The sequence below is a fragment of the Zootoca vivipara genome, chromosome 2 (genome assembly GCF_965207765.1).
Source record: "Zootoca vivipara chromosome 2, rZooViv2.hap1.1, whole genome shotgun sequence".
Taxonomy (NCBI): domain Eukaryota; kingdom Metazoa; phylum Chordata; class Lepidosauria; order Squamata; family Lacertidae; genus Zootoca; species Zootoca vivipara.
The window spans coordinates 110,815,509-110,885,282 of NC_142584.1; the positions used below are offsets into that span (position 1 = coordinate 110,815,509).

General features: G+C 45.4%; 4 protein-coding genes and 1 pseudogene across 8 annotated transcripts in view; 4 read left to right on the forward strand and 1 right to left on the reverse strand.

The window, feature by feature from the left end:
• Positions 1–1,639: 1,639 nt before the first annotated feature.
• LOC118081022 (E3 ubiquitin-protein ligase TRIM7-like) lies at positions 1,640–13,017 on the reverse strand. 2 transcript variants are annotated; one of them, XM_060270819.2, is made up of 5 exons: positions 12,677–13,017; positions 8,812–8,907; positions 3,963–4,063; positions 3,049–3,134; positions 1,640–2,694 (listed from the first exon to the last, which is right to left on the reverse strand). In XM_060270819.2, the coding sequence occupies exons 1-4, from the start codon at positions 12,890–12,892 to the stop codon at positions 3,083–3,085; spliced, it is 465 nt and encodes a 154-aa protein (XP_060126802.2). In that variant the 5' UTR covers positions 12,893–13,017; the 3' UTR covers positions 1,640–2,694; positions 3,049–3,082. The 2 variants fall into 2 exon arrangements, with proteins under 2 accessions (XP_060126802.2, XP_088519786.1); XM_088663660.1 differs by having other exon boundaries at positions 1,640–2,739.
• A 1,992-nt stretch (positions 13,018–15,009) lies between these two features.
• LOC118080121 (E3 ubiquitin-protein ligase TRIM7) lies at positions 15,010–27,928 on the forward strand. Its single transcript, XM_035105052.3, has 7 exons — positions 15,010–15,451; positions 16,752–16,847; positions 19,290–19,520; positions 19,849–19,871; positions 21,536–21,657; positions 23,666–23,698; positions 27,029–27,928. The coding sequence occupies exons 1-7, from the start codon at positions 15,035–15,037 to the stop codon at positions 27,535–27,537; spliced, it is 1,431 nt and encodes a 476-aa protein (XP_034960943.3). The 5' UTR covers positions 15,010–15,034; the 3' UTR covers positions 27,538–27,928.
• Positions 27,929–29,727: 1,799 nt separating this feature from the next.
• LOC118081005 (E3 ubiquitin-protein ligase TRIM11-like) lies at positions 29,728–40,816 on the forward strand. 2 transcript variants are annotated; one of them, XM_088663576.1, is made up of 7 exons: positions 29,730–30,272; positions 31,353–31,448; positions 32,156–32,386; positions 33,455–33,477; positions 34,536–34,657; positions 35,950–35,982; positions 38,730–40,816. In XM_088663576.1, the coding sequence occupies exons 1-7, from the start codon at positions 29,847–29,849 to the stop codon at positions 39,434–39,436; spliced, it is 1,638 nt and encodes a 545-aa protein (XP_088519702.1). In that variant the 5' UTR covers positions 29,730–29,846; the 3' UTR covers positions 39,437–40,816. The 2 variants fall into 2 exon arrangements, with proteins under 2 accessions (XP_088519703.1, XP_088519702.1); XM_088663577.1 differs by lacking the exon at positions 31,353–31,448 and having other exon boundaries at positions 29,728–30,272.
• A 6,777-nt stretch (positions 40,817–47,593) lies between these two features.
• Positions 47,594–57,993, forward strand: LOC148687060 (zinc finger protein RFP-like; annotated as a pseudogene). Its single transcript, XR_015948507.1, has 7 exons — positions 47,594–48,058; positions 48,516–48,611; positions 50,296–50,526; positions 50,846–50,868; positions 52,096–52,217; positions 53,179–53,211; positions 55,943–57,993. The product of XR_015948507.1 is annotated as a zinc finger protein RFP-like (transcript).
• A 2,911-nt stretch (positions 57,994–60,904) lies between these two features.
• LOC148687061 (zinc finger protein RFP-like) overlaps positions 60,905–69,774 on the forward strand; it is a 21,330-nt gene continuing 12,460 nt past the window's right edge. For both annotated transcript variants that reach the window (XM_088663605.1, XM_088663606.1), the window contains exon 1: positions 60,905–61,428. In XM_088663605.1, coding sequence (XP_088519731.1) covers positions 61,012–61,428 — 417 coding nt within the window. In that variant the 5' untranslated portion in view covers positions 60,905–61,011. The remainder of the gene's footprint in view (positions 61,429–69,774) is intronic.

The following is a 69,774-nucleotide window of genomic DNA, read 5'->3' on the forward strand; positions in this document are numbered from 1 at the left end:
CTTGCTCTTTATTCAGCTCGTAGACATCAGGGAGAAGAAGAGAAGAACGACATTTTCTCAAAACCATCTGCTTATATACATTATTTTGGCTGCTCCTGCAGGCCAATCAGGTTGCGGATTCACTTCTGCCGGCCGCCTGATTGGCTGCTCCTGCAGGCCAATCAGGTTGCGGATTCACTTCCACCTGGAGTTGGATTGGGTGACTCATGCGGACCAATCAGACTGCTGATTCTGGATCCTATTGTTCCATGATTCAGCTCAGTACATAACAACTGGTCCTGTCCTTTACCTTTTTAACCTTTGCTTAAGGACTCTATACAGGCTCTTGGATACCCCATAAGGGAAAGGGAACAGTTTCCCTTATAACAACTTTATTCAGGGAGAACACGAACCAAACAAGGGATTCCTTTGGGAAAGCTGCTTGGAGGAGGGACAAGAGGTGGGCTTACTCTCCCGACTGACCCAACAGCAAGCCAATCAGTAGAAAGCTGGCCTGAGAAGGGAGAGTTGCACCATGACTGACACAAGGGACGGCCAATCTCTATCCTGAACATGTGGTTTCTCCCTGGAGAGAAAGAAGGGCAGGCATCCCCAAACTTCGGCCCTCCAGATGTTTTGGAGTTGGACTACAATTCCCATCTTCCCCAACCACTGGTCCTGTTAGCTAGGGATCATGGGAGTTGTAGGCCAAAACATCTAGAGGGCCACAGTTTGGGGATGCCTGGGCTGGAGGGTCTCTCCTGAGAAGGTGGATCCTGGGAATGCATTGGAGAAGCCCTTGGTGGGTGAGCGTTCAGGGTCCCTTGGATCCTGCTGGGCTCCTCACGCAGGGACAGAGCAGCGCCATCAGAAGGGAAGGAGGGGCTCTATTCACCTTCCCATTTCCCCAGGGGCGTAGGAAGATAGGGGCGGTGGGGGCAGGCCGCCCTGAGCGGTGGGCTCCAAGGGATGCCATCGTAGGGACGCCCGCCCCGCCCCCAAAACCCGCCCCCCTGGAATGTGCGTTATGCCCCTCCGGGAGGCGCGCCACGCCCCCAGAATGTGCGCCGTGCCCCCGGGAGGCGCACCAGGACCTTCCGGGAGGCACACCACAGCCCTGGAATGAGTTCCCTGCCCCTCCTGGAGGTGCGCCCCACCTCTGCCCCCGGTGCCGGAGCATGAAGCTCCGCCACTGCATTTCCCCACCTCCCAGACTCCATCCTCAGGACAAGGAGGGAACTTGCCCTTCCTCTTCATAGACTTCCAATGCTCCTCACTCCCTGCAATGACCCCCCCAGAAATGTCTCCCCACTGTGATCCCCTCATGCCCCAGGACATGGGGACGTGTGTCGAATCTCTCAGGATTGTTGGGGAGATTTTGATCCACATCTCCATCTCTCACACTCTCTTGATCCTCAGACAGGATGAGGCAGGATCCAAAGTTGCCTGGATCCAAAGCTGCGTTTGGGGGCAAACGAGGAAAGAATACAGAAACAGCAGGAGCCCAGAGAGTTCTAAATAACTTTTCTTTAGACCCATGACAGAAATTTCATTCCCGCTAAATGCACCGCGTTCAGGATGCTCCACAAGTTCTTAATAATAATTCTTGAAACCGTCTGTACTTTCAAGTGTTCAAAGCACTTCGAGCACATTACATATCTGCATAGAATCCTTACATGGACCCTGTATGTTTATTCCCTGCCACAGGTTAGATGGCTTAAAAAAAACCCATCCAAGTCATAGAGGATACAGCTTTAAATGGCTATGATTCATGATGGCTATAAACCCCCCTCCAGGATCAAAGGAACAATTCCTCCCAATTCCAGTCTCTGCAGAGCAGAGGAAGGAGAGAGCGCTCTTACTTCCTGGTTTATTTATTTCATAAAACGTATACACTTGTTTTGTAAAAACAAAAACAATAAAACCCAACAACACCAAAGTAGTTTACAGAAAGGTAAGATCCGGGGGGGGGGGATAAAAATTAAAACATACCAGAAGTTAAACTACCGTACTAAAACATATTTTCTAAGCATCTGGGTAGGCTTGATGAAACCAGAATGTTCTTAGCAGGCACCAAAAAGAACACAGTGCTTGATATCAAGAGGCAGGGAGTCCCAAAATGTAGATGCTGTCGCACCAAATTCAGAACTGCTGTGTCCTGCTTGTGGGCTCTCCATAGGTTTCCGACTTCCAGGTTCTGCTTTGGTTTTTAACCAGAATGTTAAGGTCAGCCAACCAGAGACAGGGGCGCAACAGTAGCTTCGCCTGGCAGACGGCATATGCTCAACCCGGAAATTTGTGACCAGGACCAGAATCAAGCCCAGGTGTCTATGGACACAAAAATTCAGTCCCGATTCCCCTTCTGGTTTCTTCCCAGTGAAATATCCCTGCATTGCAAGGGGTTGGCCTAGTAAAGTTGGCTCTTGTGGTCCCTTCCAACTCTATGATCCTATGAATGTTAATTCTTTTTTGGGTGGGACGCTTTCTAGGCATCAGCTCCTCCCATCTAAGGTTTCCTTCAGACTGCTCAGGACATGCCCCACAGCCTCTATGATGATTACTGTCCTTGGTTGGCCGGCTGATCTTTTATTAACCTGAAAGGTAACAGTGAGACTCCACTTGGATGTTTCTAGGTCCTTCTCACAGCTTCAGATGTTCCCAGCTCTGCAGTGGCTCCTCCTCCTCCTCCTCAATCCACTTCTTCAATTTCTCACCCTAGAAGAAGAGTTGCAAGGTTGCTTTTTGAGAGGTGCAGAAGATCTGCAATCCAGGCAGAAGGCAGAGCAGAATTAATTTTTGTTTCATTCTGCTGCAAAACACAATAGTGCTCATTATCTGTGAAATGGATCTAAGCAAACACGTCTCTCTCATCTATCACTTGAAACTAAATGCCCAGAATTGTTCCTTGTACTTTCCTCACCGGGGAAGGAACTTTCCCTGGGCGGCTATGGGAGGGAAAGCAGGAAAATAAATAGAATGAATAAAATCATGTGGGATGACAGAGAATGGTATCTCCTCCATCTGCGCCCAGAGACTGAGGCTTGACACAGAGAGAGGAAAGGGACATACCTGAAAGGCCCAGAGCAGTCCTCGCCCCAAGAGCTTAAGATGACTGACAGTTCAAGGAAGGGTGTCTTCTCTTCCATTTCAATTTGCTAGATGGTGGAAGGAGGAGAAAAGGGAGTCAGGGTGGATAATATATTCAGGTTCTGCAACATCTGTGGGATGTAAACAGGTGCAGTCAACTCACAACAGTTCCTAGAGTGTCCACATGGAGGAACACCTGACCAGGTCAGTTTCTTGTTCCTCCACACATGCAAATGAGATGGGAAAGGTGGCCAAGAGAGAGAGGAAATGGAGTCTCACTTCATATAAGTGAACTTCACATGTATACACTACTTTTATCTAAGCTAGTCTACCTCTTGAGTTGTGCTGTACCTCAGGAAGCTTGTAAGTAAACTCTTTTTATACTTTTAAAAGAGCACTGTGCCGTGTCTTTTCTTTTAAGAGGGATAAAGGGGAAAATCTAGGAAATATATTTTGTTCTAGAGGTTTAAGCAAACTGTACGACCGTTTTCTGCTGTGCATTGAAAGGGAATGTTACTCTGTTAAGTTTGGAGCTTGTTAACACAAGCTGGGAGAGGATACCTGTATATTTAATAATATTTCCTCATCCACATTCCTGAACATTCCCACAACATCAAGGGGCCACGTCATTCATGAGCATTCCCTGGGAAAGGCACTTTTAAATTTCCTACAAAGGTCACATCAACTTTAATCTGGGAAAGAACTTTCTAGAAGCTTATGGGTGCCCATCCTTGGAATAGCCACTCATTTCCTGAAGGCGAACGAGGCCACCCCAAATAGAAGCAAGGTGGCTTTGTGTGCTTAAAAAAATATCCAACCCTTTCTGGATTTATTTCCCCCCAGTTTATTAATTTTAGACTCGGACTTTTTCACTTCCCAACATCAGCAATACTTACAAGAAGCCCTTGAATCTTCTTTTCCGTGTCTGTTTTTCCCCACCTCCAAATGCTGCCTGTCTCATCGCCTCCAGGTTCTCTGCAAGAGCATCAATTTGATCCTGAAGAGAAAACATAAACCAGTTCGTTTTGTTTTTGGTTCCTTTATTGTCTATTTCTGAAGTGAAATCTGAGGGGCAAAGTTGAATGGCATGCTTGCTCCTTGCCCTCACATTCCTGTGCTTTCTTATGGAGATTTCCTGCAACCTAGCAGTCCAAAAGCATGTCAAAGTGCAAGTACCAGTAGATAAATAGGTACCGCTCCAGCGGGAAGGTAAACAGCGTTTCTGTGCGCTGCTCTAGTTTGCCAGAATGCTGGCCACATGACCCGGAAGCTGTACGCCGGCTCCCTTGGCCAATAAAGCAAGATGAGCGCCGCAACCCCAGAGTCATCTGCAACTGGACCTAATGGTCAGGGGTCCCTTTACCTTACCTGCAACTTCCCATATCCCCTTGCAGCATTTGAATGGGTTGGATTCAATAGAGTACAGGGTGCAAGTGAAGTAGGGGGTTTAACACACCTTGAAGGAAGGAAGGAAGGAAGGAAGGAAGGAAGGAAGGAAGGAAGGAAAGATGGCCTCCCCAATGTCTTGGGAAGAGAATACACTCAAGAATGAGAGAACATGTTGTTGTTGTTGTTGTTTAGTCGTTTAGTCGTGTCCGACTCTTCATGACCCCATGGACCAGAGCACGCCAGGCACTCCTGTCTTCCACTGCCTCCTGCAGTTTGGTCAAACTCATGTTCGTAGCTTCGAGAACACTGTCCAACCATCTCGTCCTCTGTCGTCCCCTTCTCCTAGCGTCCTCAATCTCAAGAGTCTCCTCCAGCACCATAATTCAAAAGCATCAATTCTCACTTACGGACTTCCGGCCACCGCCAGCGCTGATCGGCGGGGTTCGCCTCGAGCTCCGAGGCAACCCGGCTTTGCGAGGGGGGGGGAGGTGAGATAGCGACTCAACTCCCCAAAAGAGCCTCAGGTAGGGCTTCCTGAGGACGAATTAGCTCAGCAGCGTCCTGATCCGCGACTCCTCAACTCCCCGGTAAGCCTTAGAGCCCCGGTGAGAGCTGGAGTGGTAGTCGCGGGGGGCCATTTTGAGAGCGATCGTCACCCTCGCGAAGTGAAGCTACGTGCCGGCAGCGGAGAGCGGTGGATTCCTTCCCTTTTCTTAAACCAAAGAAGTTGGGACCCGTGAGTAAATTATTTAAAACAATTGAAATTGAATCGATTTGGACACGGATTTGGACACGGAGGAGGGGTAAAAGGGAAGCCGACCTCCTCTATTGAGAGACTGTTGAAACAGTAACCTAATCCCTGCCGGGAAGGTGAAAAAAAACATTTAATTTGCTACCAATTGGACTTAAAAGCTCTCTCCCTGAAGCGGGGGGGGGGAGTGAAGAGTAAAGTTTAAATTAAATCCCCTGCAAGTTAAAGAATTGGTTTTAAAGGAAGTCCCTGAAGAAGCCCGTTCTGGGTCCCTGGAGGGACTGGCGAATGGATCATAGAAAATAAGTGAGGATTATGGATTTTATTTAATTTGGCTTGGATTGGATTTAAAAAAAAGCAAAGAACTTTAATCATGGAGTGAAATTAAAAGAGGAAAGATTTCCAGACTGGGTTCAAAATGGAGAACTAAATTTCTAAACAACATCCCTGCCATTTCCGGCTCTGCACTTGGCTGTTTTCCCACGGGATGGAAAGTGATAAGATGGCTGTAGTCTCAACATCCAACAAAGAGGGACTCTGGCAAAGGATTTCTATGATACTCCTGGACATTAAAAATGAACTGAATGAGCAAAATCAAATTTTAAGGAATATTTTGGACAATAGACATGGAGAGGCGTCAGAGGACCAAGAGGAACATTTGTCAACAGACAGGAAAATAGAGCAGCAGATTCCTATGCACATTGAAGAAGAGGAGGAAGATGAGAAAAATGCCCCACAAGTGAGAGATGTGGGGCAGAGAAAGGACATGCTACAAGAACCACTCAAGGAAAAAACAGGATGGGCCTTTGTACTTCCAGTGAGAGGGGGAGTACAGGGCATATTTGAGGGAAATTTTAAAAAGGCTAAACGATGTTGGGAGGTAAATAGAGGGAGGGAGAAACAGAAGGAGTGGTACAAAAAAGTTGGAAAGAGGATATGGGAAAGGGTGGGAATGGGGTAGAAGAATTCTATGAGGAATTAATGGACTGATGATATGGAAGACCCAATACTGGCTTAAATTACGGAATTTGCTGAAATCTCCAGAGAATCTGGAATTGGTGGAAGGAGGGATGGAGTTGCTATTGTTATAAATGTATTATGTATCATGATATAAGAGATAATAATTGAAGGATGATTCATTGTTAGCAAAAAATAAAGGTGAGGGAAAGTTATGGATTATATATTGAAAGGTAAATAGAAATATCAGATTGGAATTATTGGATAAATGGAGAGAAAAGTAGAATTGAAATATGAGATACCATGTATATTGAATACTGTTAATCTAGTTATTATAATGGACCCAATATGGGGAGAATCGGGGAAGTCCTATAACGAAGTTATGAAAAAAGATTTGATTGCTAGATTTTTATTTTTATTTTTTGCTTGTCTTTCTTTTTCTTTCTTTTTCTTTCTTTTTCTTGCTTTGCTTTGTATGTATGGTATTTTGTTTTTGTCTTGTTTTTTGTATTTTTGGTATGTTTGGTTGCTTGAGAAAATTCTTAATAAATATACTTAAAAAAAAAAAGCATCAATTCTTCGGCGATCAGCCTTCTTTATGGTCCAGCTCTCACTTCCATACATCACTACTGGGAAAACCATAGCTTTAACTATACGGACCTTTGTCAGCAAGGTGATGTCTCTGCTTTTTAAGATGCTGTCTAGGTTTGTCATTGCTTTTCTCCCAAGAAGCAGGCGTCTTTTAATATCGTGAGTGCTGTCACCATCTGCAGTGATCAAGGAGCCCAAGAAAGTAAAATCTCTCACTGCCTCCATTTCTTCCCCTTCTATTTGCCAGGAGGTGATGGGACCAGTGGCCATGATCTTGGTTTTTTTGATGTTGAGCTTCAGACCATATTTTGTCCTCTCCTCTTTCACCCTCATTAAAAGGTTCTTTAATTCCTCCTCACTTTCTGCCATGAAGGTTGTGTCCGGCAATCTTAATTCCGGAATTAAGAACATAAAAAGAGAGAACACAAAAAGAGAACATAAAAAGTGTAATAAAAAGTGAGAGAACATAAAAAGTGACATCCCAATCTGGATCAGGGCAGCATCTCTTTTTCACAGTGTCCAAACAGATGCCTCTTTTAGACCTGAGTACCGCAGTGCTGTAATACGAAGACACATTTCCTATTAAGGTAAAAGGTAAAGGATCCCTGGATGGTTAAGTCCAGTCAAAGGCAAGTATGGGGTTGTGGCGCTCATCTCACTTTCAGGCTGAGGGAGCTGGCATTTGTCCACAGACAGTTTTCCGGGTCATGTGGCCAGCAGGACTAAACCGCTTCTGGCGCAATGGAAACGGCGTTTACCTTTCCGCAGCAGCGGTACCTATTTACTTGCAATGGGGTGCTTTTTTGTTTTGTTTTTGTTTTTAAAAATATTCATTTTATAATAAGACATAACAAATAAAAACATTACACAACGATACAATAAAAAACTAACAAAACCACATAAAAAACAAAAAACAAAAACAATACAAAAATGATCCTCACATTCAAATCTCTTTTCTTAAACATTATAGGGTGACTTCCTCAAATCTCCCCTTACTGAGCTTCATTATATATCCTCTTTAGCAATTTCTAAACCATAATATTAAACCACATTACAGTATATCTCTTATCCTTACATAATCTCCCATTATCTATATTATTTCATTACCACAACATTTTCTTAAATACTAACCACTACTTCTACATCTACAGCCTAAAAACAACTTCCGTATGTATATTCATTTTTAAAAAATATTTTTAAAATATTTTTAAAATATATTTTAAATTTCTTCCAATCTTCTTCCACCGACTCTTTCCCCTGGTCATGCAGTCTCCCAGTCAGTTTGGCCAGTTCCATGAAGTCCACCATCTTCATTTGCCAATCTTCCACAGTTGGTAGTTCTTGTGTCTTCCAATTCTTAGCTATCAATATTCTCGCTGCTGTTGTGGCATACAGAAAAAAACATCTTTTGGGGGAATTTCTTTCCCGATTATACCAAGTAAAAAGGCTTCTGGTTTCTTAATAAATGTGTTTTTCAACACCTTTTTCAATTCATTATAAATCTTTTCCCAGAAGTCTTTTACTTTGGGGCAAGTCCACCACATGTGGTAAAAGGTTCCTTCCACATCTTTACATTTGCACTAGCATGCTTTTGAACTGCTAAGTTGGCAGAAGCTGGGACAGAGCAATGGGTCAGCAAGCCCAAGAGGCTCAGTGGTTTAGACCACAGCACCACCTGTGTTATGTGTGTTGAAACATCTAATATTCAGTTTTACTGAATGCCCTCAGTATGATGAGAGAGAGAAATAATTCTGTCTGCTTTCTTCACACTGTGCATAATTTTATGCCACTCTTATCTTGTCTTCACGCTTACTTTCCTTTCTCTAAACTCAAAAGCCCCAGATGTTGTGACTTTTCTCCATAGAAGAGTTTGAGATGTCTCAAAGCCGTAGGACAGAAGGAATGGTTCTCATTTGAGCTTAGCAAGCAATTGGAAGCATTGAGGAAATGGTGAAGCAGGTAGCATCACACAGAGCTATGCATAAGAAGAGGCTGCTGGATCAGGCCCAGCCGCTCCATCATCCTGTTCTCCCAGTGGCCAACCAGAGGGCACTTACAAGCTGGTCTTGGCTTTCCTTCAAGATGGCTGCTCCGTATGCCAGAACCTTCTCTCTCTCTTGACACAAAATCTCCTCATGACTGCAGAGTTGATCCTGGAAAGAAACGTGATTTTTACTTTGGTTCTTTCTTTCTTTTCAGATTTATCGAGTGTTTTTGATATCAAAATGAGAAAGTGAGAGGTAAGTTGAATGCTATGCTTGCACCTTGCCTATTACGGAGGTCTCCTGCACCTTCCATGTCACATTGCAGCATTCAACATAGAATTGTAGAGTCGGAAGGGACCCCAAGGGCCATCTAGGCCAACCCCCTGCAATGCAGGGCTATGCAGCTGTCCCATATGGGGATCGAACCTGCAACGTCGGAATTGCCAGCAGCTAACCCAGGCATCCCCAAACTCGGCCCTCCAGATGTTTTGGGACTACAACTCCCATGATCCCTAGCTAACAGGACCAGTGGTCAGGAATGATGGGAATTGTAGTTCCAAAACTTCTGGAGGGCCGGGTTCGGGGGTGCCTGCTCTAACCCAATGTTTCTCAACCATGGGCCATATGCCCCCCCCCCCGATATTCCAAGGTGACCACAGGTGAAATTATAAAAATTACAAAATTATAAAAATTATAAATAAAACATGTTTTATTTACAAACAAGATAGCTACTGGTAGAAAATACCGGTATAATGAAAATGATGTATAGATGGTATATAACACCTGTGAAATTAGCTAAAATGTATAAAGTAAGTAACAAATGCTGGAAATGTAAAGAAATGTAGGGTACCTTTTACCATATGTGGTGGGATTGTAAAAAAAAATGAAAGGCTTCTGGGAAATGATTTATAATGAGATGAAAAAGATGTTGAAATATACATTTGTGGAAAAAACCAGAAGCATTTTTACTTGGTATTGTAGGTACAGAAATTAATCGACAGGATTTAAAAAAACCGTTTTTTTATGCAACAACTGAAGCTAGAATTTTATTAGCCCAACGATGGAAACAGGAAGAATTAACAACGAAAGAGGAGTGGCAAACAAAAATGATGGAATATGTAGAGCTGGCAAGGTTGACAGGGAGAGTTCGGAACCAGAAGGACCAGAACTATCTGAAGGAATGGAAGAAATATATGATTTACTTGAAAGACAACTGTAACCAATTGACATCACTTGTAGGTACAGGTAGGTAGCCGTGTTGGTCTGAGTCGAAGCAAAATGAAAAAATTCCTTCAGTAGCACCTTAAAGACCAACTAAGTTTTTATTTTGGTATGAGCTTTCGTGTGCATGCACACTTCGTCAGATACTCTTGAAACAGAATCCTATCACTTGTAGGATTACAAGAAGTTTTGTACAGAGAACTATAAGAACGATTGTAAAAAGGACCTATGAAGAAGTATATTATGAATTTTTTTAAACAATAATTATCATAACAAAATGCAAGAATAGATAGGAGATTAGAAAATCATTAGATGTGGTTGATGGAAGCCTCAGGCTATAATAGTCAAAAAGATGTGTAAGATGAGATGTGAAGTGATGGTTTGTTGTAAAATATATGCAAAAACCGATAAAAATTATTAATAATAAAAAGGTAGCTACTGGTAGGACAGGGGGGGGCACGGAAAGGAAACAAATTTGACTGGGCATACTGTACTTGGACTAATGTGCGGAATTCGGCGGCCAGGTTGTACCCATCTTGGTCCGACTGCACTGGCTGCCAATTAGCTTCCAGACCCAATTCAAAAGGCTGGTTTTGACCTATGGCTCAGGACTGCAATACGGTATACCTAAAGGACTGCCTCTCCCCATAGGGACCATCCCAGACCCTGAGATCATCTTCTGAGACCCTTCTTCATATGCCTCCTCTGTGAGAGGTCCGGAGGAAGGCAAAACAAGAACGGGGCCTTCTCTGCAGCGGCTCCCCGTTTGTGTGATGCTCTCCCCTAGGAGGCCCGCCGAGCGCCTTCATTATACACACTTAGGCGACAGGTGAAAACGTTCCTCTTCAACAAGGCCTTTGGCTGATTAACATTCTTCATTCTTTTAAAAAAAATTTTTTTGGGGGGGATGCTATTCTGAATATAAATAAACATGGTGTAGCAACAGAGGTCAGCTTACTTCCCCAAAGGATACTTTCCCCCTTTCTTATTCTACAGAACCACTTCTAGTAATTTCTATAAGAAATGCTCAGGTTATGGGGGGCAAATAGTCCCAAACTTGAGCCTCCTAGGGCAGGTGTGAGGAGAACCTTTAGCCCTCCCAGCTTCTCTGGCTGTTGGCCAGGGTTGCTTGTTCTTGGCTGTAATTGTAATTGTAATTCAGCAACTCATTCCATACCCCCCAACATTTATCTGAAGAAAATAGGGGTGTCCTATTCCATCATAATAATAGTAATAAATTTATTATTTATATGCCACCCGTTAAACATTTAAAAACATCCCTATACAGGGCTCCCTTCAGCTGTCTTCTAAAGGTTGTACAGTTTCTTATCTCCTTGGCTAAGGGGTCGCCAAGGGATCACCTCATCTGTCTCCTGAGAAATCTCTATGTGGGACAAGAAGCTACAGTTAGAACTGGATATGGAACAACTGAGTGGTTCAAAATTGGGAAAGGAGTACGACAAGGTTGTATATTGTCTCCCTGCTTATTTAACTTATATGCAGAATTCATCATGCGAAAGGCTGGACTACATGAATCCCAAGCCGGAATTAAGATTGCCGGAAGAAATATCAACAACCTCAGATATGCAGATGACACAACCTTGATGGCAGAAAGCGAGGAGGAATTAAAGAACCTTTTAATGAGGGTGAAAGAGGAGAGCGCAAAATATGGTCTGAAGCTCAACATCAAAAAAACCAAGATCATGGCCACTGGTCCCATCGCCTCCTGGCAAATAGAAGGGGAAGAAATGGAGGCAGTGAGAGATTTTACTTTCTTGGGCTCCTTCATCACTGCAGATGGTGACAGCAGTCACGAAATTAAAAGACGCCTGCTTCTTGGGAGAAAAGCAATGACAAACCTAGACAGCATCTTAAAAAGCAGAGACATCACCTTGCCGACAAAGGTCCGTATAGTTAAAGCTATGGTTTTCCCAGTAGTGATGTATGGAAGTGAGAGCTGGACCATAAATAAGGCTGATCGCCGAAGAATTGATGCTTTTGAATTATGGTGCTGGAGGAGACTCTTGAGAGTCCCATGGACTGCAAGAAGATCAAACCTATCCATTCTTAAGGAAATCAGCCCTGAGTGCTCCCTGGAAGGACAGATCGTGAAGCTGAGGCTCCAATACTTTGGCCACCTCATGAGAAGAGAAGAATCCTTGGAAAAGACCCTGATGTTGGGAAAGATTGAGGGCACTAGGAGAAGGGGACGACAGAGGACGAGATGGTTGGACAGTGTTCTCGAAGCTACGAACATGAGTTTGACCAAATTGCGGGAGGCAGTGCAAGACAGGAGTGCCTGGCGTGCTATGGTCCATGGGGTCACGAAGAGTCGGACACGACTAAACGACTAAACAACAACAAAAGGGGTCGCATAACTCTGTACCCTCCAACGTTTCTCCGTTGAAAGAAGGGACATCCTACCGTACCCTCCAACATTTCTCCGGTTAAAATAGGGACATCCTAAGGAAAAGCGGGACATTCCAGGATCAAACCGGGGCAGCTTCTGAAAATCCGGGACCATTCCTGGAACATAGGGGCACTTGGAGAGTCTGTCATTCCACTTGATGAAATACTCCCCGCCCCCCCCCCCTTACCACAAAGCTCATTGGAGCATTCCTTTTATGGAGACACACTGCAACATTTTGCTGCAGGGCTCGCTTGCCCATAGCTACCGGTAGTATTTCCAGCCTCCATAGAAAACGTGATTTCCTACCTTGTATATTTCAGGCGCTTCATCCAGAGGAACAACCTTGTGTTTTTTGTGTTCCTTGGCTTTGTCACAAATCACACAGATGGCGGTTTTGTGGTTTTTACAGAAGAGTTTCCGGGGTTCCTGGTGTTTTTCACAGACACTCCATGTTCCCCTCTGACGTCTGGAGAGATCCTCAGCAAGACCCCCAGCAGCCATGGCTGCTTCTGGCACAAGCATTACTTTTCTCTGCTGACTTTTGTTAAAAAACCTATTTTACAAACTGGGTGTTTCTTTTCCTGGAAACCAGGTGACTGGGGATTTCTACTTTGTGTTGCACCTCAGGTGTGTGTCAAAGTCCGCAGCCAAAGTGAAAGTTTAAACAATTATAAAAAAGAAAAAAAATGTGCAAAGCAAACACGTAGTTTGCCAGGACAACCTGCAACCTTTGATTTAGTACCAGGAAATAAACCTTTGATTTAGTACCAGGAAAGAAACAGGGGAATGTGCTGATAAGACGCCTCACTAACTCTAAATTATTTGGGGCATTCCTCACAGGTGATATTTCAGGCTCAGTTAGCTGTCATATCAAAGATGACATTTGGGGGTGCTTTTTCTCTAAAATGCTTGTGGAGTTTAGGGAGTGGGAAACCAATTTCCTCCAGATTTTAATGATCTTCTAGAGTGGGATCCAGATAAAACCAGGAGACCGCAAAAGTTGTTGAGCTTCTTTTTTTAAAAAAAGGAAACCACCAAAATTGTTGAGCTTTTTAAAGGCAATTCCCAAAGTTGTTCAGCTTTTATTCTGACATATGATAGCACTATAAGATGATGATAATTTTATTTAAACCCCGCCCTCCCCACCCAGGACCGGGCTCAGGGCGGCTAACACCAATAAAATTACAATAAAACATAATTGGGGGGGGAGCAGTAACCCAGTCTGAAAGAAAGACTTGATCAGGCCTCAGGCTCAGGCCATGATAATGTCTGATATAATATAGAGGAGGATAAATTGGGAACCCAGGATGTGTCTTGTATACACACTCTGGGTTGGTTTCAAGTATGTCCTACTCAGAGTAAGCCCATTGAAATGAATGAGCCTAAATTAGTCATGCCTATTGACTTCAATGGGTCTGTTCTGAGCAGGAGCTAAAATATTACGTGCTTTGCCAGAACAAATGATAAGGATAATAGGACTGGGGAGGGGATTGAAGAGAGAATTCTGGAGGCTTTGATGAACTATTTTTTTCAAGGGCACAGAGGGGCTGGAGGTGGGACGAGTGGGTGGACAGGACTGGGAAGACGCTGGAGCTGAAGAGCATCCCCCAGCCTCCATCTCATGTTCTCAGTGGCTGCGGATAGGTGTTCAATTCTCCCATGGGAACGCACATCCCAGTGGCTGGTTTGGCAATTGGGTGGGAGGGGCTTGCAAGATTCAGATTCATTCACTGGCTTTCAAATAAATCTGAGACTGACATGAAGCTCATTTAAAAAAAATCGCTTCCATCTCCTTGGAATATTTTATCCTTAAATCGGCAGCCAGGATTTATGCCATTTCTTTTTAACATATAAATTCCTGTTGTAGAAAATCTAGGGTTAAAAAGGGTCCGATTCCGGGCGGAACCCGCCTGATAAGATTTTATGGCCGGAACATGGACGTATATTTGTACTGCCCTACAGCTTTATTTGCCTAATAAAATCCTTTTTCTGAATCAATTGTGTCTGTGAGTTCTTACGTAAACACGTTGGGAAGACCAGTGGAGGGGGTGTGCAGAATGTCATAAGGGAAACGTTCACACATATCTTGGGATACAGAAGTTGCAAAGGAGAAATAAACATATGCATTTCGGTGATACAGTATTCAAGGATCAAAGCAAGATACAGGCAGTTTTATAATTCAAACGTAACAAGTGTAACAAGTGATTTCTTGTGGTTTTCCTGTACTGTACTCTGTACAGTACAGAGCTTTATGTAGGTCGATACATTTTATTTCCCTTTTCAGACAGGATTGGACAGAACCACGGCTTTTATCATTTTTGTTCTTCCAGGGTGGGGGTGGGGTGTTATTAGTTGTTAATGAAGCCTGCAGCGATCATATCAGTATTACCTATGGTCGATTAATGAGGTGCGTAGATAGTTCCATGTGACTGAGGTGGCTCTGCATAAGGAAGGGGGTGGGCTATAGATTTGGCAAGCGCAGAAATAACAGCGAAACGGCGTGATTTTCTTTAATAAAAGTCCCCCCCCCCCTTTGTGGCTTTATTCCCATGATCTTGAGCCGTCGGGTCTGAATTTCCTGGAAAGGAAACACGCCCATTTGCAGACGTAATACAGGGAAAACGAAACCAGCTCTCTCTCTCTCTTGCTGGCGTGGCAGTAGCCATGGCTGCTTCTGGGGGTCCCATGCAGGATCTCTGCGAGGAAGCCACTTGCCCCATCTGCCTGGAGTGTTTTAGGGATCCAGTGATCATCCCGGAGTGCGGGCACAACTTCTGCCGATCCTGCCTGATCCAGTGCTGGGAGAAATCCGAGGGACAGGCTTCCTGCCCTCAGTGCAGAGAAATCATTCAGCACAGGAATCTCATCCCCAATCGGCCGCTGGCTAATGTTTTGGAAAAACTCAATATTCAAGGTGAAAAGGAGGCCGAAGGAAAGGGGATGGTCTGCGAAAAGCACCAGGAGCCCCTGAAGCTCTTCTGCAAGGAGGACGAAAGCCCCATCTGTTTCCTGTGTATTGTATCCAAGGAGCACAAAAGCCACGAGGCAATTCTTCTGGAGGAGGCGTCCCAGGAGTGCAAGGTGGGAAAAGGCAGTGGGTCTTGGGGGTGGAATAGGGGCTTGCAATAATAATAATAAATAAATAATGTTGTAATGTATTCTCTCCACTTGCTGTTTCCTTTGGGTTTGATGAGGGTGAAATAGCTACAGAGAAGGGGGTGTTGCAAGAAAATGTTTTAATATATTCTCCCCTCCGGCAGTGAAAGAGTCACTAGCCAGCAAGAGCTTTCATGCAGCCTTATAAGTAAACTTCTAGCCCAAATATGAGCGAGGTCCCAACTAAGAAGAATGGCAACTTAAGCTGGCAGAATATGCGCAGCTTGCAGACCTAACATAGAGAATAAGAGAACAAGAAGAACATACGTTTAAAGAATATTGGAAAATGTTTATTGAAAATATGGGAAATAACTGTACACTTGAAAACGTTGGCAGCATTATGATAAATTCAACTGTAAATAAGTTTTGATGGATTCAATAATGGAATATTGAATGGTTTAGTTTTTGTAAAATATGCAGGGATTTATGATATGCGGAATGAACCATGGAAAGAAAAGAAGGGAAGTCATTGATATTTTAAGGATGTTAAAATGAGCATTTTAAATGGTAAAATAAAAAAATTCCTTCAGTAGCACCTTAAAGACCAACTAAGTTTTTATTTTGGTATGAGCTTTCGTGTGCATGCACACTTCTTCAGATACCTGAGAAGAAGTATGAGCTTTCGTGCACACGAAAGCTCATACCAAAATAAAAACTTAGTTGGTCTTTAAGGTGCTACTGAAGGAATTTTTTTATTTTACTTCGATCCAGACCAACACGGCTACCTACCTGTAACCATTTTAAATGGTAAAACAGAAAATTTAATAAAAATTATATGAAATAAATGAAATAAATAAATGTTTGAAACTGTTCAATAAACATTTCTTTTTTCCTTTCCGGGGATTACAGTGCCCCCAATGTCCCCCTGCAGGCATGCAGTAGTAAATCACCCACAGTTCTTCCTCTGGAATCAGCTCCCTTAGGAAAGGGCTGGAGGGTGGGGCAGTGCAGGTGGCATGGACCCCAAGGGTCATCTAGTCCAACCCCCCGCAATGTAGGAATTCTGCCCACAGCCATACCTGGTTGGGCTCGAACCACCAACCTTCTGACTGACCCATTGCGCCACAGGCTCCCTGAATGAAGAAGGCACTTGGGGGCCCGAGGCAAAGACCACAGTCTTTGGAGCAGGGAGCAAGCATATGATTCCACGTTCCTGTTATTATGAATACTAAAAGTCCCAACAAAGAAGAAAGCAACCCAACTTTGATTTTTGTTTTCTTTTCAGGATCAAATCAGCAGCTGCCTAGACAATGTGTGGAAGGAAAGAGAGAAAATTCTGGAACTTAAAGCAGATGCAGAAAAGGAAAGCCAAGACCTGCTTGTAAGCATCACTGTTACTTTAAGGTGAAAAAGTGCTGTAGTCTTCAATCAAAATCTGGGGAAATGAATATGAAATACAGAAAGAAGTTTCTTTTTGAACAATCTAATCTCCCACAGAGCATGAAAGACCATTTAAAGGAGGGAGTGGGGTTGTATGTTTTTACGAATTTCTCATTATTATTATTTTTTAAAAATTTTTATTGACTTTCTTTTCTGATTTAACAAACATTTCATATCAATAGCATACATGTTACAAATCTTCATTCCCATCCCTCTCAGGCTTCCCCCAGCTCCCATTTCTGGTTTATTACCCCCTTTATCACATGCTGCTGTTTCAACCAATCCGCTACATATCATTTCTCTTTATTTTAAATGTTCTATATCAAAAGAAGTGTGCATGTTTATTTAAGTCCTGTCATCAAGTCAATGTTTTTTCTTTGTTTCTGTAAATATAATATAAAAGGTTCCCACTCTCTTTCACTGTTGTCCTTTTCTCGTAATCTGTCTGTCAGTTTTGCCATTTCTGCATAGTTCATCTTTCTCTTGCCATTGTTCTTTTGTTGGAATTTCTCCCGTCTTCCAGTTTTGTGCTACTAAAATTCTTCCCGCCGTTGTGGCATACATAAATAATGTCCTCTTCTCTTTTGGCAAATCTTGACTTAAAATACCTAGCAAATGTTATTTTCAGCATTTTTTTTTCAATTAATTGTATATCATTTCCCAATATGTTCAGCCTCACACCTCCAACACTTCTTATGTTCATTTTTATACATTTTTGCTAGTTATACCAGGGACGTCCAACTCCCAATAGTCTGCGATCTACTCACAGTATAAAAAAACTGGCAGTGATCTACTCATTGTCGTAAAAAGACTGGCAGTGATCTCCCCAAAGTTGTGGAGCTTGAGATTTTTGTAATAAGCAAATGTTGTGGAGCTTGAGCTTTTTTTAATAAGCCAAAGTTGTTGAGCTTTCATTTAGGAAGCCAAAGTTGGGTCCCCCCCTTCTTTTTTGTAAGGAGATCACTGAAGGGCCAGAGATCAACCATGATCTACCAGGAGACCCTGTGATCTACCAGTAGATCGCGATCTACCTGTTGGACATGCCTGATATATACCATCTATACATCATCTTCATATAATTCTCTCTCAAGAATATACAATCCGTAAATTTCAAATTTACTTTCCACAATTTTATCCAATCTTCGAATTGTATATTGTGACCTATTGTGACTCCAAAAGCATAGTGTATGCCTTTTTTTTAACAATTTAGAAATTTCTTCCTTTTGGAATTAGGAAACCGAATATGAAAAACCTCTTTTATTCTCCTCTTTTAAAATATCCTTTAGCTGTCTATGGTGCAACCAACTTTGAAAATGTTCCTTGATTTCTTCATATTCTTTCAATTTTAGTTTTCCCTCCTGTTCTACCAGTAATTCTCTATATGTTGGCCATTCTCCCCTTCTTGCCAGTGTTTTAAGTGATAATGCCACCAGGGTGTCTTGGGTTCCAATAGTTCTTTATATTTTTCCCAAACTTTGAACAGGGATTTCGCTTTTCCATACCATAGGTAAGCATACCATCCAAACCTATTGTCATGTCCTTCCAGTTCTGTTATTTCCTCTTTGTCTAACTTGATCCAATCCCGGATCCATGTTAGAGATGCAGCTTCATAATACAATTCTAAATCTGGAAGTGAGAATCTGCCTCTTTCTTTCAGATCTGTAAGAATCTTATTTTTTATCCTTGGCCTTTTCCCACTCCAGATAAATCTTGAAATCTCTCTTATCCACTCTTTGAAGCATGCATTCCCTGTTATTACTGGAACTGTCTGAAAGAGGAATAACATCCTTGGAAGTACATTCATTTTTATTGCTGCAATTCTTCCCAGTAAAGAAAGGTTCATCCTATTCCATATTTCCATATTTCTTTTTACCTCATGCCACATTTTTTCGTAGTTGTCTTTATATATATTCATGTTTTTTTGCTGTTATCCATATTCCCAAATATTTTATATTTTTATATGCTTCTATTCCTATCATTTCTGTTACTTCTTTCCTTTAATGTTCTTTAAGGTTTTTTAATTGCAATTTGGTCTTGTTTTTGTTTAGTTTAAATCCTGCCGCTTGTCCAAACTCTTGTACTGTATTCATTACTTTTGGAAGGGAGTATTTCGGATCTTCCACAGTAAATACCAGATCATCCGCAAAGGCTTTCAATTTATGCTCACTTCTTTTTACCACTTAAGCAGACGCTCCGTTCCTCGTCACCATTTCCCCTTCGCAGGCAAACCGGAAGCCCGTTTTTTACAAAGTTCTTTCTCTGCTGAATATGTCAGAAGTTGCCTTCCAAGGGAATTCTGATAACTGGCCTCTTCATCCTGCAACAGCAGAGTAGATGCCTGATATTGGCCCACTGTTCTCTTCTTTCAACCTCTTTGCTGCAGAAACAAACAGATGCAGAGAGGGAAAAGATGGTGGCTGTGTTCAGGCGACTGCACCAGTTTCTGGAAGAACAAGAGAAACTTCTTTTGGCTCAGATGGCAGAAGTGGAGAAGGAGATTGCAGCAAAAAAGGAGGAGCACCTGTCCAGACTCTCTGGGGAACTCTACTCTCTTGAAAGCCTCATTCTGGAGATGGAGGAGAAGCTTCAGGAACCAGCCAGTGAACTCCTGCAGGTGAGGCCTGGTCTTGATGTGAGAGGGTGGAGTGTGCTGCTTCAAACAACAGACATTTCTTATGCTCCCCCCCCCAATAAAAATGCTGCTGGAAAGAAAACAGTACATGATGGGTGAAAGGTGTCAGTCCCGGGGTGGCAAAAGGGGCTCTGCTAGATCAAAACACAGGTCCCTTCATTCTAGCATTGTGTTCTTGCATTGACCAACCAGATAAAAAGCAGTACTGCTTTCCAAACCTGTGATTCCCAGCAGGTGGCACTCAACTGCTTATTATTTATAACTGACTGCAGAAATGGCTCCACTGATATCTTTCTTTCTTTCGTTCCAGGATATCAGTAGCTTCTTGCAGAGGTAAGTGATGGAAAACCCCTGCCTTATTATGTTGCTAGAAAAGTTCTTGAGAGGAACTCACTCTCCAGTTCCTCCTTCCAGAGATAGCTTAGGATGCCACCATCCATTTCACAAGATCACAGACAAAAATAGGGACACTTTTTTGTAGTCATTTGTAGCTATTGGTCTCATCCGCAATCATGGGAAGGAAGCCATTCCTCATTCCCCTCCATTACATATTTCTGCCTTTTCCCGGATAGATTCATTTACTCTGGAATAGATACAGAAAAGGGGGGCATCCCAAAGGGGCTTGTAAATATCTTTACTATAACTTACTCTTAAATATTTGACATATTTCAGGCTTCTATAGGTTCTTCCTATAGGACGTTTATGAAAGCCTATGAGATGGCAGTGAAAGCTGCTAAGAAGTCTTATTTTTCGGCCTTGTAGAACGCTCTGCCACAAAAGATCAGGACCCTGCAGAATTTGACATCTTTCCGCAGGGCCTGCAAGACGGAGTTAATCCACCAGGCCTTTGGTCAGGGCTCAGCCTGACTCCCCTTCTTTTTTTGTATAAGAACTAGTATGAAAGAGGCCTCCCAGCATTTTCATAGGCTCATATAAGAACAGTGGAAACAGTTGGGCCTGATGAGCATTTACTGTTCCCAACCCTAATCCTGCAGAAAGCCATCTAACTAGATTTTAATTTGATCCTGACTTGTTTTTAGGAGGTAATTTAATTATTGTTTGATTTTATACCAATGTTATATATTTGATGTTAGCTGCCCTGAGCCCAGTTTTGGCTGGGGAGAGCAGGATACAAATAAAAGTTGTTTATTATTATTATTATTATTATTATTATTATTATTATTATTATTATTATTCCTCAGCCATAAGAATGTAAAAAAGGGCCCTGCTGGATCCGGCCATTGGCCCATCTAGTCCAGTATCCTGTTTTCACAGTGACTAACCAGATGCCAGTGCGAAACCTGCCAGCAGGTTTCCAACCCCAGAGGACACTCCCCTCTGGTGGTTTCAGCAACTGGAGTTCAGAGGCACCACAGCCTTTGACCCAGCCATCGTCAACAGTAGCCGCTGAGAGCCTTGCCCCCCAAACAGCTTTTTTAAATCTTTGGAAAATACAGCTTTAATTTCTAATATTTCTCCCTACTCTATATGTAACCACTGGGCTAAAAATATTAATAATTTTAATCATTTGAAACCCTTCACTTAAACTGATGTAGTTCTCTTTCTAAGGACCTAGTATTGTTAATTTTTCTTCTAAATTATTCATTTGCATACATTCAGTCTTATCTTCATATATTCCCTTCCATGTATTATGGAAGCAGGTTTGTGTCGGTTTTCCTTCAACTTCTTAGATGCTTTCTAGATTCTAAAAATTAATTTGCATATATCAGCTTCTTTACCTTCAATCTAATCTTCATATATTTCCTTCCATGTACCGGTATTATGGAAGCAGGTGTGTGTCGTTTTTTCTCCAACTTCTTCGATGCTTTCTAGACCCAGACGTCATCTAGATTCTCCCTTTTGCCATAGGAAGATCTCTGCTCCCAAGTCTACATGATATATCCATCATGCCTTTATCATCAGGGTGAGACACATGCCCAGTCAGAAAGCTCCTTGCATTGGAAGGATGTTGGGTTGACTTTGTTCTTCTTCCCCAGCTGTCAGATGAAGGAGAACTTAGAGGATCCTCCTGTGGCTTTTCCTCCTGCCCTGAAGTGGAAGATCTGGGACTTCTGCGATATAAATCCCTTCCTGGAGGGAGTCATGAAGAAATTCAGAGGTAGTAAAGAAGGCCTGTAAGGATTGTTTACTGGATGTTTAGAAGTGTTCATGACAGCCTCCAGGTCATGTGGAATATTAGCCATGCCAGGAAAATGAGATTTATGTATTCATCCTCTTTCACTATCAGGATGCCACACTTTCATATACAAATGACTCTCACCCTACTCTAATTTTACTTACACAATCACAGCTTTATGTGAATCACAAATATAAATAGATAGATAGATAGATAGGAACCATCAATTGTCAGGCTCTGGAGGCTTTTAATCCCTCCACGAAAATCGCTTTAAATCCCTCTGCATTGCTTACTTGGCTCGGAGAGGCTCTTGTGGGGCCATCCAAGATGTTTGATGGAGGGGGTGATTCAGTAGGGAATTGTGATTTTGCATGACTTTATGAACAATCCCCAGGAAAGTAACCCTTGTCTGTAAAATGTTGTATTTTACTGCTTTACATGACTCACCACACATTAGGTGCTTTCACACTCTTCACCCATTTCCCAAGTAGCCTCACCTTATAGCCTTTTGGGTGTCTCTTCTGTTCCTCTGGCCTAGAGATTGATGTAAAGCTGGCAGAAGGAGGGAAGGAGGGAAGGATGGAGGCTGTCAAAGAGCGAGCCAGCAGCAGAGGGGACTGGGGTTGAGAACTCCAGTCCTAGAACAGGGATGTCTGGATCTTACATCTATATGAAGCTGCTGGGAGAGATCATCAGGGGATTTGGGCTGGGCATTCTCCAGTATGAGGATGATACCCAGCTCTGCCTCTCCTTCATATCAGAACCAGTGAAGGCGGTGAAGGTGCTCTGTGAGTGTCTGGTGGCGGTTGGAGGATGGATGGCGGCTAACAGATTGAGGTTGAATCCTGACAAGACAGAAGTACTGTTTTGGGGGGACGGGGGCGGGCAGGTGAGGAGGACTCCCTGGTCCTGAATGCGGTAACTGTGCCCCTGAAGGACCATGTGCGCAGCCTGGGAGTCATTTTGGGCTCTCAGGTGTCCATGGAAGTGCAGGTCAATTCTGTGTCCAGGGCAGCTGTCTACCAGCTCCATTTGGTACACTAGCTGAGACCCTACCTGCCGGCGGACTGTCTCGCCAGAGTGGTGCATGCTCTGGTTATCTCTCGCTTGGATTACTGCAATGCGCTCTATGTGGGGCTACCTTTGAAGGTGACCCGGAAACTACAACTAATCCAGAATGCGGCAGCTAGACTGGTGACAGGGAGCAGCCGCCGAGACCACATAACACCGGTCTTGAAAGACCTACATTGGCTCCCAGTATGTTTCCGAGCACAGTTCAAAGTGTTGGTGCTGACTTTTAAAGCCCCAAACGGCCGCAGCCTAGTATACCTAAAGGAGCGTCTCCACCCCCATCGTCCAGCCCAGACACTGAGGTCCAGCGCTGAGGGCCTTCTGGCAGTTCCCTCACTGCAAAAAGTGAGGTTACAGGGAACCAGGCAGAGGGCCTTCTCAGTAGTGGCGCCCTCCCTGTGGAATGCCCTCCCTTCAGATGTCAAGGGGATAAATCAGCTATCTGACTTATGGACGACATCTGAAGGCAGCCCTGTATCGGGAAGTTTTTAATGTTTGATGTTTTACTATATTTCAATATATGCTGTGAGCCGCACAGAGTGGCTGGGTGGGGTATAAATATTACTACTACTACTACGACTATTATTACATCCCCTCAAAATTGTTGCTCATGTGGAGATCTTGTGGGGGTCCTGCTGCTCCTCTAAGGTCTGAGCAGGCCTGAATCTTGACATCAGCCCTGCCCTGGCAGGGATAGTCAGTGTAGTGGATTTCAGACATTTTAAATGGCAACTCCCATAAGCTCCACCTGGCAAGGCCAATGGATAGGGATGATGGGAACTGTAGTCCACAATACCTAAAGTTCACCACAATACCTAAAGTTCCCCAGCTATAATTGCATGAGCTCATATTGTCATTACCAGATTAGTTATCAGGATGATGGTGTGATTCTAAATCTCTATTCCCTTTTCTTCTCCAGACACTGTGGGATCTGGACTTCAGCTGCAAAAAGGTAAATATCAGGGTCAAAGGGAGGCACAATTTCAGGAGAAATGGAATCTGCTTCTCAAAAGATGAGGCCACTGCAGCTCTTCTGTCCGTGCCTCATTTCCCCCCAGTTAGCACTTTCCACAGGGACGCAGGTGGCGCTGTGGGTTAAAACACTGTGCTGCTTGGGCTTGCCAATCGAAAGGTTGGCGGTACGAATCCCTGCGACGGGGTGAGCTCCTGTTGCTCAGTCCCTGCTCCTGCCAACCTAGCAGTTCGAAAGCATGCAGTGCAAGTAGATATATAGGTGGGAAGGTATAAGGCGTTTCTGTGCGCTGCTCTGGTGTCGCCAGAAGCGGCTTAGTCATGCGGGCCACATGACCTGGAAAAAAACTGTCTGTGGAAGCAGACAAACGCTGGCTCCCTCGGCCTGTAAAGTGAGATGACCGTCACAACCCCAGAGTCGTTCACGACTGGACTTTATTGTCAGGGGTCCCTTTACCTTTACCTTTACTAGCACTTTCAACGTCTGCCTTATAGGTTTTCTGTCACTTTCAGGAAGTGATAAATTATACTTAGATTGTTACACTTCTCTAATTCTCTTGTCAGTAGTTTCAAGTGGTTTCCTTTTATTATTTTAATTAATTAATTAATTAAATTTATATACAAAAGGTCTCAGGGGAGTTCACAAAATAAAATACATATAATCATACAGTCTTTGAGATGGAAGGGACCCCAAGGGTCATCTAGTCCAACCCCTGCAAAGCGGGAATCTCAGCTAAAGCATCCATGACAGATGGCCATCCAACATCTGCTTAAAAACCTCAAGGAAGGAGAGTCCACCACACCTTATGGGAGTGCGTTCCACAAACAGCTCCTACTGCCGGAAAGTTTTTATTAATGTTTAGTCGGAATGTCCTTTCTTATAACTTGAAGCCTTTGGTTCAAGATCTGCCCTCCAGATCAGGAGAAAAAAAGCTTGCTCCCTCATCCATGTGATAGAGCCTTAAGATATTTGAAGGTGGCAATCATATCTCCTCTCACTCTCCTCTTTTCCAGGCTAAACACACCCAGCTCCTTCAGTCGTTCCTCATACGGAACCCTTGACCCATAGCTGTCAAGTTCTCCCTTTTTTTAAAAGGGAAATCCCCTTATTCCAAATAGGATTCCTTGCGAGAAAAGGGAAAACTTGACAGCTATGCCTTGACCATCTTGGTCCTCTGCACACATTCCAGCTTGTCAACATCCCTTTTAAATTATGGCTTCCTGAACTGGACACAACTTTCCAGGTGTGGCCTGACTAAGGCAGAATAGAGTGGTGCTATTACTTCCCTTGATCTGGACATTATACTTCTGTTGGTGCAGCCTAAAATAGCATTAGCCTTTTTTTGCTGCTGCTGCTGCTGCATCACACTGTTGACTTATATTAAGTTTGTGGTCCACCAAGACCCCTAGATCCTTTCCACATGTACTGCTAGTAAGCCAGCTGTCCACCATCCTATAATCAAAACAAAAACAACCCAATAACACACACACCCCGCCAACACATTTTAAAAGGGCATCAGATGTCAATTAGCCGAAGGCCTGGTTGAAGAGGAATGTTTTTGCCTGGCGCCTAAAGGTGTATAATGAAAGTACCAGGTGCGCCGAAAGTCCTCTCTCTTTCAGTCTTATAACTTTGACCTCTCAATTATTAAAAGCACTAACAGGGATTTTCTGAGGTAACTCAAACCTCCCACTTATCCCTCTAGCCTTTCTTTAAACCCTCTAGCACTTGTAGGTTTTCAAAAATAAAAGAGAGTCCTCTTCCAGCCTAAACGTGGCCAGGTACCTATATAGACTCGGGGCTATAAGACTGTTCCTATGTGTACTCAGATAAGGGTTTCACTTCACTAGAAACTCCCTCACTGTAAAGCTAGCCTCCTTCCTGAGGTAACTTTATTATCATTCAGAACCTGTCTCCTCCCTTAGCCCCCCCCCTTTTCTTGGTGCACTCTCAGCCACAAACTAACCTTTCTCCTCTAAAAGGCAGTTTTGACAGTTTAAAAGAGTTCCCCACCAACTGGGTTCCTGAATACCTTAGCTGGAAAAGGAAATAGACGATAACTGGTATGACACTTTAAAGATGGATATTTATTGGCTTGAATCTTAATGGTTGCTTTCTGGTAACATTGGTACAAACTTAATTTCACAGGTAACGTTCTTGGTAATCAAATAACAGAATACCTATCAACTACTTCATCTACTCTAAATCTACCTTCTCCACAACCACCCAAGCTCCCACACAAAACCGCCAACTGACATAACGGTTCCCCTTTCCATTTTTAAACCCCATGCAGGCCACGCCTCCCATGGAACGTTGCTGCCAGTTAACCAGGAGTCTGGGTTAACCCTTCGATAGGTCGGTTGCGAAACAAAAACATAACAGTTTCAAATTCGCCACACCAGGCATACATTAAAATGATATTTTGAAGGATCTCAATGGAGGCTAGTGCATTTTGTCCTATATTAGTTTAAGTACCAATATAAATAAGATTAGGAGCTCTTCAACATTCCCAACAGGCAAATCCACTGTTTGGCGTCCACACAGAGAGGCAGCCAAATGCTGTAAGCTGACAGAGCCAAAACTCCCCTCCCTCTGTCTCCTTCTCTGCCACAGACTCAAACTACAGTTTTCCTTCATGCGCAGAGTGCTGGATAACATCAACTTTAGCTAGAATTTGGTGGGGGAATAAAGACATTCTCCTGCTCACCATCCAGCTCTTTCTTAACCATTTAGCCATAAATCTTCATAATAACAATTAAAAGGAACCTGGGAACTTCGGCAAGCCTGTGAAGGGGGTCTCCAATAGCACTTCAGACTCCTCTGACGCTCTCCTGCTCTGACTCCCAGTCTCTCAACACCACATCTGAAGAAGTGTGCATGCACACAAAAGCTCATACCAATGACAAACTTAGTTGGTCTCTAAGGTGCTACTGGGAGGAATTTTTTTTATTTTGTTTTGAACACTACACAAGTTCTAAGAGAACGATTACCAGCAGGGCCATCTCAAGCAGGTCGGGCGCCCTGGCACCTTGGCGCGGAGATCGCTCCGGCGCCCCTGCCCTAGTGGGCGGGCGCAGCGCGCATCGCCTGCTAGAGCTGGGCCTGATTACCAGAAAATAGGAGGGTGCCATTTGATGGAACAACTCCCCCCAAACCATACAGATGTTTCAAGAATTATTATTAAGAACTTGTGGAGCATCTTAGTTCCAAACGCAGGTAATGAAGTCCCTGTTCATTTCAGAGGGAATTACATTTCTGTCAAATTCAGCTTCCCAGTTGATGTCGTTTCTCTGCTCTTCCCCCCCACAGAAATAGTAACTTTGGATCCAGACACAGCACATCCCTACCTCGTCCTGTCAACAGATCAAAAGAGTGTGAGAGAGGGAGAAGTGCGTCAAGACCTGCCAAACAACCCTGAGAGATTTGACACACATGGCTATGTGCTGGGATGCGAGGGTTTCACAGCAGGCAGACATTTCTGGGAGGTCATTGTGGGAAGAGAGGAGAGATGGGGGGTGGGAGTTGCCAGAAAGTCTGTGAAGAGGAAGGGCGAGTTCTGTTTTGATACTAGGGAAGGGATCTGGGGTTTGGGGAAGTGGGGCGGTGGGTACAACTTATCCTCCCCCCATGAGGACCCTGTTCCAAGAAAGGAGCCCAAGAGGCTCCGAGTGACCCTGAACTTTGAAGGGAGAAAGGTGTCATTTTACGATGCAGATACAGCAGTCCTCCTCCACTCATTCTCAGACGCCTCCTTCTCGGGAGAGACCCTCCAGCCCTTGTTTTATGTGTCTGCCAAAGGCCGCCTGAAAATCTCTTGAGTGTAGAGACAGACAAGTGTTCTCGAGACTTTTCTCAGAGGCACTAAAGGGGAAGCCGTATTGGCAGAACACTGATTGGCTGACCCGAGTGTCTGTCATGGTGTAATTCTTTTCTCAGGCCGCTTTTGTGAACTGCACCGATTGCTTGACTCTCCTGTCAGTCCTGAAACCTGCCTTTCGCCTCTCATGTTCTCCCTTGGGAATCAGCGCCTTCAATTGGTGCAGCAGGAACAAAGGTGAACGGAAGCGACCTAGTCATTAAAATAAATAAAAAATCCCACACCCACTCTTGTTCTGATTTAGTTCTTCAACCTCCTGAAAGACAGTGACACAGCTTTCTGTAGACAATACCATCAACTATTCTGAATAAAATTTGAATTTTGAATGGGCATCACTCAGCCTCAATCCTGCTCTCTGTTTCCCTTTTCCTTCAGCAAGGCCTCCACTTCCTTCAGCAAGGCCAGAATCCCTTTCCTTCCTCATCTGATCCAGGCTCTGCCCATAAATATTAAAAGCATTTGCCTCTCTCAAAGTCATAGCTAGGTGATTTTGCGCCCCTGGCAGAACTGTCCAGATTGCACCCCTAAGTGAAGGTAAAGGGACCCCTGACCATTAGGTCCAGTCGTGACCGACTCTGGGGCTGTGGCGCTCATCTCGCGTTATTGGCCAAGGGAGCCGGCATACAGCTTCCAGGTCATGTGGCCAGCATGACAAAGCCGCTTCTGGCAAACCAGAGCAGCACACGGAAATGCCGTTTACCTTCCCGCTGTAGGGGTACCTATTTATCTACTTGCACTTTGATGTGCTTTCGAACTGCTAGGTTGGCAGGAGCTGGGACGGAGCAACGGGAGCTCACCCCGTCGCAGGGATTCGAACCGCCGACCTTCTGATCGGCAAGCCCTAGGCCACCCGTGTCCCCAGAGTTCCCCCTAGCCACAGACAAATTAGCTTTTCTTTCCACCTCTCCTCCAACCCCCACCTTCATCCATTCAATTCACCCTCTATTAAAAACCTTTTCTTATGAGGCAATAATTGATATTTTTATTTATGGACATGTTTTAGCTCATTTTGCGCATCCCATAGCCTGTTTTCCTGGCGGGGCCCCACCTTACCACCCCCCAGCTACGGCCCTGGCCTCTCTTTCTCTCCCTCCCCACTCATTGATCAGTTAAACGTGGGTGTGAGACATTGGCGTTAGATCAAGGACTGCATGTTTAGCACACAAAGTATTACCTTTGAGTGGGGTACACTTATTTAATAATAGTAATAATAATAAAAATGATAATAATAATAACACCCCACCCATCTGCTGTGATTCCTCAGCCACTCTGGACAGCTACAGCATATTTAAAAACATAATAACATTGAGAAGGAGGTTTTTCCTATGGAAAGGCCCTATAATTAGGAGCGTTCCAGCATTTGGCACATACTGTATTAGAACTTTAGCTCACAGCCTATGAGGGAGAAAATCATATTCCTGTCCACTTTTTGCCACATTTTCTATAACTCTCACCATGCCTCCCCATCGCTCACCTTTTCCCAAAAAGAGTCTTGAGTTTGTTTTTTCAGGCAGCCACCCACTTTTCAGCCTCGGCCTCTGGGATCCCCTCCCTCACGTCACCCTCGAGCCCTTCTGCATATGGCAAAATTAATTGGAATCCCACAAAATCCTGTGTGAAGAAAAGTCCTTCCTTTTGCCTGCCCTGACTTTCCCTGCATTGAGCTTCACTAGGTCTTCACAGCAGATTAAAAAGGACCCAGTCATTTTTTGATTATGCTAAAAATGCCGTGCAATCCCAGTCTTCACCCAGTGTTTTTTCATACTATCAGAGAGGCTGGCAATTTTGTCCAAATTCACTCAAAATAGGCACTGTGATGGAGTGTTGGGCTGCTTCTCCTCTTTACATCGAGGCTAAGAGCTGGAAATGGAGCAATTTGTGGGGGAAATGGAGTTAGTTTTTAAAATTAGTCTGAGGCTCATGTGAAGTTAGGCAAAATAGAGCCACACTTCTCTCCAGCTCTCACTGGAAATGATTCCTTAAACCAGCCACCGCCAAGAGCATTCCTTTTAAAATAAAGAAATTATTTTCCTCTACACGAAAGAGGCTCTGCTCCAGCTAACTCCACAGCTCCATATCAGCAAAGATCCAGACGAGTCTGGATTTCCTGGAAAGGAAACACACATACAGCCAACTCCATAGCTCCATATCAGCAGAGATCCGGAGGCATCGAGTCTGAAAAGGAAACACGCCCATTTGCAGACGGAAAAGTGAGAAAATGAAACCAACTCTCTTCCTGGGGAGGTGGCCATGGCTGCTTCTGGGGGTCCTGTCATGAATCTCTGCGAGGAAGCCACTTGCTGCATCTGCCTGGATTATTTCCAGGATCCAGTGATCATCCCGGAGTGTGGGCACAACTTCTGCCGAGCCTGCCTGACCCAGTATTGGAGGAAATCCGAGCGAGAGGCTTCCTGCCCTCAGTGCAGGAAAACAGTGGAGCGATGCAGCATCAGGCAAAACCAGCAGCTGGCAAATGTGGAAATAACTAAGAAATTCAACCTTCTGGGCGGAATAAAGGAGGCAGAAGGAAAGGGGAGAGTTTGCGAGAAGCACAAGGAGCCCCTGAAGCTGTTTTGCAAGGAGGATGAAGCCCCCATCTGCCTGGTTTGTGACAGATCCAAGGAGCACAAAAGCCACAAGGTGGTTCCTATAGAGGAGGCGTCCCCGGAGTACAAGGTATGAAAACACTCTGGATCAGTGGTGGAGCATTCTTTGCTGGTGCCCGGGGCGTGCCGCACTCCATGGGGACAGGTTGTGTCAGTGGAGCGACCCCCAGTAACTGGGGCTAAGAGGGGCTGCATTGCACCGCCTGCTCGGCCTTGCAGTGGGGAGCTTGGCCAGCCAACGCGGCCACTGCTGCACTGCTTTGAGGGGTGCAAGCCTCACAGCACACTGCGAGCCCAGCACCGCTTTGTGAGACTTGCAAAAGCTGTGCGGGGCTGGCAGGGTGCCAGCCTGTTGCGTCCTTCTTACCTGCCCTACAAATGGAAGATGTTGTGCGAAGGACGCAACAGCTCACGACAGGCGCCCCCCAGGCTGGCCCATGCTACGCCTCTGCTCTATTTGGTTGGGGGCATGGAATAGCTGTAGACAAGTCAGGCTTGCAAGATCATAGGATCTTAGAGTTGGAAGGGACCCAAGGGTCATCTAGTCCAACCCCCGGCAATGCAGGAATAATGCCAATAATAATAATAATAATAATAATAATAATAATTTATTATTTATACCCCGCCCATCTGGCTGGGTCTCCCCAGCCACTCTGGGCGGCTTCCAACAGAAAAATAAAACACAATAATCTATTAAACATTTAAAGCCTCCCTGAACAGGGCTGCCTTCAGATGTCTTCTAAAAGTCTGGTAGTTGTTTTCCTCTTTGACATCTGTTGGGAGGGCGTTCCACAGGGCAGGCGCTACCACCGAGAAGGCCCTCTGCCTAGTTCCCTGCAACTTGGCTTCTCGCAACGAGGGAACCACCAGAAGGCCCTCGGTGCTGGACCTCAGTGTCCGGGCAGAATGATGGAGGTGGAGATGTTCCTTCAGGTATACTGGATCGAGGCCGTTTAGGGCTAAAGGTCAGCACCAACACTTTGAATTGTGCTCGGAAACGCCAAGATACTCTAGCAGGAGCGTTTGTGCAGCCTTATGAAACTTAAAACTTCTGAAAGCATATGATTCAGTTGCCTGATATTATGCATACTAAAATGCCAAAAAAAGATAGAGAGAAAGCAACTCAGCTGGAATTTTCTTTTCTTTTCAGGATCAGCTAAGCAGCTGCCTAGACAACATGAGAAAGGCGCGAAAGAAAATTATGGTGTTTCAAGCAGATGCAGAAAAGGAAAGCCAAGACCTGCTTGTAAGCATCCGTGTTTCTTGTAAGTGAAAAAGTGCTATAGACAGAAAACTTTACCAGCAGGGCGCCAGTTCACTGTCCCTCAGATCTTGTGGTGGGGCAAACTGCAAACTACACACACACACACACACACACACACACACACACACACACACACAAAACTTATATACATATTTGGAGACTGAAAGGAGACGCAATCCAGGGTTGACCCCAGCCCTGGGAGACGGGGATGCTGGCGAAAGGGAGCTTCTCTCTCCCCCCTCTCCCCCAGCCCCTTCCCCTCTCCTTGCTTTCCTATCTCCTCCACCGCTGCTCTCGGCTCTAGGCAGGGCGGGGAGAAGCCAGGAGGAGGGAGGGAGGAGGCGCCACCATGGTGTGTGTGAGGAAGGGGAATGGCGCAGCCCAAATGATCAGAATCAGATCCATGTGGGCTAGATCCACGTGGGCTAGATCTGGCCCCTGGGCCTTAGTTTGCCTACCCATGGTCTAGAATCAGTATGTGAGGAAACTGGAATACAGGGCATGAAAGACTATTTGAAGGAGGGAATGGGCTTGTAGATTTTTATAGAACTCTTTTCCTGCTGCTGTGATAACTCTAAAATGGCAGACATGCCCTTCCAAGTGAATTCTGATAGCTGGTCTTTTTATCCTGCAATGGCAGACTATATGCCTGATAGGTTCTTTTCCTTTTTCTGTTTTTGCTGGTGCAGAAGCAAATGGAAGCAGAGAGGGAAAAGATGGTGGCTGAGATCAGGCAGATGCATCAGTTTCTGGAAGAAAAAGAGAAGCTTCTTCTGGCCCAGATGGCGGAAGTGGAGAAGGAGATTGCAAAGAAAAGGGAGGAGCACCTGGCCAGACTCTCCTTGAAACTCTCCTCTCTTGACAGTCTCATCCGAGAGATGGAGGAGAAGCTTCGGGAACCAGCAAGTGAATTCCTGCAGGTCAGGCCTCGTCTTGATGAGAGAGGGTGGAGTATGCTGCTTCAAACTACAGTACAGGCATTTCTTAGTCCTCCCCCAAATAAAAATACTGTTGTAAGAGAAACAAGCAGTGCATGAATGGTAAAAGGTGTCAGCCCTGGCATAGGAGCCAACTCCCGAGGGGCTGAGGTCCCTTGGATGCCCCAATAAAATATTTGAGGGGTCCAGCCCCCCAATGATGGACATTTCTATTGAAATGGGGGAGGAGTGTACTGCATCTTGTAATTGATTATGTGGGGCAGGGCTTACCTGCCTCCCCCTAATATTTTCTTCAAGTTGTCACTACATCAAACCTCAGGCCCTTTCTGTCCTGCATCCTCTTTTCACATTGGCCAACTACAGGTCTCTGGGAAGCCCACAAGCCAATAGAGCTCTGTATTCAATTAATCTTTCCTCAGAGTAGACTGACTGAAAATAATGGGGATGACTATCTTAGGTTCATTAATTTCAGTGTGTCTGAGCAAAAGCTAGTTGAATACAACTGATACTGCCTCCAACACAGGCATTCCAAAATGGCATTACATCACCTTTCCATTCAGATGCTGTCTTGGGTCCAGCCAGAGAGAAGACGACCTGTTGTTGTTGTTGTTGTTTTTGTTGTTATCATTATTAAATAAGTTTGTATACCGCCCTATACCCACAGGTCTCAGGGTGGTTCATAGGATATCATTGAGTGTGGGATGTACATATCGGAGGACCGATTGGTCGCAGGTGATCACGGAACCAGCATACACTGCTGGGCAAAATGACAAATCAGGGAGATGGGATTGAATCTTTCAGGTGTTTTGGTGACTTGGCCAAAAGGGTAGAAAAGGACCTTTTATTAGTCATCACTGGAATGGCTGACTTTTGCCATATGATGGTTATTCCAAAATTGCGTGGCACTGCATATTTTATCCGAGAGTCTTTTGTTTTGAGCTTGGCTAACCTCTCTCTGCTTCAGCTGCTTAGTATTTATAACTGGCCGCGGCCCGCAGGGCTCTCTGCAGAAATGGCTCCACAGATATCTTTTTCTTTCCTTCTTTCCAGGATATCAGAAGCTTCTTGCAGAGGTAAGTGATGGAAATCTGCTGCTTTAAGATGCTAGGAAAGTTCCTGTTCAATGGGTGAGAAATTTCCAGAGTTCCAGTTCTTCCCTCCAGAGATAGCTTAGGACTCCATCGTCCATTTCACAAAATCACAGACAAAAATAGGGACACGTTTTCACAGTCGTTTGTAGCCATTGGTCTCATCTTTAAACATGGGAAGGAAGCCGTTCCCATTACACATCTCTGAAAGCCCTTCTCCATGATACATTCATTTATTCTGCAATTGATACAAAAGGGGGGGGGGACATCCCAAAGGTGATTGTAAATACCATCACTATAACTTACCCATAAATATTTGACCTATTTCAGGCTCCTGCAGGTTCTTCCTCACCCATAAGAATGTGAGAAAGGGCCCTCCTGGATCCAGCCAGTGGCCCATCTAGTTCAGCATCCTGTTTTCACAGTGACTAAGCAAATGCCAGTAGGAAACCCAGAGGACACTCCCTTCCTGTGGTTTCAGTGCATAACTGCTTTTGATGCAGCCATCGCAAATAGCAGCCGCTGAGAGGCTTGTCTTCCAGACAGCTTCAAACCCTCCCATATTTAGAAAATACTGCTTTACTTTTTCTTTTTTCTCCATTTGTAAAATATAACCACTGTGCAAAAATATATTTATAATGTTAATTGCAAAAGCCATTCTAAAGCATTCTGAACTTCCTTATATTTAAGAAATGCACATACCAGATCTATTTTGTTTTGCTCATTAATCACTTGAAACGCTTCACTAAATCTGGTGTAGTCTTAAAATCTCTGCGTAAGGACCCAGTATGGTTCACTTTTCTTCAAAAATAATAATAATTTGCATATATCAGCTTCTTTATCTTCAATCTCCTATTCATATATTTCATTCAAAATGTATTGAAAGCAAGTGTGTGTTGGTTTTCCTTCATCTTGTTAGGCTCCCTTTTGCCATAGGAAAAACCCTCCTCCCATGTCTTTATCATCAGAATGAGACGCCTGCCTTGTCAGAAACCTCCTTGCATTGGAAGGATGGTGGCTTGACTTTGTTCTCCTCCTCCCAGATCTCAGGTGAAGGAGAACTTAGAGAATCCTCCTGTGGCTTTTCCTCCTGCCCTGAAGTGGAGGATCTGGGACTTCAGCGATATTCATCCCTTCCTGGAGGGAGTCATGAAGAAATTCAGAGGTAGTAAAGAAGGGCTGGAAGGATTGTTTACTGGATATTTAAAATTGTAAAGACTCCAGCTCATTAGCAGTGCCAGGAAAATAGAAGGCTTACTTATTTATCCTCTTTCAATATCTAGAAGCCACACTTTCATATGTAGATGATTCACAACTGATTTTACTTAGGCAATTGAAATGGATGGTAAACCTTTCTTGCTGCGCTCTGGAAGCTCTTGTGAGATCTTGGGGGAGCCTCCCAGATTCCACTCAGCAAGGTAAAGGATTTGAAAGCTGTTGCCTCAAAGGGTTTGGCCACCACTTAAATCACTTTTAAGCCATGCTCTGAGAGGCTCCTGCAAAATCTCATGGGGTCGTCTTGAGATCTCAGATAGCAGGGGTGATTCTGGGATTTTTCTGACTTTGCACGATTTGCCTTTATGCACAATCCCCAGGAATGTGACCCTCCCTTAAGTTGTGAGTTGTCTGTAAAAAGTTGTACTTGAGCCAATGTGGTGTAGTGGTTAAGAGCGGTAGACTTGTAATCTGGTGAACCGGGTTCGCTTGGGCTAGTCACACTTCTCTGAAGTCTCTCAGCCCCACTCACCTCACAGTGTGTTTATTGTGGGGGAGGAAGGGGATGTTAGCCGCTTTGAGACTCTTTAGTGATAAAGCGGGATATAAAATCCAAACTACTACTACTCCTTCTTCTTCTTCTTCTTCTTCTTCTTCTTCTTCTTCTTCTTCTTCTTCTTCTTCTTCTTCTTCTTCTTCTTCTTCTTCCTCTTCTTCTCTTCCCATCTCCCAGCCAGGCCTTAGGTGCTTTCACACATCTAACCCGTTTCCCAAGTAGCCTCACCTACAGCTTTTCTGGAATCTCCTCTGTTCCTTTGGCCCTGAGATTGATGTAAGGGGGGCAGAAAGAGGGAAGGTGGGGGAATGTCACAGAGCCAGCCAGGAGCAAAGGGGACTGGGGTTGAGGCCTCCCATCCTGGAACATCTGGATCTTCTTGTTGATGGGGAGATCTTCTGGGGGTCCTGCTCCTCCTCCCAAGATTTGGGCAGGCCTGAACCTTGACAACACCCCTGCCCTGGTTGTGCAGGGATAGCCAGTATGGTGAATTTCAGATAGATTTAACTGCAACTCCCATAATCTCCAGCTGGCATGTCCTATGGATAGGGATGAAGGGACTTGTACTCCACAACACCAGGAATGCACCACCCTGGCTACAATCTCATGAGCTCATATTGTTCTTTCCAGGTTTGTTGTCTGAATGATGGTGTGATGCTAAATCTCTCTTCCCTTTTCTCTTCCAGACACTGTGGAATATGGAGTTCATCTGCGGAAAGGTACATTTAACAACAACAACTGCAACAATCTATCTATATATATATATAAATGTAGAAATGGCCATGTTTGTATGTTTCCACTTTTCTCCGAAACCGCTTGACCGATTGTGGTCAAATTTGGACACAGCATTCCAGTCCACTGTCCAGGTGTTTGCATATCCTTACATTATAGAAATGTCTCACCTGCAACCTTCTTTTTTAGAAAAAACCGTCCTCCAATGGTAGTAGTATTAACATCCGCTGGATGTTTCAGCTGCTGCCATTTGCTGCAGAATATCTGTGACATCACAATACTCTGACATCACATGACATTGGCCAGCATTGCCCTGCCAGGGGAGGAGACCAGGCCCAAGCCAGGGGAAAATACCAGGCCAAAGATGCTCATGGGATGTGCGGATGGAAGTGAGAGAGGGGTCAGGGTGACGGGTGATGGGGTGTGTGGATGAAAGACAGAGAGGGGTTGAAGATGACGTCACACAGCGGGGGGGGGCAGAGAGAGAGGTGAGAGGAACGAGTGGAGGAGGGCTGTGCCTTTGGGATGGGGTGGGGGGATCGTTGATTGCCACAGCAATGCGTGGCCGGGAACAGCTAGTAATAATAATAATTTATTATTCATACCCCGCTCATCTGGCTGAGTTTCTTCACCCATTTCTGAGTCAAACAGAGGCAGAAATTCAGGACAGAGGGGATGTGCTCAGAAGACCAGGCCACTGCAGCTCTTCCATCCATGCCTTATTTCCCATTATTTCCCAGAGGCATCTGTTCAGTGAGAGCAGCATGCTGGGCTAGATGGGCTCTTGGCCTGAGCTGCTGACTCTTAGGAAGCCCCCAGCCCAGGATGGCTGGCTTTTCTGTACCCAATCTCAATAAGACATAGGGGTGATATTAAGCCAAATGCTCCTGGCACATGAGGGGGAAATATCCCTTTGAGCTGTACGCTGTACCAGATCTCCACACCTTATAGGAGAGTTTAGGTAACAGTAAGGTGTAAGAGTGGGAAATGGGGGGGTCTTCCATCAGCTTTTCTATTGGAGGGGAGACATGGCTTCTCTGCTTCAACATGATGGCAGACTAGAGATACCTGAGTAAACTTAAAAGAGCAGGACAGAATTACAGCACAGACCAGGGGAAAGGGCTCAGTGAAAAGACAGAAGTCCAGTCTGGCCTGATCCTGGAAATCATAAGAGCTGGAAAAGGTACAGCTGGTATGGCTGGGAGGTTGCCTGCTCTTGATGGGGTTACACTTCCTCTGAAGAAGCAGCTTTGTCACTTAGGGCTCCTCCTGGATCCTTTGCCGTTGCTCGAGGCTCAGGTGGCCTCAGTGTCCCGGAGTGCCTTCCATTAGTTGGACAGGGATAGCCTAACTGCTGTTGCCAATGCTCTGGTAACCTCAATGTTAGATTACTGCAATGGATTATACGTAGGGCTGCCCTTGAAGATGGTTCAGAAACGTAAGTTGGTGCAGAATTCAGCGGCCAGGTTGCTCACCAAAGCAAGACGGTTTGAGCATATTACACTGGTCCGACTGCACTGGCTACCAATTAGTTTCCAGGCCCAATTCAAAGTGCTGGTTTTGACCTATAAAGCCTTAAATGGTTCAGGACCACCATACCTCAAGGACTGCCTCTTCCCATATAAACCCTGAGATCATCTTCCGAGGCCCTTCTTTGTGTGCCTCCTCCTCCAGAGGTTCGGAGGGTGGCAACACGAGAATGGGCCTTCCCTGTGGTGGCTCCCCATCTGTGGAATGCTCTCCCCAGGGAAGTTTGCCTGGCATCTACATCACACACCTTTAGGCTCCAGGCAAAAACATTCCTTTTTAACCAGGCTTTTGGTTGATCTTATTGACATTCAACACCCTTTTAGAATGTGGTTCTTGGGGGGGGGGTATTCTTTTTTGTTTGATTTTATATACAGTGGTACCTTGGTTTAAGAACACTAAGTTCTTATGAACAACTTGGAAAAAGAACGCTGCAAACCCGGAAGTAGGTGCTCCGGTTTGTGAATTTTGCAGAACATAACAACAGTCTCCCTCGGAAGGTGGTGGACTCTCTTTCCTTGGAGGTTTTTAATCAGAATTGGGTGGCATGGATGCTTTAGTTGAGATTCCAGCATTGCAGGGGGGTGGACTAGATGACCCTTGGGGTCCCTTCCAACTCTACAATTATATGATGCACTTTCAAGAATCCCAAGTAGGACATTACACACGGGGGTCGGGGAAGCCTAACCACTTTCTTGCTTTTTATACACTCCCTGGAAGGATGGAGTATAACATTCTTTAAATATACATCTGAAACTTGAATGGTGGTTACAAGGAGGGTGAGAGCACCTGCTGCAATGATGTGATGTAATGTGAGGTAAAAGATTAAGATGTAAATTAGGGAGTCCCTGCTTTGACACCCTTCTGCCATGAATGGTGGGGGGTGGGTTTGGCCTTAGACAAGCCACTGTCTCTCAGCCTCAGTCCTCCCATCTGAAAAAATGGGAATAGCAAGATTGAGTTAACTTACAGGGTCCTTACAACGGTTCTATGTAGATAATGTGTGCTAAGTACTTCAAATTCTTAAAAGAAATTCAAATATTTCAAAAATCATTATTAAGAACTTGATGAACATCCCTGTCTCGAATGCAGAGCCATGGAGTCCCTATTCCTTTCAGAGGGGGTGCTATTTCTGTCATGTGCCTAAAGAAAAGTCAGCTTCCCAGTTGACATTGTTTTTCTTCTCCTTCCTCATCTGCCCCCACAGAAAAAGTAACTTTGGATCCAGACACAGCAAATCCCTACCTCATCCTGTCTGAGGATCGAAAGAGAGTGATTCGGGGGAAAGTCTACCAAGACCTGCCAAACAACCCTGAGAGATTTGACATGCGTGGCTATGTGCTGGGATGTGAGGGGTTCACATCAGGCAGACATTTCTGGGAGGTCACTGTGGGAAGGGAGGAGACCTGGGAACTGGAGGTTGCCAGAAATTCCGTGAAGAGGAAGTGTCTTTTCTCTTTTGCTCCTAGGGAAAGGAGTCGGGTAAAAGAGTGTCAAGAGATGGCAAACAACCCTGAGAGATTTGACTGCAATACCTTCCTTGAGGTATTCGAGGGAGACAGATATTTCTGTGAGGTTTTTTTGATGAGCGAGGGGGAATGGGCCATGGGGGTGGCAAGAAAGTCTGTGAAGAGGAAAGGCAAGTTTACCCCTGGTCCTAAGGAAGGGATCTGGCGCATAGGGAACTGGGGTGATCAATACAGGGTCTCCAACTTAGATGGGCCCCCTGTTTCGATGCTGGGTGAGGAGCCCAAGAGGATCCGAGTGGCCCTGAACTGTGAAGGGGGCCGGGTGTCATTTTACAATGCAGATACAGCAGCCCTTCTCCACTCATTCTCAGAAGCCTCCTTCTCAGGAGAGACCCTCCAGCCCTTCCTTTACATGTTCACTGAAGGCCACCTGACAGTCTCTTGAGTGTAGAGACAGACAAGCTTCCCAGTTCACTCCTAAGTACGCTTTTCAGTGCCAGCAGTCCTAAATCAGCGGAGAGATGCGCAACATCAAAGCGCCTCAGGAGCCCTGACCTAAACAACAAAGGCAATAACTCACAGAGGCAATTAAGCACAGACAGACGTATTTTACTATCAGGCCCAAAGCATAAGGGTTCCCATTTACAGACTTTGTATCCTGAAGCGTTTATTAGTTAGAGTTTTCCAGGCTTTGCTTTTTGCGACCCGCAATGCCCTGCTCTTCTCTCTCTTGCATTCTGTCAGCTTGCCAGATAAATGCAGACTAGACACAATTTTCATACAGCTGATAGAACAGAAGCAGCTCCTCTCACAGATGTGGCCTTAACTAAAGATAAACATCCAGCTTTCTGACAGCTTCTAGCAATTTCCACAATCCTCTGGAATCTTGAAGAACTTTCAGTTAGTTCTGGAAAGAATGAACACTCACCCTCACCCCAACCACTCATCACCATGATGGCATTTCAGTTGTCTCAACCAAAATCCCTTTCCTTCAGCTTATGAGGCAATTCAGCAAATCTCTCCATCCAAAGAGATCCAAATTTTACACGCGACTCACTTATGCATTTGCGGCCTCTGCCTTTCGCCTTTACTTCTTCGAACCTCTCAAATTAAAAGAAGTACTAACAGGGGTTTATGAGGTAAAATAAAAACCTCCGACGCTTCCCTTTAGTCTTACAAAACACCCCTATAACTCTTGGGGTTTTAGAATAATTTGAGAGTAGTATTTCCAGCACGTACGTGGCCAGGTACCTTAATAAACCCAGGGCTATAAGCGAGACATTTCCTTGTGTACACAGATAAGGGGTTCACTCCACTAGAAACTCCCCTACTGAAAAGTTTTCCTCCTTCCTGAGGTAACTTTGTCACAACCCATCTAGTCCTGAAGGCTGTTTTGTCTTTTTTAAGAGTATTCCCACCAAATGAGTTTCAGGATACCTTTGCTGGAAAAAATATCACAGACGATGGTTTGTACAACACTTCAACTATGCACATTTATTGTATTATTTCTTGATGGTTGCTTTCGGGTTTTATTAGTACAAACTTAGTTTCGTTGGTATTGTTCCTAATAAGCAAATATCAGATAACCTAACAAATACCACACCTACTCTAATCTAACCTCCTCACAACCTCCCAACTCCCACACCAAATCCCTCTCCCAACTGACATAACGGTTGCCCTTTCTATTCAAACCCTCGGCAGGCCACGCCTCCCATGGAATGTTGCTGTCGGTTAACCAGGAGTCTGGGTTAACCCTTCGATAGGTCGGTTGCGAAAGAAAAATATAACAGAACAGTTTCAAATTTGTCACAGCAGCCTTGTGCATTTTGTCAAAACAAAAATAAATAGATAGAAAAAGTTTGGGAGACGGGTGGGGTGGGGTGGGGGGAACTGTCAGAAGGGGCTGCATGAGATCTCACAAGAACCTCCAGAGCCCAGAAAGCAAGATGGAGCCTCTGACAGTTCCAAGGACAGAACAGAGTCAATTTGGGGAATTTCAGGGGGTGGCAGTAAATTCCCATTGATACAATTATTTTCTCTAAGGTGACTTGTTGCAAACAATCAGATTCATCTACAGGTTGCGAACGTAATCCGTTCGGGAGTCACATCCGCAACCCAAAGCATCCATAAGATGAAGTGCTCTGTCTGTGCACGCACGCAATGCGATTTTGAACTTCTGCGCATGCGCGAATGGCAAAACCCAGAAGTAACCCATTCCGGGACTTCCGGGTTTGCCGCGGTCTGTAACATGAAATTCCGTTACCTGAAGGCAATGTATCTAGAGGTATGACTGCATATGTTTTTAGAGATCACCTGTTATCCTTTTGTGTAACATGCCTGAACAAATGCTTCATATGTTAACTTGCTTGATTTTATTAAAGATGCTACTTCTTGTTGCTCCCATGTTATCTCAGACTCGGTGGTATAATGGCCCCATCTACTCCACATGATACTTCCCCCAGGGATATAAACAGGGTGATATTCCATCTGATCCCCACAGCAATAGTTTGCCACCGCCCCCCACTTTGTTACTTAACCATTTTGTTTTAAGAATAACAGATACAAAATGGGACACTAAGTATCTGTATATACCGCGTATGTTCCAGCTTCTAAGACTGTATATATACACTGCGGTATTCTTTGTTCCCTTTGTTTTATTATATTCTTGTTTAAATGTATGCACTGTAATCAAATATACCATGCCATGTCCCACTTTCATAAAATTTTATCCTTTCTATAAAACCTGTATCTCCTTGTAACCAAATGATAAGGAAACTTTGTTTCACGCTGGCTGCTACTGTTGTCAAAATGTATTCCCCAGCGCCACCTACTGGGTCTACAATGAAGACACATGAATATGCAAGTTTAGAATACTTTATTGAAAGAAAGGAAACACTGATTAGGACATCACATCCACACTGATTAGCGGCTCCCAATCTCCTGTCTCCTCTTTGGACAGTTCCGCTGTTTTCCTATAATTATGTTTGACAAATTACCACTTGTCAAACACTGCTGGAGACGGGAAATCAGCCCAAACACGTCTTGTACAGCAGTCACGAACAAACACCACCTGTCATGGATATGGCATGGGAGTTATAGTATGAACAACTCTGAATCCTTGGTCAAGAGCAATGGATGCTGGGAGAGACAGCAAGAGCAGGCTGGGCCTTTAACAAAACTTACCAAGTCCCTCTTTGCTAGCTCCAATTAGCTGCCTGCAAAGGAATGTGGTAATTGCCTTTGGCTGAAGAAGAAACACCTTATGGTACGGATGGGAGGGGGTTTAATCACTCTATCCTGTCCACCTGGGGTCGGCTTGACCCTGATGAGTTGGGAGGGAATGAGAGAACTGCCTTACTATCTGCTAGTATTAGATCAGAGTGTGAAGTAAGACAGGTGAAGACAAATGGGTTACACCTGAAATCATTGGTAAACTGCTAATTGGAGCCTCATTTCCATTGGTGGGAAAACGGAACCCCACCTGACCCTTTCCCCATAACTTGGGAGTTCTAGCGTTAGAACTTTGCATTTTGCCACTTGCAATTTTGCCAGAGCTTCTGCGAGTATGAAGCTGTGAGAAGAGAAGGGGGGCCTGCGGGCTGCGCCTTCTGAAAGCTTTGCAACAAGATTTATCTGCGTAACCGTATGTATCCTTTAGTTAGAGCAATTTGAATGCTTATGTTTATTATTTGCGATCTCTGTAACCTCACAAGAAATGTGCACTGCTAACTTTTAAGTTGTATGTTTTACACTTTTTAATAAAGCCTTGAAAAGGTATATTTTGGTTTGGACCTTGAGTATTGTTCAGGGTGGGGCAACTAGTCCGGTCCCTTGACCATTTGGTCGCATACTGAGTGTTGGGCTGCACAAGTGAGTGTGCCTGGGTTTGAGTAAAGAAACCAAACCAGTTGAATTTCTGCCTGCTTTATTAAGAGTAGTCAGAGGCTTGCAACCTTGTAACAAGGCGGAGAGCTTTCCCTTTTGGGCTCTCTGGCCAGGTGCAAGTGAGAAAGGGTGGTGGCTGCGAACTACCGGGAAATTGTTTTGACTACGGCTCACAAGAGAAGTGCCGAGTTGTGTGTTTCCCACAAGCTGCTCAAGCCAGGAGATTGGCTGGGACAGGCAAGTGAGAGCCACCGACCATTACACCATTTGACCCTTCCTTAACACACCACTTACCTGTGAAAAATCCTCTTCAACATATTTTGCAGTCGCGCCTCTTCTGACGTCTAATGTATAGAGACTGAAGGGTATAAATGTAAAGGATTTTTTTTGTTCAGGGTTCCTCCTCCAACGCCTGCAGCGTGAGTGGGAACAGCTGTTTTCCCCCCCCTAAATAATAAGGATCAGGCTTAATCATCTGCCTAATTCTGCCTAATTTCCCTAATTCTGGTTTGGTCTCTTGTCGTTTTCCTACCGGAAAGGAGCTTCCTACCGGAGTCGGAAGGTATGTGGGTGGCACTGTGGGTTAAATCACAGAGCCTAGGTTGGCGGTTTGAATCCCCGTGATGGAGTCAGCTCCCGTTGCTCGGGCCCTGCTCCTGCCAACCTAGCAGTTTGAAAGCATGTCAAAGTGCAAGTAGATAAATAGGTACCGCTCCGGTGGGAAGGTAAACGCCATTTCTGTGCACTGCTCTGGTTCGCCAGAAGTGGCTATGTCATGCTGGCCACATGACCCGGAAGCTGTACGCCGGCTCCCTTGGCCAATAACACGAGATGAGCGCGCAACCCCAGAGTCGGTCACGATTGGACCAGAGTCGGAACCCCTTCAACTGGGGACCCAATCAGCTTCCTATCTCAATTTAAACCCGTGCCAAGCAGATGGGGTATTGCACATAAGGAGAGGCACTTCATTTCCACATTTCTGCCATAGTCCTGCCACCCAAATGCTGATTCTCAAATGTGAAGAGAAAGTGAAGGCAGCGGGTCTTTCTAATCTCTCTTGAGCTCTATGAAGCGAAGTGAAGAGGAAATTAAAGCTACAGCCCTGGGCCCACTTCCCTGGGAGTAAGTCCCTTTGAACTTAATGGGATTTACTTCTGAGTAGACATAGGAGTGCTGATGTTTTTATAGATTGAGGGAAAGGATTAGCTCACAGGTTTTGGTGATTCTCCTCTTCACACAGCACTTTGTGTGGTGGTGGCCACTGACTTGCATATCCTCTTAAAGGAAAAATAAAATTTTTTTTGAAAAAGATAACAGAAGTCACCAGACTCTAGAGAGAGAGAGGGGGGTGGGGGTGGGGGGTGGGGAGGGGTATTTATCAGAAGGATGGTGGGAATGGGTGATTGGCTAATACGGTAAGTATGGCAAACCTGCTGATGACTGTTAAGGACTGCAATTGGTCTTACAGAAAAAAGCTTCAGTGTATTTGAAGAAGTGTGTGTGCACATGAAAGAGCATACCCACAACAAACTTAGGTAAAGGGACCCCTGACCATTAGGTCCAGTCGTGACCGACTCTGGGGTTGCGGCGCTCATCTTGCGTTATTGACTGAGGGAGCCGGCATTTGTCTGCAGACAGCTTCCAGGTCATGTGGCCAGCATGATAAAGCCGCTTCTGGCAAACCAGAGCAGTGCACGGAAACGCTGTTTACCTTCCCGCTGTTGGTACCTATTTATTTACTTCCACTTTGACGTGCTTTCGAACTGCTAAGTGGGCAGGAACTGGGACCAAGCAACGGGAACTCACCCCTTCGTGGGGATTCGAACTGCCACCCTTCTGATTAGCAAGCCCTAGGCTCTGTGGTTTAACCCACAGCGCCACCCATGTCCCATGACTTAGGTGGTCTCAAAGGTGCTACTGAACAATTTTTGGAAGGATTCTTTTAAGGACTTTTTTAAGGAAATTTTTTTTAAAGGCTTGATTCTTTTGGAGGAATTTTTTTTCCTGGAAGAGTTTTTATTATCTTTTTTGAGATTTTTAAATATATTTTTCTATTTTTGACTACAGCAGACAAACACGGCTACCTACCTGCCTCTTAAAGGCAGTGAGACAAAGGAGGGTTTGAGACCCAAAGCCCTTTCCTGTGGTTCACCTACACAGCTTTAGCTTATTCAGAGGTAGACTGCCTCTGCACCAGGAGGTTCCTCATAGCAGGATGTTGCATTCTGGCAGCCCCAGAAACTGTTCCCCTCTGACCTGTCCTGCTGCTGCCACAGGGCCTGTGCAAATAACACACATATTAATGATTAACATAAGCTTGGAGAGGGGTGGTGGGGAGATTTATTAAACTGTTTTCTGATGTTTGTCTCTGCAACTTCAGCATGTATTCCAAGTCCTTTGGGCAAGTGAGACTCAGCCTTATCTGCCAGGGCAGTGAGACAACTAAAGAACTGGGAACAGGGTCAAAGGAGCATCAAAGAAACATTTGTGACATAGTCCTACTGCTCAAATAGGAAGAGAAAGTGAAGGCAGATCATCTTTTTCAGGCATCCCCAAACTTTGGCCCTCCAGCTGTTTTGGCCTACAACTCCCATGATCCCTAGCAAACAGGACAGGGATGATGGAAATTGTAGTCTAAAAACATCTGGAGGGCTGAGCTTGCCTATGCCTGTTTTAAGGTCTTCTGAGCTCTGTGCTCTCTACAGCCTTGTGCCCACTTTCTCCCCCACCCTCACCCCACCAATCAAAAGGCTGTTGTTGTTGTTGGTGTTGTTAAAAAATGATAGAGGGGGTGGACAGGACTGGGAAGATACTGGACCTGAAGAGCAGGTTATAAATCATCCAGCCTCCATCCTATGCGCGCTCAGTGGCTGGGGATGAGTGTCCAATGGTCCCGAGGGAATGTGCATCACAGGGGAGGGTTGGGCTCTGGCTGCGATGTTCCTTGGAGTCTGAACTTTTGTGACAGTCTTGCAGCTGGAAAAGGGCGTGTGAGTTTGAGCAATTGAGTGGGAGGGGCTTGCAAGATTCAGATTCTTTCACTAGCTTTCGAATGAGTCTGAGGCTGAAATGAAGCTCATATAAAACTCGCTTCCTCCACCTCTCCTTGGAAAATGGCACCTTACATCGGCAGCCAGGAATTATGCCCTTTCTTTTTGAAATATAAATTCCCATGCCCCAAAGATTCTGTGTCCCAGCTAACCTGCCTCTCTTCAGACAGCAGTGTCCACCCCCTCTATCATTTTTTAACAACACCAACAACAACAACAGCCTTTTGATTGGTGGGGTGAGGGTGGGGGAGAAAGTGGGCACAAGGCTGTAGAGAGCACAGAGCTCAGAAGACCTTAAAACAGGCATAGGCAAGCTCAGCCCTCCAGATGTTTTTAGACTACAATTTCCATCATCCCTGTCCTGTTTGCTAGGGATCATGGGAGTTGTAGGCCAAAACAGCTGGAGGGCCAAAGTTTGGGGATGCCTGAAAAAGATGATCTGCCTTCACTTTCTCTTCCTATTTGAGCAGTAGGACTATGTCACAAATGTTTCTTTGATGCTCCTTTGACCCTGTTCCCAGTTCTTTAGTTGTCTCACTGCCCTGGCAGATAAGGCTGAGTCTCACTTGCCCAAAGGACTTGGAATACATGCTGAAGTTGCAGAGACAAACATCAGAAAACAGTTTAATAAATCTCCCCACCACCCCTCTCCAAGCTTATGTTAATCATTAATATGTGTGTTATTTGCACAGGCCCTGTGGCAGCAGCAGGACAGGTCAGAGGGGAACAGTTTCTGGGGCTGCCAGAATGCAACATCCTGCTATGAGGAACCTCCTGGTGCAGAGGCAGTCTACCTCTGAATAAGCTAAAGCTGTGTAGGTGAACCACAGGAAAGGGCTTTGGGTCTCAAACCCTCCTTTGTCTCACTGCCTTTAAGAGGCAGGTAGGTAGCCGTGTTTGTCTGCTGTAGTCAAAAATAGAAAAATATATTTAAAAATCTCAAAAAAGATAATAAAAACTCTTCCAGGAAAAAAAATTCCTCCAAAAGAATCAAGCCTTTAAAAAAAATTTCCTTAAAAAAGTCCTTAAAAGAATCCTTCCAAAAATTGTTCAGTAGCACCTTTGAGACCACCTAAGTCATGGGACATGGGTGGCGCTGTGGGTTAAACCACAGAGCCTAGGGCTTGCTAATCAGAAGGGTGGCAGTTCGAATCCCCACGAAGGGGTGAGTTCCCGTTGCTTGGTCCCAGTTCCTGCCCACTTAGCAGTTCGAAAGCACGTCAAAGTGGAAGTAAATAAATAGGTACCAACAGCGGGAAGGTAAACAGCGTTTCCGTGCACTGCTCTGGTTTGCCAGAAGCGGCTTTATCATGCTGGCCACATGACCTGGAAGCTGTCTGCAGACAAATGCCGGCTCCCTCAGTCAATAACGCAAGATGAGCGCCGCAACCCCAGAGTCGGTCACGACTGGACCTAATGGTCAGGGGTCCCTTTACCTAAGTTTGTTGTGGGTATGCTCTTTCATGTGCACACACACTTCTTCAAATACACTGAAGCTTTTTTCTGTAAGACCAATTGCAGTCCTTAACAGTCATCAGCAGGTTTGCCATACTTACCGTATTAGCCAATCACCCATTCCCACCATCCTTCTGATAAATACCCCTCCCCACCCCCCACCCCCACCCCCCTCTCTCTCTCTCTCTCTCTCTCTCTCTCTCTCTCTCTCTCTCTCTCTCTCTCTCTCTCTCTCTCTCTCTCTCGGCGAGGCTGCAGCCATGGCTGCTTCTGAGGATCCCGTGCAGGATCTCTGCGAGGAAGCCACTTGCCCCATCTGCCTGGAGTGTTTCAGGGATCCAGTGATCATCCCGGAGTGCGGGCAAAACTTCTGCCGATCCTGCCTGATCCAGTGCTGGGAGAAATCCGAGGGACAGGCTTTCTGCCCTCATTGCAGAGAAATCATTCAGCACAGGAATCTCATCCCCAATCGGCCGCTGGCAAATGTTGTGGAAAAACTCAATATTCAAGGTGAAAAGGAGGCCGTAGGAAAGGGGAGGGTCTGCGAGAAGCACCAGGAGCCCCTGAAGCTCTTCTGCAAGGAGGAGGAAAGCCCCATCTGTGTCGTGTGTATTGTATCCAAGGAGCACAAAAGCCACGAGGCAATTCTTCTGGAGGAGGCTTTCGAGGAGTACAAGGTATGAAATCTCTCTGGGTTTCCTTTGGGGATGGTGAGGATGAAATAGCTACGGAGAAGGGGGTCTTGCAAGAAAATGTATTAATATATTCTCTCCTCTGGCAGCTGAAGAGTCACTTGCCAGCAAGAGGTTTTCTGCAGCCTTATGAAACTAAACTTCTGAAACTCTGTTAAATAAACATTTCTTTTTCCCTTTCAGGGGATTACAGTGCCCCCAATGTCCCCCTGCATGCAGGAGTAACACCCCCCCCCCCAGTTCATCCTTTGGAAGCAGCTCTCCTATGAAAGGGCTGGAGGGGGCAGTGCAGGTGGCAGGGATAGAATCTCAGAATCCAAGAGTTGGAAGGGACAGTTTTGGGGCAGGGAGCAAGCATATGATTCATCTTTGCTGTTATTATGAATACTGAAACTCCAACAAAGAAAAAAGGAACCCAGCTTAGATTTTGTTTTCTTTTCAGGATCAAATCAGCAGCTGCCTAGACAGTGTGAAGAAGAAGAGAGAGAACATTCTGAAATTTAAAGCAGATGCAGACAGGGAAGGTCAAGACCTGCTTGTAAGCATCACTGTTACTTGAAAGTGAATAAGTGCCATAGTCTTAAATCAAAATCTGGGAAAATGAATACAAAATACAGAAAGAGGTTTCTTTTTGAACAGTCTGATCTGACACAGAGCATGAAAGACCATTTAAAGGAGGGGGTAGGCTTATAAGTTTTTATGAAGAAGAAGGAGAAGAAGAACCGTCACAGATTAGACAACTGGGCCAAAGCAAAGAAGATGAATTTTAACAGGGAGAAATGTAAAGGACTACACTTGGGGGGGGGGGAATGAAAGGCACAAATACAGGATGGGAGACACCTGGCTTGAGAGCAGTACATATGAAAAGGATCTAGGAGTCTTGGTAGACCACAATCTTGACATGAGCCAACAGTGTGATGCAGCAGCTAAAAAAGCCAATGCAATTCTGGGCTGCATGAATAGGAGTATAGCATCTAGATCAAGGGAAGTAATAGTACCACTGTATTCTGCTCTGGTCAGACCTCACCTGGAATACTGTGTCCAGTTCTGGAACGTGTCCAGAGGAGGGCAACCAAAATGGTCAAAGGCCTGGAAACAATGCCTTATGAGGAACGGCTTAGGGAGCTGGGCATGTTTAGCCTGGAGAAGAGAAGGTTAAGGGGTGATATGATAGCTATGTTCAAATATATAAAAGGATGTCATATAGAGGAGGGAGAAAGGTTGTTTTCTGTTGCTCCAGAGAAGCGGACACGGAGCAATTGATTCAAGCTACAAGAAAGAAGATTCAACCTAAACATTAGGAAGAACTTCCTGACAGTAAGAGCTGTTCGACAGTGGAATTTGCTGCCAAGGAGTTTGGTGGAGTCTCCTTCTTTGGAGGTCTTTAAGCGGAGGCTTGACAGCCATCTGTCAGGAATGCTTTGATGGGGTTTCCTGCTTGGCAGGGGGTTGGACTGGATGGCCTTTGTGGTCTCTTCCAATTCTATGATTCTATTCTATGATTCTAAGAAGGGTTTGGATTTGATATCCCGCTTTATCACTACCCGGGTGGCACTTTAGTCTAAACCACAGAGTCTAGGGCTTGCTGATCAGAAGGTTGGAGGTTCATATCCCCACGACGGGGTGAGCTCCCGTTGCTTGGTCCCAGCTCCTGCCAACCTAGCAATTTGAAAGCACGTCAAAGTGCAAGTAGATAAATAGCAGGAAGGTAAACGGCATTTCCGTGCGCTGCTCTGGTTTGCCAGAAGCGGCATAGTCATGCTGGCCACATGAGCTAGAAGCTGTCTGTGGACAAACACCAGCTCCTATGGCCAGTAAAGCGAGATGAGTGCCGCAACCCCAGAGTCGTCTGTGACTGGACTTAACGGTCAGGGGTCCCTTTACCTTTACCTTTAAGGAGTCTCAAAGCAGCTATCAATCTCCTTTCCCTTCCTCCCCACAACAAACACTCTGTGAGGTGAGTGAGGCTGAGAGACTTCAGAGAAGTGTGACTAGCCCAAGGTCACCCAGCAGCTGCATGTGGAGGAGCGGAGACGCGAACCCGGTCCCCCAGATTACGAGTCTACCGCTCTTAACCACTACACCACACTGGCTCACTCTGCTGAATGTGTCAGGCGTGTCCTTCCCAGGGAATTTCGATAACTGGCCTCTTCATCCTTTAACAGCAGACTCAATGCCTGATATTGGCCCACTGTTCTCTTCTTTCAATCTCCTTCCTGCAGAAACAAACAGATGCAGAGAGGAAAAAGATAGGGGCTGAGTTCAGGCGACTGCGCCAGTTTCTGGAAAAACAAGAGAAACGTATTCTGACCCAGATGGCAGAAGTGGAGAAGGAGATTGCAGCAAAAAGGGAGCAGCACCTGGCCAGACTCTCTGGGGAACTCTCTTCTCTTGACAGCCTCATCCGGGAGATGGAGGAGAAGCTTCAGGAACCAGCCGGTGAACTCCTGCAGGTCAGGGCTTGTCTTGATGTGAGAGGGTGGAGTGTGCTGTTTCAAACTATAGGCATTTCTTAGTCACATAAAAACATTGCTGGATAAAAACAGTACATGAAGAATGAAAGGCATCAGTCCTGGGGTCGCAAAAGGGGCCCTGCTAGATCAAACCACAGGCCCCTTCATTCTAGCATTGTGTTCTCGCATCATCCAACCAGGGGTCTCTGAAAAGCCTAAAAAACAAACCTGTGATTCCCAGAAGCTACACTCAGCTGCTTAGTATTCATAACTGACTGCAGAAATGGCTCCACTGATATCTATCTTTTTTTCGTTCCAGGATATTGGAAGCTTCTTGCAGAGGTAAGTGATGAAAATACCCCTGCCTTTTTGTTGCTAGAAAAGTTCTTGAGAGGAACTCACTTTCCAGTTCCTCCTTTCAGAGATAGCTTATGACTCCATCATCCATTTCACAAAATCGCAGACAAAAATAGGGACACATTTTCCTAGTCATTTGTAGCTGTTGGTCTCACCTGCAGTCATAGGAAGGAAGCCATTCCCCATTACATATTTCTCCCTTTTCCCTTATCAATTCATTTACTGTGGAATAGGTACAGAAAAGGGAGGACATCCCAAAGGTGCTTGTAAATATATTCACTATAACTTAACCTTAAATATTTGACATATTTCAGCAGGACCGTCTTAAGCACCTCGGGCGCCGTGGTGCGGAGATCGCTCCGGCGCCCCCGCCCCGTTTCTTGCTGCGACTGAAGGGCGGGCACAGCATGCAGCGTGGTTGCCACACGGCGACCCCCTGCCGGTCCGGCACCCTGGCACCCCGCGCCACCCATCCTACCCCTAGAGCCGGCCCTGTATTTCAGGCTTCTGCAGGTTCTTCCTCAGACATAAGAATGTGAGAAAGGGCCCTGCTGGATCTGGCCAGTGGCCCATCTGGTCCAGCATCCTGTTTTCACAGTGACTAACCAGATGCCAGTGGGAAACCCGTGAGCAGGATCTGAGCCCCAGAGGACACTCCCCTCCAGTGGTTTCAGCAACTGGAGTTCAGAAGAACCACTGCCTTTGACCCAGCTATTGTGGCCAATAAATGTTGAGAGCCTTGTTCTCCAGATGACTTCAATATATTTTTTAAATCTTCCGTGTTTAGAAAATACAGCTTTAATTTCTAATATTTCTCCCCACTTTAAATGTAACCACAGGGCTAAAAATATTAATAACTTTAATCATTTGAAATGCTTCACTAAAACTGATGCAGTTCTAGATCTCTTTCTAAGGACCTTGTAGTGTTAATTTTTCTTCTAAATTATTTATTTGCATACGTTCAGTCTTATCATCACATATTCCCTTCCATGTATTATGGAAGCAGGTTTGTGTCGCTTTTCCTTCAACTTCTTAGATGCTTTCTAGATCCACACATCATCTAGATGCTCCCTTTTGCCACAGGAAAAACCCTGCTCCCAAGTCTTCATGATATAGCTATCATGCCTTTATCATCAGAATGAGACACCTGCCTTGTCAGAAACCTCCTTGCATTGGAAGGATGTTGGCTTGACTTTGTTCTTCTCCTCCCAGGTCTCAGGTAAAGGAGAACTTAGAGGATCCTCCTGTGGCTTTTCCTCCTGACCTGAAGTGGAGGATCTGGGACTTCTGCGATATAAATCCCTTCCTGGAGGGTGTTGTGAAGAAATTCAGAGGTAGTAAAGAAGGGATGAAAGGATTGTTAGCTGGATGTTTAGAAGTGTTCATGACAAGCTGCAGGTCATAGGAATATTAGCCAAGCCAGGAAAATAGAAGGCTTATTTATTTATTCTCTTTCAATATCTAGAAGCCGCACTTTCATATGTAGATGACTGATTTTACTTAGGCAATTGAAAGGGGACGGTAAACCCTTCTTGCTGGGATCTTCGGGGAGCCTTCCAGATTCCAGTCAGCAATGTAAAGAACTTGAAAGCTCTTGCCATGAAGGGTTTTGCCACCACTCAAATCACTTTTAAGACCTCTGCCATGCTTATTGGGCTTTGAGAGGCTCTTGCAAAATCTCTGTGGAGCCATCTTGAGATCTCAGATGGGAGGGGTGATTCCGGGTGTTGTTCTGACTTTCACGATTTTCCTTTATGCACAATCCCAAGGAATGTAACCCTCCCTTAAGTTGCGAGTTGTCTGTAAAAAGTTGTGCTTGACCTCTGCACAAATCTAAGCCAGGATTCAGGTGCTTTCACACATCTCATTTATTGGGAATTTCTCCTGTTCCTTTGGCCCTGGGATTGATGATGGGGGGGGGGGCAGAAGGAGAGAGGAGGGCTGTCTAAGAGCCAGCCAGGAGCAGAGGGGGCTGGGATTGAGGCCTCCTGGAACAGGGATGTCTGGATCTTGTTGTTGAGGTGGAGATCTTCTGGGGGTCCTGCTCCTCCTCCCAAGATTTGGGCAGCCTGAACCTTGACATCACCTTATGCAGGGATAGCCTGTATGGTGAGTTTCAGAAAGTTTTTAACTGCAACTCCCATAATCTCCAGCTGGCGTGGCCAGTGGTTAGGTATGATGGGACTTGTGGTCCACAACACTTGGCTAAAATCTCATGAGCTCATATTATTGTTGACAGGTCTGTTACCTGAATGATGGTGTGATGCTAAATCTCTGTTCTTTTTTCTCTTCCAGACACTGTGGAATATGGACTTCAGCTGCGAAAAGGTACATTTAATAATAATAATAATAATAATAATAATAATAATAATAATAATTTATTTATACCCCACCCATCTGGTTGGGTTTCCCTAGCCATTTCCGGGTCAAACAGAAGATGGGATCTGCTTCTCAAAATTCGAGGCTACTGCAGCTCTTCCGTCCATGCCTTATTTCCCCTTCTTTCCCAGAGGCATCTGTTAAGTGAGAGCAGCATGCTGGGCTCGATGGGCTCTTGGCCTGAGCCTGCAGACTCTTAAGAAGCCCCCAGCCCAGGATGGCTAACTTTTCTGTGCCAAATCTCAATAAGACACAGGGATGGTCAAGGAATTTATGATAAAATGGGAACAAGATTTGGGTTGTGCAATTTGGCTTGAGAGATGGAAAAGGTTATGGGAAAATGACATAAACTTTACTGTGTGCACTGCCATTAACGAAAACATTATGAAGATGTGCTATAGGTGGTACATGACCCCGGTGAAATTGGATAAAATTTATAAATTGCCCACAAATCTATGTTGGAGATGCAAAAATGTTGAAGGCTCACTATGTCATATTTGGTGGAACTGCGTTAAGATAAAGACTTTATGGAATAATATTTTTGAGGAATTGAAAAAGATTTTTAAAACAACCTTCCAAAAAAGACCCGAAGATTTTCTTCTGGGACTAGTTCAGACGATATTCCCAAAGACAGTACTGATTGAGTTCATCAAGCTAAGAGGTAATGATTGTGCTTTGGTTATAAATAGAGGATTGGTCAATGTGATGAACAATAAGGAACACAATGTTAGAGTTTTAAGGCAGCAAGAAGGATATAATGCACGTGGGTGAAGGAAGTATTTGGGTAAAGGGTGAGTTGGATGTTGGAATACTAGATGTGGCGAAACCGTATACATAATAAAATATATCTTATGTACAATGCTGAAACTGAACGGTAATTAACATGTAATATGAATTCAATAATAAATAAATGGAGGGGGGGAGACACAGGGATGGTGTGAATCCAAATGCCCCCGGCACATGAGGGGGTAATATGCCTTTGAGCCATACAAGATCCCCACCCCTTTTATGTAAGAATCAGGTTTAAGAGTGGGAAATGCATGGACACAAATAGCTCAGAAAATGGCTGCAACAATCTTTGGGGGCTAGAAGGTAAATGGATTCTGATGTCACTGGCAGGGAGGTGAAGGCTGCCAGAGTGTGAATTCTAGGGGTCTGGCTTCCCTGCAAGATGGGGGTCTTCCCTCAGCTTTTGTATTGGAGGGGAGACAATGGGAAGACAGAAGTTCAGTCTGGCCTGATCCTGGACACCACAATAAGGGGATCATAAGAGCTGGAAAAGGTGCAGCAGGTGGCAGCATAAAGGAAACTCTTACTTATTCTTTTAGACAACAGTGAGTAGAATGCATAAAGGCTAATCGATATAATAAACTAGAAAATCCCATTATATTTAACACAAATTTTTTTTGACTCATAACAGCACTGGCAACATCCAACATCACACATAATCTTCAAAGGTCGCTGTACAAATGTGTGTCTTTAAAAAGAAATTGCTTGACTAACTTTCCATGTGTTGAGCCGGGGAGGGGGGGGGGTGAGAAGACTGCAGAGCAGATCTTCTTTCTAATGTTCCCCAGCATCTCAAATTTTTAAATGGGTTTCTCATTCTGCTTCCACTGCTCACCTTTTCCATAAATGTGAGGAACAGTGGGGGAAAAAGACGAGTCATGTAGCCAATCAGAGCTGGGGAGCCAGGGTGGGGTCTTTGCACTTCTTTGCATTTACTGGGTTTGGCTTTACATATATATATATGTATGTATTCGCCCTTTGTCTTGGGATTGCAGCAATAAATACATTAACACAATTCATAGCAAAGGAAAGCCATTTATATCAATGATGTAATCAATGGCCATTTAAAAGATAGAACTATCAATTTTCTGCATCACCATAACCAAAGCACAAGAGATGATCAAGTTAGTTCTTGGCTGACTGCTCATAGTTTTCCTGGGGGAAACAAACCGTAGGCCCACACTGCAGAACATGGAACTGAGTCGCTCAGAAGGCAGTGGAATCTCCTTCCTTGAAGGTTTTTAAGCAGAGGTTTTTTTGGGGGGGGGCTGTCATGGATACTATAGTTGGTATTCCTGCATTGCAGGGGGTTGGACTAGATGACCCTTGGGGGCCCTTCCAACTCTATGATTCTATGAAGTGCTGTCAAGAATCCCAAAAAGGACATTTCACGGGGGTCAGGGAACCACTTTCTTGCTTTTCCTGGAAGGATGGAGTACAACATACCTTAAATATGTAATTGAAACTTGAGAGGATCTGCTTCCAGTTTTACCAGGCATGTCAAGCACAATCTGTCATGTGAGGTAAAAGATTAAGATGTCAATAAGATGCTTTGACGCCCTTCTGCCATGAACGGTGGGGGGGGGGTGGCCTTTGACAAACCACTGTCTCTCAGCCTCAGTCCTCCCATCTGAAAAATGGGCAAAGTAAGGTTGACTCAACTTACAGGGTTATTGCAAGGGTTCTATGTAGATAATGTGTGAACCCTTGAAATAACTGTCAATGTTTCAAGAATCCTTATTAAGAACTTGATGGACATCCCTGTCTCGAATGCAGAGCCATGGAGTCCCTGTTCATTTCAGAGGGAATGCTATTTCTGTCATGTGCCTAAAAAAGAGTCAGCTTCCCAATTGATGTTTTTTCTCTTCTCTTTCCTCATCTGCCCCCACAGAAAACGTAACTTTGGATCCAGACACAGCAAATCCCTGGCTCATCCTGTCTGAGGATCGAAAGAGTGTGAGAGAGGGAGAAGTGCATCAAGACCTGCCAGACAACCCTGAGAGATTTGATACATATAACTATGTGCTGGGATGTGAGGGTTTCACATCAGGCAGGCATTTCTGGGAGGTCACTGTGGGAAGAGAGGAGAGATGGGGGGGTGGGGGTTGCCAGAAAGTCTGTGAAGAGGAAGGGTCGTTTGTCTTTTGGTCCTAGGGGAGGGATCTGGGGTTTTGGGAAGTGGGGCGGTGGGTACAATTATGCTCCCCCCATGAGGAGCCCAAGAGGATCCGAGTGACCCTGAACTGTGAAGGGGGACGGGTGTCCTTTTACGATGCCGATACAGCAGCCCTCCTCTGCACATATCCAGCAGCCTCCTTCTCAGGAGAGACCCTCCAGCCCTTTTACGTGAGCAAGAAAGCCAACCTAAGACTCTACTGACTGAGGGTGGAGACAGACAGGGCTGTCTTGAGCAGATCGCGCGCCCTGGTGCTGAGGGGCGGAGATTGCTCCGCCGCCCTCCCCGCCCTCGCAGGGCGCAATTGGTTTCCGCGCGGCTTCCCCGCGCGGCGCCCTCCTTGCCAGGCCGGCGCCCAACTTACCAGCCCCCCGCCATGGTGCACTGCACCACCGGGGGGCTATGTAGAGCCGGCCCTGGAGACAGACAAGCGTATATTCATTGCCATTATGGCACATTCAGTCTCCTCTTCAGGACTGAGCTGACAGGCCCTAATGGACAAACCAGAACTGTGATTGGCCACCCCTTGTGTCAATCATGATGCAACTCTCCCTTCTCTGGACGGATTTGTAAATGACACTGATTTATTGTGTCTGCTGTCAGTCCCCAAACTGGCCTGTTCTCTCTCCCTTGGGAATCGGCTGTTTGTGTCAGTGCATGAGGTGCAAGAAAATAATTTAGGAATCAACAGCAACCCTAATCACATTCCTCTTTCGATGTAGTTCTTTCTCCAACCTCCAACTTGGACTTAAGATTTCTAGAGACAATATCGTCATTTTTCTGACTAAAATAAGAATTATGCTCAGGCTTCACTTAAAACCTTCCTTAACCAGAATCCTGCCCCCAGATTCCCTTTTCCTCCCCCAAGACCTCCACTAGCCATGGAGATGGAAGTTCCAAAATCCCTCCCTTTTTTGCTACTTCTCAGGGAAGCTCACGTGGCAATTCAGCAAAATCTCCATATTGAAAGAGACCCGTTTGCTAGTTGAGTACAATCGACCCTAAAACTTATGTGCAACTTGACTCGCATGATCGCAGGCTGGAGCCCTTCCTCAAACCACAAATTAATAAATAAAGAGGGCGAGAAACCGGGGGAAACTGTTGGAAGGGACTGTGAGATCTCACAAGAGTCTCCAGAGCCCAGAAAGCCTTTGGCAGTGGGGGAAAGAGTTTCTAAGTCCAGCTTGCTTCCCGGCCTCTAGAAAGGTTGCCTAAAGCTCTCGAGATCTCTGGCTTCGGACAAGTTGGGATGGTTGCTTGGGGTGCATTTTCGGGGGTTCTCTTGTCTTGTGCAATATTGCCTTTGCATGCTGACCCCAGGAATGTCACCCCCACGTAGGTTTCGGGCCTCAATGCAACAAAATCCCCTCTGACAGTAAAAAGCCTCTGTCAGAAGTTCTGAGGAGAGAGCAGTGACAATCTAGAGCAGGCATCCCCAAACTTCGGACCTCCAGATGTTTTGGACTACAACTCCCATCTTCCCCAACAACTGGTCCTGTTAGTTAGGGATCATGGGAGTTGTAGGCCAAAACATCTGGAGGGCCGCAGTTTGGGGATGCCTGATCTAGAGGATCTTGGGGGTGATGGTAAATTCCCATGTATACAATTATTTTCTCCAAGGTGCTTTGTAGTGAACAGTCAGATACTTCTAATTATCTGTATTTTTAGAGATCCACTTTTCTTATCGTGTAGCGGGCCTGAAAGAATTTGGGGATATGTTTCCTGTGCTAACATGTTTGATTCTATTAAAGATTGTACTTCTTGTTGCTCCTATGTTGATTTGAACTCAACAGTATAATATCCATTCCCCATGACACTTCCTCCAGGGATTTCAGGAGGGTGATATCCTGTTTTACCCTCAGAGAAGGCCTGTGACGTAGAAGAGGCTGAGCTGAGAGACTTAGAAAAAGGAGACATGTTAAAGTTTATGGTGAAAAGGGATTTGAACCTGGGCCTTGTCATCCCAAGTCCAACACACTCTGCACTCAGAATGTGAAATCTTAACAAGGGTCCCTTCAGAGATGTGCTTGAAAGGCCTCCCTGCAAAGTTCCTGTATGTTGTACGGTAGCTCCTCTTCAGATCTTCCTGTGTTGACTGTGAATGTCTGCAGGAGGAGTCGATCAAAGATTGAGTGAGTGGCAGATTTAAGGAGCTTCCCTGCATAAGCTCATATTGTGGTAAGAATTTTAAGGGTTTTAATATATAATAATTGTTCATAAACATGTACATGAATGTACAGGCACATGTCTGAAGCAGCAGAGGAAGACAGGCCTGACTGACACCATTTTGACTCTCTCTGACCAGGTGTTTCTCTGCAAGGAGAGAAGGGGGGGTGAAGGAACTTTCTCATTGTCTCAAGGATTAAAGTGATTTCCATCTCAAAGGAATGGCCAGGCTACCCAGGAAAAGGCAAACTAAGAACTTTGTTAAATGAATAAATCACATAGCAAACAGGATAGACAGGATTTCATGTTAATGCCTCCACACACCCAACTGCTTACCAACAATACTTGCATTTACATATTCTTAAATTCAGGGACATCTCCAGAATAATCAGGGTGCCATTTCCAGAAGATTCACAGATAAAGCTCACAAGCACTCTGTTTACTGAAAATGTTAATCTCCCCTTCCCGCCTTTTGTCCCTCCATCCACTTACATGCACAGCCAAAGGTATATAAGGGAAAATGTTCTTTTGTCCAGGGTTCCTCTTGCCACCTTTGCTATTGGGGGAACCTTCTGTTATAACAGAATGTTCTAAGCAAAAAAACTGCTCTTATTCCCTTATGGGGTACATAAGAGCCCATTGGGTTCTCCATCGGTCGGAGAATATATAACAGAGGCCAACCAGAGAAGTTTGAGAAGCAAAGCCTTTATTTGCTGTTGCAACAGGGTCCTTCCCCTCACGCAGGAGAACAAGGAAGGAAACCAGAACAAAAGAGAACCTCCACTTTTATCAGTTTCCCCATCACCAAGAAACGCCCCCAATACATCATTCCTACATCACAGCTATGTAATCAATACCTCATAAAAAAGGAGGGTTCAAGGTCTGAGCACTTTTGACACCTCTCCTAGTCCTCCTATCACCCCTCCCAGGTGTGAATTCCTAAACACAAAGAGAAATTAACATTTTCATAAGAGTTGATCACTGTCTTCTGTTCAGAGGAGTCTTCCATTGTGAATGAGATACCATTGACAGGGAATTATGGCTCCCAAGTTGCTAGTCATGTGGAAATGTGTGCATATGCTGATCCTTAAGCCTTCCTTAAGGCAGGGTTGAGTCCAAGCGGGAGGGGTGCGGGTCTCTGGAGTGGAGCAGAGGCGAAGAAGGTGGTGTTGCGAGGGATTCTGGGTAACTGCAGCTGTCAAATTCGGTCACCCCTCTCTGTTCATTAGTAATGGTGTCCTGCAACACCCCCCCCCAATATGATTTTATAACACAGAACTCTTTTATATATATATATAAAGATCACGATTTGCTTTACAAGCCCTGGGTTTTGGTCTTTGTTATTTTTCCCGACCAAAAGGAGCCTAGGTAAATCTGCTTCTTAAAGGGTTCAAGTCCTCCTTATGAGGTTGATCCCCTTTAAGAAAATTTATTAATTTTTATAACGTATTTCAGGGGCTTTCCTGCAGAAGCTCATATTTCACACCTGGATCCATTTCTGGATCTCAGCATTCCGATTAAAAATGAAAGCAAATCCCCCAAGTCTTAAGTCTGCCCATCCCTTAATTGATGGGAATCCCACAACCAGGAGAGAAGTGAGTCTCAGCCGTTTCTTCCATGTCAGTGAGAGAGCAGGTACCCTATTGACACCCTACTTTTTAACACACAGTCAGTTGTGGGGAATTGGAAGGGGGGGGAATCATAGAATCATAGAGTTGGAAGAGACCACAAGGCCCATCCAGTCCAACCCACTGCCAAGCAGGAAACACCATCAAAGCATTCTTGACATATGGCTGTCAAGCCTCTGCTTAAAGACCTCCTACTTTTTCGGTTTCCTCCCAGAACATCAGAGAAAAATGTTCAGAGCATCAACGCTGACATTTTTTAAATGGGGAATATGTATCAACCGCCATGCAATAATACTTTTTTATAAAGATAAAAACTATCACAGGTAAAAAGAGAGAGAACACTTCCCCCACACCAAAAAACAAAACAAAAAAATACGTAGTTAATTTTTTTTCCTGAGAGGACGGACAGACTGGATCAGTGGATGGGGGAAAAAATGGGAGGAAGTTGGACCTGAAGATCAGCTTTAAAATTCACCAGGTCTGTGTCCAATTGTCCCGTGGGAATGTTCATCACCGTGGAGAGGCTGCGAAGCTGCATGGAGTATGAACACTGTGCCCTGAAGCTGGAAAGAGTCGGCAGAGTCTGAGTTATTCATTCAGTGGCTTTCAAAGGAGTTTGAGGCTGACGATGAAGCTAAAAAACAAACGCACTTATCTCTACCTCTCGTAAGCGCATGGCTCCTTAAATTAGCAGCAAGGAATTCTGCCCATTCTCTTTTAAAAAATAAATTGCCATATCAAAGAGACCTTGTTCCACTTAAATCCACGTTCCTAAGGCAGCCGAGATTCTGAGTCCTCCTGCTTGAATTTCCTGGGCGGGGGAAGCAATACCCAAGATCTGCTTGCTAACGCTACATCTGCGGAGCGGAAGGGAAATCTCGAGTCACCTGGGTGGGATCTTCCCCTGGGAAGGAAACGGAAATATATCTATTCGCGCGCGAAAATCAAAGAAAACCAAACCAGCTCTCTCCTCCTGGCGAGGCAGCAGCCATGGCTGCCACTCAGGGTCCCGTGCAGGATCTCTGCGAGGAAGCCACTTGCCCCATCTGCCTGGAGTGTTTCAGGGATCCAGTGATCATCCCGGAGTGCGGACACAACTTCTGCCGATCATGCCTGATCCAGTGCTGGAAGAAATCCAAGGGAAAGGCTTCCTGCCCTCAGTGCAGAAAAATCATTCAGCGCAGGAACCTCATCCCCAATCGGCCGCTGGCAAATGTTGTGGAAAAACTCCGTCTTCAAGGTGAAAAGGAGGCCGAAGGAAAGGGGAGGGTCTGCGAAAAGCACCGGGAGCCCCTGAAGCTCTTCTGCAAGAAGGACGGGAGCCCCATCTGTGTGGTGTGTCATGTATCCAAGAAGCACAAAAGCCACGAGGTGGTTCCTCTGGAGGAGGCGTCCCAGGAGTACAAGGTAAGAAATCTCTCTGGGTTTCCTTTGGGGATGATGAGGGTGAAATACCTACAGAGAAGGGGGTCTTGCAAGAAATGTTTTCATGTATTCTCCCTTCCGGCAGCCAAAGAGTCACTCGCCAGCAAGAGCTTTTGAGCAGCCTTATAAAACTACAGTAAACTCATAGCCCAAAAATGCAAAACAACTGAGGTCCCAGCTAAAGAAGAAGGGCAACTTAAAATGATAGAATATGCGCAGCTTGCTGACCTAACACAGAATAAGAGAGAGAGAACATACATTTAGAGAAGATTGGAAAATATTTATTGAATATCTGGGGGGGGGATGTGTACACTTGAATATGTTGGCAGCATTCAACTTAAGTTTTGATGGATGCAATAATGGAATGCTGAATGGTTTAGTTTTTGTAAAATATGCAGGGATTTATGATATGAAGAGAGAAGAAGTTAAGTCCCTGATATTGTAAGGAGGTTAAAATGAGTATTTTAAATTGAAAAACAGAAAATGTAACAGAACTTATAAAATAAGAAAATAGAAAACAAAACCTCTGAAATTCTGTTCGATAAACATTTCTTTTTTCTTTGCAAGAAAATGTTTTAGTGTATTCTCCCCTCCGGCAGCCAAACAGTAACTAAACTTCTAAAACTGTTCAATAAACATTTCCTTTTTCCTTTTGGGGGAGTACAGTACCCCCAATGTCCCCCTTCATGCATGCAGGAGTAACTCACCCACAGTTCTTCCTCTGGAAGCATCTCTTAGGAAAAGGCTGGAGGGAGGAGCAATGCAGGTGGCAGGGATAGAATAGTAGAGTCGAGAGGGACCCTGAGGGTCATCAAGCCCAACCCCTGGCAATGCAGTGAAATAAGGGTTCAGTAATGAACAGAGAGGGGACACGCATTTCTTGGCCACACCAAAGCCATGTTTCACAGAGTACCAAATCAGGTCAAAAGGGAAAGCTGACTTGAGACCGGGATGGGGAATCCTTCTATTGTTTCAACCAGACATGCCCCGGTATGCCCCACCATCCCAATCAACATGATCCGATCACCACAACCTCCGCCCTAAGCCCATAGGAAGGTACACATAACAAAGCCAAGCCAGGATGTTTGGAAATGACAGCTATCTCGTCTGATTACACAAACTCCTTGCCGCTGCTGACCAAGCGTCTCCGTCCCCCCCCCCTCCCAGGAAAGGAGATTATCGATTCCAAGGAAGCCCAGCCGATCTTGTTGCAGTAAACAGTACCAAAATAAAGGAGGAATTTTCTTTATACTGTCTCTAACAAATGTTTCCTTCGATACACTGTTTGGCCTGAGATCCCGTTATATTTTGTTACTGAATGTCAAAGTGTTCCGCTGTAGCTGTCATTGCACGATCGCTGTCAGAACGTAATCGTTCCTTCCACTTTTCACCCGCTACAATTGTATGTAAACCCTCTTTAGAATGCACATGAAACTGTAACTTCTTGCTACTTATCATCAATATTGTATACCCCGATCAGAGCATTATCACAAGTTGATTTCTATATATGTTTATGAACTCCGGTGTATTAGTTCTCACATATTCTGCTGAATTAGGATGACTGTCCCTCCCGCCTCATCATATGTAATACCACACTGCCACCTAGCTGGCCGCGGACAGATGACACAGATACACAAAATTAAGGGAGAAAAACAACTTTATTTAGATTTTTTTATCACCGATGTTCTCCGCATCTCCGTTGGCTCATCCTGAAACAATAGGAAAAATTATTCATGCATCAGTCAGCTACCACCAAAGATTGTCACCTTTTGTCGCTACCCATCACGGACTGTTAAGCCTTTGTACATGCCTGATTGCTTCCTTTCCGCCCGCTTCCCGCCTTTTTCACGCTAACTGTGTAACATGGAGAAACTGTTCCTATAAAAATCCAAAGCTTCTTTTGTTCGGGGTTCTTCTCCACTAAATTTGCTGCGTGGGGTTGAACCGCTGTTGCAACGGCCTTTTATTTCTTTATTTTAGAGTGGGTTAATAAATCTTGCCTTGCTCTGACAGCTCTGGCTGGGGCTCTGTTTATTTTCGTAGCGGTAAGCAGCGGCAATTGCGCTAGTTTACCAGGATCTGCGGACTCTACCTGGGTCAAGATCCCCTTTGTTTAAGGTGCCCAGAGACCTACATAATTTTACAACAGATTTGGCGACCACTTCGGGGACCCAGTTTTTCCTTGAGCCCCGACCTTTCTGGGGAAAAGGAAGCCCTGCGCGCTCCTGCCATTTGCAGGGGGCATCCAGACCTCAGGGGCCGGAGCTCTGGGGAGTGATTGGGAGTCCGGCGAGACCGGCCAGAGCGGAGCAACGTTTCGGGGAAGGTTGTGTGGGTTTTTTTTTCTCCCTTTCTCTTTTTATACCAGGACTTTAAGTGTTAAGAATCCGGAGCTTCAGGGAAGAATCGTTGTGAGTATTAAAAGGGGACACCTTGGGTGAGCTAAGAACCACAGCAACTAAAAATCTATTTCTCCGCTTGAACTATCCTTTTCTACTCTCCTCTTTGGACCTCAGTTGCAGCAAGGCTGCCAAGGCACGGGTATAAAGTAGAACTGAGGTGCAGGGCAACAGTCTTTACGTCAAACGCAGTGCTTAGAAAGACTGTCCCAGCTCCCTTCTGCCAAACTGAGCAGAAGTCTGAGCAAACTGTCGCCTTTTCTACCAATCTGGGAATCTGGCTATCCCAGCTCTGTTTCCTATTCCTCTGCTCTTAATCTTCGGGTGAAGACGCCCCCCTGCCATGGCGACCCATTGTTGGGTATGACCCATGACCAGGGAACGCAAGTGCACCTGTTCTTTTCCAACCTTTTATTCCTCAGTTCCGACCTGGCATTGCATAGGCAAGCGTTCAGTAGGATCTGAGTTTAGTGTGTAAGAGGCAGGGAAGTTGCTGTGGAACCCTCAGGCAATTGATGACCAGTGGGAGGGTTCCAATAGGGTTTTAGCTGCACCAGCCGCCTAGTAGTTAGTGCACGCGAACGGCAGGCAGAAACACCACTAGAACGTGGGGGTGGGTCATAGACTCGGAAGGTTAAGTGTGTCCAGGAGAAAGGGTCGGGGACCCAGAACTGCAGTATAAAGAGCCAGAATAAACATGGGTGCGCATAATTCAAAGGAATTCCTGTCCCAGACTCCCAGCCGTGGCAAAGCTCAATGGAAGCTTCGCCAAAGTGGGGACTCTGAGGATGAAAGCCCATTACAATTCATATTCGAACATTGGCATGAATTACCTGGGGTGGAAAAACTTGACAAAAATCGGCTAAAGAGACTCTGTCAAAAAAACTGGATCCGCGTCACCACGGACCATCCAGAGGGAGAGAAGTGGATACCGAGAGGTTCCTTTAATGCCCAGCGAATCTCTGCACTAAGAATAACCCTAGAAGACCAATATCCCTTGCAAATTCGATATCTCAACTTATTTGAAAGGGCAAAAATCCTTCTTAAAGGAACTGAAGGTCCAACAGCCCCACAAATGCCAGTGATAAAGGAAAGGAGCCCAAGACCCCCACCGTACCAGGAAACAATCATAGAAGAGCCGGTAGACCAGCTCTGTAGCCCTGCCGAAGCCCCGGCACCCTCTCCTTCTAACGCAAACAGACAACGGGAGGATGAGGTCCAAAACTCCCGGAGTGCAGTGGAAGGCGGATCTGCAACTCCTGCCATGCCTAGTCTAAGTCCAGCACCTCGGGGCGACCTCGAAGCCCGAATTCCTGTTGAAGTACCCCCCCAGCTAAGTCCTGTCGCTAGCAGAACTCGTAGTCGTGACCCAGAAAACAATTTAATGGAGCAACTAGTGACAGTTCTATCGGAATTAAAGGGATCGTCCACAAAGGAAAGAGACCCCATAGAAAGGGACCCAGAGGCTACTGAGAAAACCCAGGGACAATATCCCTTAAGGTCAGTCCCAGTTTCAGATGGGACGAACTTCGTCTATTCCCATGTTCCCTTTTTAACCTCGGACCTACTGAATTGGGCTCAGCAGATGTCGACCTTAAAAGACAATCCTGACATGTGCTATCGTAAAATTGCCATTATTTTTTCTACTCATAATCCCTCCTGGGCAGACGTACACATGCTCCTGAATGGTCTTTTTAATGAGCCCGAACGGGAGGAGATCTTAGAGAAAGCAACAGAAGCCCTAAAATTACCTGATGTCCAACTCAATAAACCCGCAGGGATCGAGCCTCTAACTGCAGCCCAACTTAGAACCGAACCAGAATGGGACTATAACACCACGCCTGGGATTTGGTATCTGAAGGCGTTTCGAAAAGCCATCTTACATGGGATAAGGCTCGCGGGAAAAAAATCTACAAATTGGACTAAGATCAGGGAGGTAACCCAAGAACCTGATGAAACTCCCACCGCCTTCTATACCAGGCTAATAACCGCCTTTCGGACATGGGGGGGAATCGATCCTGATACCCCAGACAACCAAGTAGTGGTAAAAAGCTTCTTTAAAGACCAAGCTTGTCCGGACATCAGAAAATTCCTCTCCCTCCAAGTAGCCTATGAAGGGAAACCCATGAGTGAGATCCTCGGGCTTGCGAAAACCATTTATGATGGAAGGGATGAGAAAAAGAAAAAGGAGGCAAGGAAGGAAAAGGAGGACGATGCTAGAGTCCTCGCCTTGGCTTTGAGTGCAGCCAGTACCGCATATAACCCCCAGCCGAGTTACCCCTTCAGAAATTCAAAGGCTCCCACACAACCTAGGGGGATGAACTCACATGCAAATCGTCAAGCCTCTCCTTACCAAAGGGCTAACAATGTCCAGCATCGAGAGGCCACCTCTCTATGCTTTTTCTGCAATCAAATAGGGCATTTCAAGCGAAATTGTCCACTACTCTTAAATACCGTGGCACCAAAACCAGCTCTAGGGATGGGATCCACGGCAGCACAAAACCCTAACCCGATAGCGCCAAACCCTTTCCAAAATCAGCGCCCATTCCAACTACCGCTGGAATTTAACCAGGAGCAAATGCACCCCACTCTTAATTCAGAGACTAACCAATGACAATTAAACGGGGATCCTTCGAACCTTGCCCTGGTATGCCCGACAATTGCATTATCAGCCCATGACCCCATATGCACAATCACCATAGATGGCCATGAGTATCAGTGTTTACTAGATACAGGGGCAACTTTCTCAACTTTAAACGACAGCCATCTGAGGTCCAGTCAACAAAAGCAACGTATTATGGGCATAGACGGGATCCCCAGGACATGCGCTCTTTCAGAGCCAGCGAAAGTAACGATAGGGCCCCTGGCTGCCGAGCACTCATTTCTACTGACCTCGAGCCCTGTCAACCTACTAGGGCGAGACCTACTATGTAAATTACAGGCAACTATAACTTGCAGCGCTGAGGGTATCTACCTCCACATGCCAGAAGAGGCGGCAGTCTCCTTTCAAGGCATTTTAAAAGAAGAAAACCCGACTGATTTAGAAATACCAACCCCTCTGATTGACAAGGTACCAGTTCACCTGTGGGGAACTACAAATACCTCTGTGGGACTCTTAAAATCGGCAGATCCCGTTGTTATTAAATTCCGCACCGATGTCCCATACCCCTCCATCAAACAGTACCCCTTGCCGCAGGAGGCAATAGAAGGATTGAGACCAATGATACAGGATTTCATGGATCAAGGCATCCTTGTTCCCTGCGTCAGCCCATGCAATAGTCCACTCCTGCCGGTACGCAAACCATCACCCCCGGGTGCCCCAGTTAAATACAGGCTTGTCCAAGACCTCAGAATTATCAACAACTTTGTGATACCCCGCCACGCCATCACCGCCAACCCTAATACCATTTTGACCGGAATCCCACCAGATAGTACATATTTCAGTGTCATTGATTTATGCTCTGCCTTCTTTTCCATAAGAGTGCATGAGAAAAGCCAATTTTTGTTCGCCTTCACGTGGGAAAAGGGACAGCTGACTTGGACTAGACTCCCACAGGGATATGTAGAGAGCCCAACAATTTTTGCCTGTGCATTGCATAGGGACCTACAAGACCTCTCCTTTCCTGGAGGCTCCTCCCTTTTACAGTATGTAGATGATTTGATAATTTGCTCCACCTCCGACACTAATTGCCACCTGGACACCGTCCATCTGCTAACCGCCCTTGCCGACAAGGGCCACAAGGTCTCACCAAAAAAACTACAATATTGCCAAACTGAAGTAAAATACTTGGGTCACATAATTGGCCACGGAACAAGAGCTTTGACAACTGAGAGAGTAGATGCTATAGCTAAGGTTCCCCTGCCAAAGACCAAGAAACAGCTCCGAGGGTTTCTAGGAATGAGCGGATTCTGCAGGTGCTGGATCCCAGGATATGGAGAATTAACCAAACCCCTTGTAAAAATGACTAATAAAGATGAACCAGAACCTCTTCAGTGGTCCAAGGACAGCTTACAAAATTTTGAAACCATAAAAAGAGAACTGAGGTCGGCTCCAGCCTTAGGGTTGCCAGACTACCGTCTCCCCTTCTCATTATTTGTACATGAACAGAAGGGGGTAGCATCCGGAGTTCTGACGCAAACCTTCAGAGGTCAGGAACGTCCTGTCGCGTACTACAGCATACAATTAGACCCAGTGGCGAAGGGGACTGTAGGTTGTCTCAGGGCGATTGCCGCGGCTGCGGAATTAGTGGACAGAGCCCTAGAGATAGTTCAAAACCAAGAGCTAATTTTAAATGTGCCGCATGCAGTAGCCACCTTACTAAACTTAAGGAACTGTCAACATTTCAGTAACGAACGTCTAAACCAGTATGAAGCCGCTCTACTCACTCCCTCGAATGTACGCATTAAAAGAGTCAACACCTTAAATCCCGCCACCCTTCTACCTCTGCCCGATGATGGCACCCCCCATCACGATTGCACCTTAGCTGTCCGACTGGCAGAAAAACCCCGGGAAGACTTAGATCATCTCCCCTTAGAAAACCCAGACCTCTCGATTTTTACTGATGGAAGCTCCAAGGTGGTGGCAGGACACAGACAAACCGGCTATGCTGTAGTCACACATGAATCCATCCTTGAGGCTGCGCCTATTAACCCACGCTACAGTGCGCAGGCAGCAGAGCTTATCGCCCTAATCAGAGCCTGTGAATTAGGCGAAGGCAAGAGCATTAATATCTACACTGACTCCAAATATTGTTTTGGGCTAGTACATGCTACGGGAACTCTTTGGAAACAAAGAGGATTCCTAACAGCTGCAGGAACACAGATCTCTCATGCCCCCCTCGTAAAAAGGTTAATGGACTCCATACATTTCCCGAAGGCCATATCAGTTATACACTGTAAGGCACATACAAACGGGACAGACTTTGTGTCAACGGGAAACCGTATTGCGGATGCCGCTGCCCAGGAGGCAGCGGCCATGAGAGGGGAAATGTATAGGAATGAATTTCAGGCCATTGTAGTTCCAGCCGACGTGGACTTCACTCGAATGTATCGCACTGCGAGCATAGAAGAAATAACCTCATGGCAGGAACTAGGGGCCCAACTTAAGGACAATTTATGGATTATGCCAGATGGCCGCCTGGCAATGCCAAAGGCTTGGGTACCACGCCACCTCCGGGTACTACATAATTTCACACATTGGGGAACAAACCGACTTAGTGACAGCATTCTTAGACACTGGTATGCCCCGGGTGTCCACCAATTTGCCAAATCAGTGACTAAAAACTGCCCCATATGTGCAGGTTTTAACCCCAAAACCGAACCTCGCAAACCCCCAGGCTCTAGACCATGGGCGTACATTCCCTTCGAAAGCCTTCAACTGGACTTTGCCGAACTTCCTAGCTGCTTAGGATATAAACAGTTGCTAGTGATAACAGACCGCCTCTCGGGGTGGCCAGAAGCGTTTCCGTGCAAACACGCAAACGCACAAACTGTAGCCAGGATCCTCATGCAAGAAATTATACCTCGGTACGGAGTTCCACGCCGTTTAGACTCAGACCGTGGCACCCATTTTGCGGCTGAAATAGTCCAAGCCATTTCCAAGGCTTTCGGGATAAAATGGCAGCTCCATACCCCATACCACCCCCCTTCGTCCGGACAAACTGAACGAATGAATGGGTTGATCAAGACCCAACTTGGTAAGGTATGCAGAGCCACAGGCCTCAAATGGGTTAATGCCCTCCCGTTAGTCCTGCATAATATCCGAAGTCAGCCACGAGGACTTTTAAAACTCTCCCCTTACGAAATTTTATTTGGAAGACCTTCCCCAACCCATACTACCCAACTCCCAATTTCTGAACTGGAAGCTGGGGAAAATGAGCTAATTGCCTATGTAAGACAGTTGCAGCGGCAACTCAAAAGGCTCCACCAA

What these genes read in the sequence shown, in the direction of transcription:
- LOC118081022 (XM_060270819.2), bottom strand. Translation starts at nt 12,892, where the DNA reads ATGCTTGTGCCAGAAGCAGCCATGGCTGCTGGGGGTCTTGCTGAGGAT. An exon ending in AAGCGCCTGAAATATACAAG is followed by an intron (nt 8,908 to 12,676) that starts GTAGGAAATCAC and finishes GTTTCTTTCCAG; the next exon opens with GATCAACTCTGCAGTCATGA. An exon ending in AGAAGATTCAAGGGCTTCTT is followed by an intron (nt 3,135 to 3,962) that starts GTAAGTATTGCT and finishes TCCACCATCTAG; the next exon opens with CAAATTGAAATGGAAGAGAA.
- LOC118080121 (XM_035105052.3), top strand. Translation starts at nt 15,035, where the DNA reads ATGGCTGCTTCTGGGGGTCCCATGCAGGATCTCTGCGAGGAAGCCACT. An exon ending in AGGCGTCCCAGGAGTGCAAG is followed by an intron (nt 15,452 to 16,751) that starts GTGGGAAAAGGC and finishes TTTTCTTTTCAG; the next exon opens with GATCAAATCAGCAGCTGCCT. An exon ending in ATCAGTAGCTTCTTGCAGAG is followed by an intron (nt 19,872 to 21,535) that starts GTAAGTGATGGA and finishes CTTCTTCCCCAG; the next exon opens with CTGTCAGATGAAGGAGAACT.
- LOC118081005 (XM_088663576.1), top strand. Translation starts at nt 29,847, where the DNA reads ATGGCTGCTTCTGGGGGTCCTGTCATGAATCTCTGCGAGGAAGCCACT. An exon ending in AGGCGTCCCCGGAGTACAAG is followed by an intron (nt 30,273 to 31,352) that starts GTATGAAAACAC and finishes TTTTCTTTTCAG; the next exon opens with GATCAGCTAAGCAGCTGCCT. An exon ending in AGGAAAGCCAAGACCTGCTT is followed by an intron (nt 31,449 to 32,155) that starts GTAAGCATCCGT and finishes TTGCTGGTGCAG; the next exon opens with AAGCAAATGGAAGCAGAGAG.